Source organism: Saccostrea echinata, unplaced genomic scaffold (assembly GCF_033153115.1).
Source record: "Saccostrea echinata isolate AGI-Se365-2 ecotype Australia unplaced genomic scaffold, CSIRO_AGI_Sech_v1 ptg000029l, whole genome shotgun sequence".
Taxonomy (NCBI): Eukaryota; Metazoa; Mollusca; class Bivalvia; order Ostreida; family Ostreidae; genus Saccostrea; species Saccostrea echinata.
In genome coordinates, this window is record NW_026889778.1 from 32,515,826 (window position 1) to 32,587,914 (window position 72,089).

A 72,089-nucleotide genomic window follows, 5' to 3' on the forward strand; every position below is an offset into this window, starting at 1 on the left:
ATGTAAATGATTTTGAAATTGAGTTTATAAAAAATGGTAATGTTCCTCTTGAACTTCAAGAATTGAATCTTTTTACTTTGATGTATGCAGATGACATGGTCTGTTTTGCGGAATCTGTACAAGATCTACAACAAATGTTAAATACTTTGTATAATTACGCCTCGAAATGGGATCTGACCATTAATGTTGAGAAAACTAAAATTGTTGTTTTTAGAAATAAGGGAAAGGTTCATGATAATGAAAAGTGGCATATACATAATGAGCAAATAGAAGTTGTAGATAAATTTATGTATCTGGGTGTTTTATTGAACTACAATGGAAATTTTAACGTAACTCAAAAACAATTGACATGTCAAGGAAGAAAAGCAATGTTTTGTCTAAAATCTAAGGTTAGTCAATTGAGTTTAAATACTGAAACTATGTTCTCACTTTTTGATACATATGTCAGTAGCATACTAAACTACGGCTGTGAAGTTTGGGGAAACCACAATGCATGTGATATTGAAAAGATACATCTGGAATTCATTAAGAATGTTTTATATGTTAGAAAAAAACACAAACACGGCCATGATATATTTCGAAACAGGCAAGACTGCCTATGAAGACTGTACGGCAATTCCGGATTTTCAAATTTTGGTTTAAAATATTACAAAGTAAGAATTGTATTTTGAGATCATGTTATGAGAAAATGTTAAAGGAAATTGAACAACCAATGAACAAGATCACGAACTGGGCTTCCAATATTAAAGATAAATTATTCGAAATTGGGTTAGGTTACATGTGGACTGACCAAGAAAGAATTTGTTATAACAGCCATTTCTTGATTATAAAGCAAAGAATTATTGACACCTATGTACAGAATCTCCTTGCAGATATCAATAGTTCATCTAGATGTATGTTATTTAAGAATATTATTGACCACTTCACACTGCAATATTATTTGGTAAAACCTATTCCTTCCATTTATAAAAAGCAAATTAGCAGGATAAGACTGTCATCACATAATTTAGCTATAGAAAGTGGACGCCATAAAAATATATTACGCGAAAATCGAATATGCGAATTATGTAGATGTGAAATTGAAGACGAATTCCATTTTGTTTTAAAATGTCCACGATATAGGGATTTACGAGCAAAATATATTAAAAAAATTTACTGGGAAAAACCATCTATGTTCAAATTCATACAGTTGTTATGTGCACACAATGTTAAGGACCTTTGTAATTTGGGAAAATTTCTGTACCATGCTTTTAATTTACGTAATGAATGTCTCACTGTCTTATAAACACATTATATAAAATGGTTTGTACATTCTCCACCATTAAACTGATTGTATAATTATTATGCTGTTAAAAAAAAAAACACCTGCGCTATGCCTTACTGTTTATATGTTATAAATTTATGTTGTATACAATAAGATGTATGTCTTACGTAATAAAGTGAATTGAATTGAATTGAAAAAAAACTCGAATTTTAATCAGTAGTGGAGTATATGCATGATATAGTCCACTAGTGATACACAAGCTCCCTTGAAGGGATATAGGTAGGTAATTGTTAAACAAATAATGGGTGACCAGTGCCCCTCTTGACATTTCTATCACTGTGACAATAAATTAGCAGAGTAATTTAGCAGATCAACAATTATCCATTTCACTATTTGATATACAGTTTATAGATTTGATTTAAAGAAGCATTCTCTTAATTCATTTGATAATTTTTCACACGTACTCCTTCATTGAAAGTAACTAATTTTGTAGATATGTATATAATACACTTTGCTGTATCCAAAAATTGATAAAAAAAAATAAATAAATAAAATACCCAAACAGGTTGAAATGATGATATTACAAGCACTAATTAAATATTATTAAAATGATTTGATTTTGAACATATTTTATTGTATATTACATACAAAAGGATCGATTGGATACAAGTTTTTTTCAACTTAATAGATCCCCTCCTTGTTATGTACAAACACAATGGTTACTAGATCTGTATATGCATGATTGTCATAACAAATTGGGATAATTTACAAATCATGTTATACATGCAAAAAATAAGATAATAAATATATTGGAAAGGTTAAATAAATACTGGTACCGTAGATATATATTATTTTAGAAGATACACGAAACATTTCTAACTTTGTGCACTTCTGAATGTAATTTACATATAGAAGTGCACAAAATTAGGAATATCAAAGATAGTATATATTACATGTATCATTAATCAAGATTTCTTTTATAGTTATTCTTTCCTTATTTTTTCCGTTTATTTATTTATTTTATTTGGTCGATGAACCCTATTTGTTTTACTTAATGTATTTATGTCTTTGAACAATGTTAGTTTATATGTATATAATTATGGTCGGTCAGGTCTTAAGTAGATATGATCAGTCAGATCTTTAGTAGATATGATCAGTCAGGTCTTAAGTATAGATATGATGGTCAGTCAGGTTTTTAGTATAGAGGTCATCTGTGTTTTATTTTATGCTTAAAAAATATAAGATAAAATTTTTTAATTTAAGTGCATACAATACTTTAAATTATAATTGGTGAAAAGTTGCTTATGTAAATTCGGCTTAGTTTCATCAAGTCAATGCATATTTAATATATATAGGTTCATAAGTTTGTGTTTATCTGTCAGAAATGTTTAATTACTAAGTATTATACCTTAATATTTATAAATTAACATTATATGTATTAAATATTTTTATAAAATGATAACGATTACTGTACAAATGATTTTCATTTGGTCAGGTCATTTCAATTATCATGAAATGAATGGATAAAGACTAAATATTTGGTAAAAATGTTTCTAAAAACATTTTACCTAAACTATCAATCACTATAATAGAGAATATATGTTAAAATTGTATCAAATATTTTTAAAAAGATAACAATTATGAATGATTATCATTTGGTCAGGTCATTTCAAATTTGGTCAGGTCATTAAATTTTCATGAAATGAATGGATAAAGACTAAATATTTGGTAAAAATGTTTCTAAAAACATTTTACCTAAACTATCAATCACTATAATAGAGAATATATGTTAAAATTGTATCAAATATTTTTAAAAAGATAACAATTATGAATGATTATCATTTGGTCAGGTCATTTCAAATTTGGTCAGGTCATTAAATTTTCATGAAATGAATTGATAAATGACAATAAATTTGGTAAAAATGATTGAATAAACCTTTATTCAATTGAATTACACCTTCTGATTAAGAAATTATTATGAAAAAATTGATATAAAAACTCAGAATATTGATATTTGGAGAATTTTTTGTTGGTCAGGTCAGTCAGGTCTTTCGTAGGTCAGGTCTTTAGTATGTTCCTCCATAAACCAGATTTCACTATTAAAGCATAAAAATAGGGCTGTATAATGACTAATAAAGATATATTAGAACTTTCAGCTATTTAAATCGGGATCGATGTACATTATTTCAAGTCCACCTCGCCTTTCACTGCTTTTAGCTTACACTCATAAATTTCCGGTAGATGACGCTCTCGCCGGTGAATTGTAAATAAACTAGTTACCAAGATCTTAGGTATGTATCACTTGAATGCTAATATAAGAATCGTTGTTGTGATATTATCTACGATAAAGTGATGGAGAAAGTGATGGAGCATTGTAAGTATTTTCTTAACACATCTTGAAATTTCCTCAATTTTCCACCTTAAGGATCTAATTTCTATGTACACTGAAGAGCTCCAATTTTACAACTTACTTGTTTACAATTAGATTGATCCTTTGGGTGGATGACAGTATGCAGTTATTCCAGCTAACACCTTTCTTCTATTTGAATAGTTGGATAACTGTCAGTCAAGTTTTTTGGGGTCACAAAGGCATATGGTCCTGTGTACTTGAGGAACACACATGGCCAAACAAATTTTGTCAGACCCAAAATCCCACTGTGAGAAAGGGAAACACGTAAAAATGGAGAACCAGGGAAATCTTATTTACTTAAGGCGGTCCATGCAATTTAAATCACTCTCATTTATATACTTGGATGTGTGTGATATTTTTTTCTTAAAGGTTTTCATGACTCCATGTCAAAAAAGTAAAATTAAAAACCAGACACTGAGACATATTGGACATTTCGATCTGGGGTAAAAAATGACACATCTGACCTGAGGCACTGTACATAGGTCAGGTCTGATGTCTTTTGGAAAGACTTAAAGTAACTTGTGTTTGTGATCCAGTGGCTATCAATGTTTGAATTTGTTATGTGAAGTAAACAATATGATATGAAATTGAATTAATTCTGACCTCTTTGTAACAAGAGTTAAGAATCTATAATTGAGTAAGTAGCATATTATAACCATTAATTCTCTAAAATATTCCTCACTTTACACACACACACACACATATATATATATATATATATATATATATATATATATATATATATATATATATATATATATATATATATACATATATATTGGTAAAAATTATTTTAATAAGATTATTGTGATGAAAGGGTGTGTTTTGTATAGTAAGTACAGTGTATAGCATATTCATTTTTTTCCATATTCTTTAAAATGTTGATCTTGAAAATGGGATGGCAGATCAGGGGCATGTGTTTAATTTTAAAAATTAGATAAATGGGGTTGACTGTACTTTAAAAGTTCCAAGATTAAGATTCATGCACTCATTGCACTATGATTAAGATTTACACTGCTCATCTGATATGGGTTAGTTTTGCACACTACTAAACTGATTAGGGTTAGTCCTTGCTTGCACTTTTTGACAGATTAGGGTTAGTCCTCACACCCATCCCAGAGATTAGGGTTAGTCCTCACACCCACCCCAGAGATTAGGGTTAGTCCTCACACACTGAGTACACAACCAAGGAATATACTTTTAACAAACCATGTTATGATAAGTGTTCCTCATTCTATCTCAAATCACACATACAGAAATTTGAATTTATACCAAGTTCAACTATTGACGTAATGTTAGCTGTTTTGTTTTTATTGTGTTGTATTGCTTGACCCATATTGGTGTAATATGAAATAAAGATTTTTATGTTATAATGATTATTACATGTATTTTTATTAATATTGAAATAATAATTTCTTTCCATTTTTAAAGTAAAAGTTGTTCTTTAGGGAGCAGTCTTTGAAGTCCATTGAAAATGGCCAATGGAACATACACATGGGAGACAATGAAAAAGATGCACAGCCCCCGAGTGTTTGCAACTCCCCTTGTGTATGAGGGAAACATATATGTGATTGGGGGATGTGACCAGTTGGGAACACCTTTAGACACTTGTGAATATTATGAAACTGCTAAGAGAAAGTGGCATAATCTTCCAAGTATGCAAATAAAGAGAGCAGCCCCTGCAGCTCAGATAGTAGGAGACAAAATAGTGGCCATAGGAGGGGTAGGAGAAACACAGGCTCCTGTAGATGCTGTAGAAGTATACGATATTAAAGCTAAGAAATGGCTTACAATGGAGTCTCTCACTGAACCATTGCAAGGAGTTTCATCTACAGTAAGAGGTACTTACTTATGTAACTAACTTTTTTATTTGAGGGATGATGGCTTAAAAAAGAGTCTCAGAATTTTCTGCTTTTACCTTATCTGATCCATAAACCACTGGAGATTTTCTGATCACGAGAATCTGAGGGGATTTGTTGATGCAAATTTATGCCTACATAACAACAGATTAAAAAATCATTTAATATAATTCTCACAAAGTCCACTTTTTGATAAATTTACGAAATGTTTATAATCAAATTCATGCATTGTTGATAATACCGGAATACATTGATGGCAAAATTGATTACGATTAACACATCAAAATGGCAACACCCTAAATGAAACAAAAAAATGACATAAGTATGTTAAAACCATGTTTTTTTAAAAAAGAATTGGTCATTAATACATGTACTCCATTTTTTTGTGAATGAATAATTTACATGTATGTAAATTGAACTCATGTACAGTAAATTATTTAATGTGTAGGATAAAGATATTAAAAATTATAATTGATATACGTGTATTCCAGTTTGTATTTAACGGTACTTCTACTACATCTACAAGTGCTTCACCACCGAAAGCTCATCTCTCTCTCATTGTACAGATGTATATACATCATACAGTGGCTGCAACGTTATTGTTGACAAACCAATCGTGTAGAATCGTTCGTGTAATGTGCATGATCGTTCGTGTAACGTGAAAGATCGTGTGTGTATCAGGCTTAATCGTTTGTGGTTTTAATCGTGCATGATCGTGCGGTAAGAAACGAGCAAATTTCGTTTTGTAAGTTTTTATCGGAATGTAATTTGTTAAACAAGCATTTCGATTGTCTGTTTTAATTGAAATAAGACAAAAAATGGAGTGCAGTTTACAATATTGAACGAACTAACTATTGCTTGTAAGTAAGCAATATAGTAAGTTGTACAATATTGTATTCTCTGAAAATAGCGTAACTTTAATAATAAATTTAACAATTTTTTTTCTCTGATGTTAGTTATGTTTACTGCTAATTGTGGTTCAAGTTATTTTTATATCAATGCATTAAAAACATATATCTTTACAAAAAATAATAAATAATTCCCAATGCTTAAATAAATATTAAGTCGGCGAATGTACACAACATGATTGTCGGGGTTACTTTAAACAGTGTTTATCCCTGATACTTTATTTTTATAATTTCTGCAAATAAATGAATTGTAAAATAACTGCTTATTTCAGAGATTCACCAGTGCAAAGATGGATATAGTTTTAATTTATTTTATGCCATTTTTTAAAAATCTTATCCGCCCTTACTGCACATAAAAAAATTCAATAGAATCAAAACTCACCATGCTCATGGCCCACCTATATCACTTAATAGTATATGCAGCAATCGATCTTAAATTACATCTGTACGTATCGAAAAGCTTAAAAAAAATCACTTTTCCTATGTCGGAGAATTACATAAATAATTATTTGTAATCTTAAATAATGATTAAATCTGATTTAGTTTAAAAAATATCCATTCTAAATAGTTTTTTTTTCAGTTTTCTAAAGTCAATAAATTGCACCATTAATTATTTGTAATACAAAATAACTATACTAAGTCTTAATTTTTCATTTTGAAAATATCCACTCCTAATATTTTTTTGACTATTTTGCGTGAAGAATTGTGCGTTTGCGTTAGCAATTGTGAAAGATCGTGTAACATGTAGAATCGTGTGCCTGAAGGATCGTCGTGTAACAGGTTTAATCTTGCATTAATCGTGTGGAATCGTTCATGTAATGTGATCATTCGTGTAAGTTGTCAACAATAACGTTGCAGCCACTGTAATATTCACTTTATTGACAATTACCATGTCGGCATTAATACATGTAACATAAAGCTAATTAACAGGATTAATTCATATATATACAAAGTGACAAATGTGAGGTTAACAAAATATAGAGTATATTCACATATTTCTAAGTATTCTTTGCTAACTTTCTTTTCTGGTGTCAAAGCACTTTTTCAATAAAGAACATATCCTTCTAGCAGGTGTAATATTTGTAGGATTGACAATTTTTCTAATGGGATTATCACTAGTTTATGTGTTTACATTAAATATATCAGTATACTTGCATCTATATTGGTCATACTTTGAACAGTATAGAAAAAAATGTTTTTCATCTTCAATAAACAATATACATGAATAGTGTATACTTTTTTCTCTAGGAATAGGGGGTTAACAGTGTCTACCCTTCTCAATATACAATGGATGGGCACTGATTGTTAATTTTGTTAAAACAGGTCTATAACTTTTTTTCAAAGGTAGCTTTAAATAACTTTGCAATTCTGCTATAGAAAGCTAACGCTCCAGAGTCTGGTTTACTTATATTTTTCAGTTGTTCATGTATCTTGTTTTTGTAATGCTCTTGTAATTTGTTTTCAAGGTTGTGTGAAAATATCCAAAGAAGTGATATTTAATTTATGTATTTACTTGTAAATTTGATTTGGCAGTGAGTAAGCAGCATATCCAGTTGAACACCGTAACATAAGCCTGCTGTTGGTCTACAAGCAACGAGCCCGGCTAAAAATCCTACCTAGACCAAACTTGCACAAATGTTACACAGATCTAGGGATTCACACTACCAGAATATTTGTTTAATGTGACTTTTGTCTTACTTAAAGATAACAAATGTCTAAGTGAGTGATGTCATCTTTGATTACCTCCTTTTGTTTTACACAGATAATGAGATTCTAGTAATGGGAGGAATGTCAGATGACTCAAATCCTAAGGATCATTTCTGGAGTTACAACATAGAGAGTAACAAATGGAAAGCCCTCCCACCAATGCCAACCCCTAGATACGCTTCAGCAGCTTTTGAAATTAACAACAAACTTTATGTGATAGGTAAATCTGATAAGGAATAAAGTTTTACTGAGAAAGTTTTAAGAAATTCACAGGCTTTGAATAAAAACAAAGAAGACTTCAATGTTATGCATTTTACAGGAGGACGACAAGGGAGGTTGCCATGTTTAGCTCTGGAAGTCTTTGACTTTGAGACTAACAAATGGACACAATTAGAAAATATACCTAGTAAGAGAGTTTTCCCAAATTATGTAAAGGCAGGGACCTGCATTATCAGTGTAGGTGGACTAAATCAGCCAGCCTCTGATGGGTTTTCCCAGGCTTGTGAGGTTTTTGACACAGCAGATGAAAACCGTACGTATATGCTGAAAGAAATTTCAATGTGTTTAAAATCTTTTTCTACAAACATCTCTCTGAATATTTTTAAGAAACATCAAAATACATGCATTAATGAATTTGTACCCTCAAAACAATTTTTTTGGGATATGAAAAATTAACATGAAACATGTTGGTATGTGTGTGCATCCTTAACAGTGTTGAGGACGTATATTTGGAATAGCGTTTGACCATTCAGTCTCAGACATGCTGCAGAGGTGATAGGTGTTCAGGGGGTACAAGGGTCAAAGGTCAAAATTAAGATGTGAACATTATCAGACTAAGGTTTAGCCTCTTACTTGCTACAGAGATGATAAGTGACCATAAAAAGGTCAGAAAGAGATTAAGGTCAAAGTCACTTAAGTCCATAAAAGTGTTGGAGACAAAATACGTAAATATTTCACATTTTAGACTCAAATTTTCTACAGAGGTTATAGTTGAATGGCTATTTATTTTGGAGTCGAAAGGTCAAAGATACATGTACCATGAGTCCTTAACTGTATTGTGGACAATTTCAGAGTAGAAAGGTCAAAGATACCCTGAGTCTTAACTGTATTGTGAACAATGTGTAGACAGACAACCTCTCCATCTGTAATAAGCTACAGAAGTGGAGCTTACCAGAGAAACACACCTATTCATATAAGAGTCAAAGGTCTAGGTCAAAGTGAATTTGTAACAGTGTTGTGGTATGATATGTAGAGTAGAAATCTTCTTTTCAGTTTTGAATTTGCTACAGAGATGGTAGATGATGAGTAAAAGAGGCCTGTGTAACTGAGGATCAAAAGGTCATGGTCAAAGAATCTGGCAGCTTAACCTAAGTTCTGGACACTCACAATTTAAAGAAAAGTCTCATACTTGCTGTATATATGCTGGTGAGGCCAAGATAAATAAATAGTGTGTTTCCTATTCCAACCTGAGAAAAAATAGGGTAGGTAGATAGGGAAAACATTTTATTTTATTTTAATATTTTATTGGCAAGCACGTTACCATTTTTCCCCAAGGAAATCCTTGTCAAAACATTTCTGATTTATATGTATAGGATATGCATTTTCTGAAACACGGAAGTGATCGAGATTAGGATTTCTAATAGTGAAACTGGAATAGTTTACTCCTGGGAAAGATATCTGCGGATAAATTGTTTAGGGTCGGCTCATATATTTTAGGGTCGGTCAGGGAACCGGAAACACACGATTTATTTATCTAGGCCTGACCAAAGGAAGAGGCTTTTTATTCCATGTTCAAAAGGATAAGTTCAAAGACATTGATAGGTGTAAACTAAATTGTGGACACAATTTAAAGAGTATCATGATTCCGTCTCATACTTCCATACAGTGATACATGATGCCAAGGAAAAGAGGACTATTGTTTGATCAAGGACAGTGATTGATATTCACTTTATGTGAACACCATATCTCAATTCTTGTATGACATCTTGTGAAAAAAATCATGTTTTGTGGGGTTGCTCCTTTTTGCAAAGTCCTTATTTGTATTTTTATAATATAAACCTTTTTACAGCAAAATGGAAGGTTGGTACCAAAATGCCAACAAAACGGGGTGACTTTGCCATTGGTGTTGTTGGTGAGAAGGTGGTCTGTGCTGGAGGCCTTGGTAAGATCTCATATATAATAGTGCTCTTAATCTTATTTCAATTTGTCATAAAGAATTTTAGAGTAAACATTATTATAGGCAAGCTAGAACTTTTTTGGTCACAGCTGTGTCAGTAGGTAACCTAGTGTAATATGTTTTTGTCTAGCTTTATGTATACATGTTTTAGTACTTTTCACCAGAAAACTTAGCCAATTTCAACCAAAGTTGCTACAAAGTAACAATAATTGGGATTTAAATTTGTTTAAGAGTCATTGCCCATTAAAGGGAGGTAATTAAGAAAAAGTGAAATAGGGCAAGGTCATATAAAAAAAAGAACGATGTGTTTGTGAAACACTGATGCCCTTTTATGGCAGCTTATGGCGAAAAGTAAAATTTCTCAAATGCAAGTCAAACTCCAGGTCAAGAGATCAAAAATGGTGGTACCCAAAGAAATGTATATACCTGTGAAATATTAAAAAGTTATGGCGAAGGTTAATGTTTTTGGAAAGTAAGTAAAACTACAAGTTCAAGGTCAATTGGTGCCCAAGGGAAGATCTTGTCACAAGTGATACACATGTACATGAAATATGAAAGCCCTTGAACCAAATGTTCAAATGTTATGGCTAAGTTTAAAGTTTTTTTTAGGTCACCTGAGTCACTCAGGTGACCTATTGCTATCCGTTTACGTCCGTCTTCATGCATCGTCAGTTGTGCGTCATCCGTCTTATGTTAAAATTTGAATATTTTCAGCTTCTTGTCTGAAACCGCTGAACCAATTTCAGCCAATTTTAGCATATGGCATCTATGGGTGAAGGGAAACAAAATTTTTGAATTTCATGGTCCCTGCCCCCGTGGGGCCTGAGGGGTGGGGCAAAAACCATCAAAATTAATGCAATCTGTAAAAATCTTCTTCTTTACTCCTGGATGTCAAGCAGTCAAACTGTTGGCATGATTGTAATAAGCATTGAGCCCTCTACCAAACTTGTGAAATTCATGGCCCCTGGGTCTGGGGTTCTGGCACTAGGGCAGGGCTCTAATGATTATATAGTGAAAATGCATTAATTCTTTGAAAATCTTCTCCTCTGCTCCTGGGTATTAAGCAAATGAACTAAGTACATAGTTATGATGAGGAAGAGTGCCTCTTTCAAAATTGTGAATTTCATGGCCCCTAGGTCAGGGGTTCTGGTGTGAGGGCGGGGCTCTAATGATTATATAGTGAAAATGCATTAATTCTTTGAAAATCTTCTCTGCTCCTGGGGATTAAGCCGATGAATTTAGTACATGGTTATGATGAGGAAGAGTGCCTCTTCCAAATTTGTGAATTCCATGGCCCTTGGGTCAGGCTTTCTGGTGATAGGACAGGGCTCTAATGATTATATAGTGAAAATGCATTATTTCTTTGAAAATCTTCTCCTCTGCTCCTGGGTGTTAAGCAAATGAACTAAGTACATAGTTATGATGAGGAAGAGACATAGTTATGATGAGGAAGAGTGCCTCTTCCAAAATTGTGAATTTCATGGCCCCTGGGTCAGGGGTTATGGTGTTAGGGTGGGGCTCTAAATGATTATGTAGTAAAAAGCATTAATTCTTTTAAAAATCTTCTCATCTGCTCCTGGGTATTATGCTGATAAATTAAGTACATAGTTATGATGAGGAAGAGTGCCTCTTTCAAAATTGTGAATTTCATAACCCTTGGGTCCGGGGTTTTGGTTGGGGGGGGGGGGGGGGGGTTATTTATTATATACTGAAAATAAATTAATGCATTGAAAATCTTCTCCTCTGCCCCTTGGTATTAAGCAAACAAACTTCATGGCCCCTGGGTCAGGGGTTCTGGTGATAGGGCGGGGCTCTAATGATTATATAGTGAAAATGCATTAATTCTTTGAAAATCTCCTCTGCTCCTGGGTATTTAGCAAATGAACTAAGTACATGTACATAGTTCTGATGGGAAAGGGTGCCTCTTCCAAAATTTAGAATTTCAGGCCCCAGGGTCAGGGGTTCTTGTGCTTAGGTGGGAGTCTATTGATTAATTAGCAAAAATGCATTAATGCTTTGAAAATCTTCTCCTCTGCCTCTGAGTACTAAGCAAACAAACTAAATGCAATAATATCAATGTAAATGTATTAAATAAAATTATGAGTAAATGTACCTTTTCTTTGCTCCTGGGTATCTAGGAGGCAAAAAGAGTACACAAATGTAGTAAGTGAAGCAAATGAGAGTTACTCCCCTTTGCTAGGTGTTGTTAATCAGGAAATCCTTGTATATAATTTAATTAACAGGTTATTAGATTGAATGAGAATACAAGAAAGAATGTTATATATTTAGAAACGAAATAAAAATGAATGGTTTAAATGAGCAAAGCATTCTCAAAGTCAGATTCTTGCCTGGAAAGCAATATAAAAGATTGACATAAAGATTATTTATATATTTAGCAAAAGTTGTAATTGTACAAAGTATGTTTACACTGTGGTGTTCTGTTTGACAGTAGATGAGTCTTTGTAACATAGAGTCATGGTTGACAAGAGACTGGACGAAGTTGGTTTATACTTTATCAAAGTTAATAAAAAATCACAGAGAGTCAGGGTGACTTATTGTAATTTGTGACAAGTGGCAAATAGCCATGTTTTATAACCAAGTATGTGTGTACTGAATTGTATAACTAGGCAAGTGACAAAAACATATCTGTATATATTGAATACCTTACACAATAGGCAAGTGTTCATTGTATTTGTATATTTTGCATTCATTATCATCCCTGTAAGACTTGGGAAAACCAAGTATGATCCTAAGGAGGTCACTCGGGTCTAACACATTACAATAAGCAAGGGTATTTTTACCAGATTTTTAAAATTCTTGGGCAACATTGCTTCATCTTTTAGTTAATTTTGTTTTATACTTTTATGGACCCTTTACAGTCTTGTATTATACTCAGGTGACCGTTAAGGCCCTTAGGCCTCTTGTTTAAAGTATTTCTAAGGTCAAGTGTCAAAGTTGTTGGTATCCACAAGAAGGTCTTTTCACAAGGGATACTCATGTGTCATTGTTCAATTCTTATGACCAAGGTCAATGTTTTTCAAAAGTAGGTCAAACTCCAAGGTCAAGGTCAAACAGTAAAAGCTGTTGGTATTTGAAGGGAGGTCTTGTCACAAGGTATATACACTTGTAAAGTTTGAAAGCCCTAGCACCAACTATTCAAAAGTTGTTGCCAAGGATAAAGTCTGATAAAGTTAGCTTAAGTGGGTCAACCATCAAGATCAAGGTCAAAAGGTCAAATTTGATGGTATCCAAGGAAAGGTCTTGTCACAAGGAAAACACATGTGAAATATGAAAGCCATAGCTTCAACCAATCAAAAGTTATGGGCAAGTTATGGGTTTTGCAAAATTTTACCCAACATTATCCTTGGCCATAACTTTTGAACAGTTGGTGCTAGGGCTTTCATGCTTCACATATGTAGTGCTTGTGACAAGACCTTCCTTTGGATACCAAGAACTTTGACCTTTTGATCTTGACCTTGGAGTTTGACCTACTTTTGAAAAACTTTAACCCTGGACATAACTTTTGAACAGCTGGAGCTAGGGCTTTCATACTTCACATATATAATCTTTGTGACAAGACCTTCCTTTGGATACCAACAAATTTGACCTTTTGACCTTGACCAGCTGTTCAAAACTTTAACCTTGGCCATAAGTTTTGAACAGCTGGTGCTAGGGCTTTCAAACTTCACATATATAATCCTTGTGACAAGACTTTACTTTGGATACCAACAACTTTGACCTTGACCTTGGAGTATGACCTACTTTTGAAAAACTTTAACCTTGGCCATAACTTTTGAATGGTTGGTGCTCGGGCTTTCATATTTCACATGTGTATTTCTTGTGAGAAGGCCTTTCCTTGGGCACCATTAATTTAGAACATTTGACCTTGACCTTGATGTTTGACTTACTTTTGAAACACTTTAATCTTTTCCATATCTTTTCAATTGTTGCTGCTAGGGCTTTCATATTTCACAGGTATATTCCTCGGGACAAAACCTTACTTTGGATACCAACATATTTGATTTGCATTTGAAAAAGTTTAATCTTCGCTATAACTTGCCATACGGGGGCATCAGTGTTTCACAAACACATCTTGTTTTAATTAAAAATATTCTGATAAGAAGTACAAGGCTACCAATTGTTAAAACAATCGTCATATAGTCTATATTCAAATTTGTTCTAATTACATGTAACTTACTACAACAATGAGGTCACAGAGTACATTCCGAATTTTACAGGGAAAATATTTTTTTATGCCCCCGCCATAAAATGACCCAGGCATATAGTGTTACCCTGTTCCATCATTCTGTCATTCCGTGACCATTCACTTTCCGTTCATTATCTCTGCAACAGTTGCACACGTTCAACTCAAATTTGACATATGGATACATCATAGGAATACGCAGGTCAAGTTTGAATTTGGTCATGGTCCGATGATTTTTGACAGAGTTTTAGTTAAGTTTTTGCAGAAATTTATAGGAAAAATCTTAAAAAGTTAAAATATTTTTAAGAATTACAGGGCCACAAGGTCACAGGTTTAAGTTTATTCAAATGGTAAATGCAAATGGATAAGGATGAGGCTACAGAAAGGTTTTTAGCTCACCTGAGCCGAAGGCTCAAGTGAGCTTTTCTGATCACATTTTGTCCGTCGTCCGTCGGTCTGTCCGTCGGTCTGTCCGTCTGTCTGTCCGTCCGTCTGTAAACTTTTCACATTTTTGACTTCTTCTCAAGAACCACTGGGCCAATTTTGACCAAACTTGGTACAAAGCATCCTTGCGTGAAGGGGAATTTAAATTGTTAAAATGAAGGGCCAAGTCCCCTCACAAGGGGAGATAATCAAGAGAAGACAAAAATAGGGTGGGGTCATTAAAAAATCTTCTTCTCAAGAACCACAGGGCCAGTAAAGCTGAAACTTATATGGAAGCATCCTGGGGTAGTGTAGATTCTAAATTGTTCAAATCATGACCCCCAGGGGTAGGGCGGGGCCACAATGTGGAATCAATGTTTTACATAGAAATATATAGGAAAAATCTTTAAAAATCTTCTTCTCAAGAACCACTGGGCCAGAAAAACTGAAATTTATGTGGAAGCATCCTGGGGTAGTGTAGATTTTAAATTGTTCAAATCATGACCCCCGGGGGTAGAGCGGGGCCACAAGAGGGAGTCCAAGTTGTACATTGAAATTAATAAGAAAAATCTTTTAAAATTCTTCTTCTCAAGAACCACTTGGCCAGAAAAGCTGAAACTTATGTGGAAGCATCCTGGGATAGTGTAGATTCTAAATTGTTCAAATCATGACCCCTGGGGGTAGGGCAGGGTTACAATAGGGAATACAAGTTTTACATTGAAATATATTGGAAGAATCTTTAAAAATCTTCTTCTCAAGAACCACTGAGCCAGAAAAACTGAAACTTATGTGGAAGCATCCTGGGGTAGTATAGATTCTAAATTGTTCAAGTCATGACCCCTGGGGGTAGGGCGGGGCCACAATAGGGAATCCAAGTTTTACATTGAAATATATAGGAAAAATCTTCTTCTCAAGAACCACTGAGCCAGAAAAGCTGAAACTTATGTGGAAGCATCCTGGGATAGTGTAGATTCTAAATTGTTCAAATCATGACCCCCGGGGGTAGGGCGGGGCCACAATAGGGAATACAAGTTTTACATTGAAGTATATAGGAAAAATCTTTAAAAATTTTCTTCTCAAGAACCACTGAGCCAGAAAAGCTGAAACTTAACTGGAAGCATCCTGGGATAGTATAGATTCTAAATTGTTCAAATCATGACCCCCGGGGGTAGGGCGGGGCCACAATAGGGAAACATTGAAATTTATAGGAAAAATCTTTAAAAATTTTCTCAAGAACCACTGAACCAGAAAAACTGAAACTTATGTGGAAGCATCCTGGGGTAGTGTAGATTCTAAATTGTTCAAATCATGACCCCGGGGGTAGGGCGGGGCCACAATAGGTATTACAAGGGGGCAAGTCTGGTAATGAACAGCATGGCCAAAGTTACTCAGGTGAGCGATGTGGCCCATGGGCCTCTTGTTTCATAATTGGAAAAAAAAAGATTACATAAGGTTGATTTATGTTTGAAAAATTTGCTTTTCGACTGGAAAATGTGTATAGATATAAGCTCTTGGGTGCATGATTTTTAGCTCACCTGAGCTGAAAGCTCAAGTGAGCTTTTCTGATCACATTTTGTCCGGCGTCCGTCTGTCTGTCCGTCTGTCTGTCTGTCTGTCTGTCTGTAAACTTTTCACATTTTCGACTTCTCAAGAACCACTGGACCAATTTCAACCAAACTTGCCACAAAGTATCCTTGGGTAAAGGGGATTCAAGTTTGTTCAAATGAAGGGCCACGCCCTCTTTCAAGGGGAGATAATTAGGAATTAGTGAAAAAATAATGGCAACATTTAAAAATCTTCTTCTCAAGAACCATACGGCCAGGAAAGATGAAACTCATGTGGAAGCATCCTCAAGTAGTGTACATTCAAGTTTATTCAAATCATGACCCCCGGGGGTAGGGCGGGGCCACAATGGAGGATCAAAGTTTTACATAGAAATATATAGGAAAAATCTTTAAAAATCTTCTTCTCAAGAACAGCAAAGCCATGATGAGTCATATTTATATGGAAGCATCCTCAGGTAGTGTAGATTCAAGTTTGTTCAAATCATGACCCCCGTGGGTAGGGCGGGGCCACAATGGAGGATCAAAGTTTTACATAGAAATATATAGGAAAAATCTTTAAAAATCTTCTTCTGAAGAACAGCAAAGTCATGATGAGTCATATTTATATGGGAGCATCCTCAGGTAGTGTAGATTCAAGTTTGTTCAAACCATGACCCCCGGGGGTAGGGCGGGGCCACAATGGAGGATCAAAGTTTTACATAGAAATATATAGGAAAAATCTTTAAAAATCTTCTTCTCAAGAACCACTGGGCCAGTGGGCCTCTTGTATAAATATTATTGCCATTCTACACATTACTACATGCATATCAGCTTTAGAATATTCAAAAAAAGAATTAAGTTACCAACTTTTAAAAGAAAAAGTGCTAGCAAGAATTAGGCAAAACCAAATTACTTTTTAGTTACATCAGAAAAGATTTTTATACTTCTTTAATTCTTTGTATCAATTAAATTTCAGGGAGTCAAGGTAAACCATTACAGATTGTTGAGGCGTACGATTGGAGAACAGATACATGGACAGAAATTAAATCATGTCCTACCACACACTGCTCCTGTGCTTTTACCATGCTCAGTGACCGACTGTTTGTCATTGGTGGTCTCTCACTAGGGGGACCTAGTTCCTCCATGGAGGCCCTCAGCTTCAAACCTGACAAGTGATGCAGATATGCTTTAGTATTTAAACTTTCTTAATCCATCTTTGTTACAATCATGAGCAGTCCCATTTCCTTAAATCTTCATCTTTTACTGCAGACTTAGTTGCTTGTCTCTTGGTGCCATTATATTGTAGTCCCTGTTCCAGAGTTCTTGGTAGTTTGAGTGAGATGACTGACTGGTTCACAATGCATTATTTTCTTATTTTTATATTTTCAATTTTCATGTGAATGTAATACTTATTATTGATTAATTAATATAATTGAAAATCTTATATGAAATATTATGTACTTTTGCTGCTTCTGTCTTAATATAGACATGTAAACTTGTGGTCATTTTTAGCTCACCTCAACCAAGTTGAGTGAGCTTATGTAATACCCTCGGCATCGGCTTCCCAGGTTAAAGTTTTTGGAGCAGATTTATTTTCAAGTACTTCTGTGCCCTATATTAATCAGAGATGCATGGAGGATGCTTCTAGTGTGTTTCATTCTACCAGTCAAGGTTTCAGATGCTGCAATTTCAGCTAAAGAAGGACCAGGATAATGTTTTTGGAGCAGGTTGAAGTTTTTGGAGCAGGTCTCATTTCCAAGTTATGATAAGCCCTATGTTGACCAAACTTGCATGGATGATACATCCAAGGATGCACACTACCGGACTTGCTTCATATGCTGGATCTGACCTACATTTTCTGGATGAGTGACCAGGTTAAAGTTTTTGGAGCAGATCTCATTTCCGAGTAAATGTATGTCTATGTTGACCAAACTTGCATGGATGATGCATCTAAGGATGCACACTACAGGACTTGCTTAGGCTGGATCTGACCTACATTTTCCAGATGAGTGACCAGGTTAAAGTTTTTGGAGCAGATCTCATTTCCGAGTAAATGTATGTCTATGTTGACCAGACTTGCATGGATGATGCATCTAAGGATGCACACTACAGGACTTGCTTAGGCTGGGTCTGACCTACATTTTCCAGATGAGTCACCAGGTAAAAGTTTTTGTGAGTCGGTCCATTGCCAAGAAACTAAAAGGCTTACCTGAACCAAACTTGCATGGGTGATGCACTCTCAAACTTGCTTTAGATGCTGGATTTGACTTACATTTTCTTGATGAGTGACTAGTTTAAAGTTTTTAGATAAGTCCATTCCCAAGTACATGTAATTGCAAGCCCTATCAGACCAAAATTGCATACATGTTGCATCTAGGGATGCACACTATTAGATTATTAGTTTAGTATGGGACTTTACCTTACTTAAAGACTACTCTCTGTAATCTCTGATTACTTGTGTCTTTTTTTAATTAATGGCAGGGTTGTCCCTAAGACCCGGGGGCGGGGAATTTCCCCACCTATTTTGACGTAATTTCCCGGTTATTCTAGTATTCCCCCTCAACCCCCTGTTAGGGGAGGAACCCCAGATTCCCTTCTACTTTTTTAATGTACCCTGCTATTTCAATTCTTAGGGACAACCCTGTAATGGTAATACTTGAATTAGTAAATGTATAGTAACTTCCTCAGTAGTAAGATTCATTAGAACTGAAATTATACTTAATGAACAATTCCTTTCATTTAATAATGTATATGACTCCACTGTGTGCAATTATATTCACTTTGACACTTTCATAATACATCATTTATTTCAGTTACACTGCTGAAGTATGTTACTGATGTAAAGAAAATAAACGTGATCTTGAAAACTCATAAAATATTGCATGTATCAGATTTTGAACACTCTTTACCATGATAAACAATTTAGGCAATAAAATTGACATATGGAATAATGTTCACTTTGTTATGCTTATACCTGGGGCTGTCAGGTAGGTTCAGTTGCCAGTGGCCAAAAAGCTCAGTTGCTGGAACACCTGTCTTGAGTTCAGGGGTCCCAGGTTTGAATCCTGTCTCACTGTGAGTCCTCTCTTGTGTACTATCTTCTGTCAACTTTTCACAATTTCAACTTCTTCACCAGAATCACTAGGGCCAATTTCAACTAAACTTGACATGAAGCTGTGAATAAACACTGATTCTTTGAATAAGAGTATTCAATGTAATTTAAATAAAGAGCCTTAAATAATTCTTACAGTGGGAGAAAATTACAGAAAATATTGGAAGTATGTGGTTAGTTTATTTGAAATCTCAAGAACCACTGTTAAAATCCACTTGTGGTGTCTGTTTCTTTTGTTTCAGTGCATACTTATTTTTTTGGGAATGGAGAGTTGCAAATTACATGGAGAACACAGTTTTTTAGGCTTTTAAAAAATTTATCAAGTTATACAGTGTATTTTAATAAGAAAAAGTGTGCAAAATCTTCATAAAACTTTGTGAAAGATAGAAATAGACCATTGTAGTAATGTTTTTCATTTGGTACCATGAAAAAGAATTCAAAAGATCACTGCAAATGTCTTTAATACCTCAATTTTTCTATGTTGATCTATTTCACAATGGTGTTAATTTCATGGTCACTGAATTTTTTGCATTTTTAAAAATAATACGTTGAAAACAAAGGAAGTTAAGAAAGTTATGGTCAATAATTAACTTTAAACCGTACCTCAGGGTTTCCATGTGATTTTCAATGCTTTACTATTTTGCTATTACTGAATAGGAAAATAGGGTTATAAAGTGTATGGCATGTTTATATATGACTCTATATTGATATGTCAACAATATTCACTTTGGCTTAATGTTTGCAGAAATTTCTTTGATCGCGAACATAGTTAAACAAGCAAATTCAAAGAATTGTGGTCCCCGCTTTCGGTGTCTTAGTGAATGGGATGCCATTATTTATGGCATATTGTAACTGTCTTGTTTGTGTGTCCTGTCTTGTCTGTGCATTACACAAAAAAAGACATACATTATTGAATTAATAAGAGTTATGGCAAAGATGATAGCTTCTCAAAACTATATCAAAATTCAAGATCAAGGTCATTAGGTTAAATATCATAATACAGTCTGAAAGGTCTTGTAACAAGTAATTGGTATGTGAAAAAATATTTAATAAAACCATAGTTTACATTTGGAAAGGTCTTGAAACAGTTAATGCACATGTCAAATGAAAATGCCATATCTTCTCTCAATCAAAAATTATCAGCAATGTTAAAATTTTGGAAAATTAGGTCAAATTTCAAGGTCATGGGGTTAAAAATTATAGTACATTTGGAAATGTTTGTCACAGGTAATGCACATATCAAATTTGAATGCCCTATACTTCAAAAGTTAGCAACACTGATGACATTTTTGAAAATAAGAAAAAGTTTGAAAAATCAAACTTGAAGGTCAAGGTCATGGGGTCAAATATTACAGCACATTTGGAAACATTTTGTCACAGTTAATGCACTAGTTAAAATGTTTGAAAATTAGGTCAAATATGAAGGTCAAGGGTCAAAAATCATAGTATGCTCAAAAAAAACCTTGTCACAGGTAATGCACATGTCAAATCTAAAAGCCTTATCTTTTCTCAATCAAAAGTTATACGCAAAGATAAAAATTTTGAAAAGTAGGTCAAACTTCAAGGTCAAGAACACAGGGTCAAAAACCATAGTATATTTGGAAAGGCTTTGTCACAGGTAATGAACTTATAAAATATGAAAGCCCTATCTTTTCTCATTCAAATTTTATGACCAATTTAAAGTAATGCAAAAATTTTTGAAAGGTAGATCAGACTTCAAGGTCAAGGGGTCAAAAGTCATATTATATTTGGAAACGTCTTGTCACAGGTAATACACATGTCTAATATGAAAGCACTATCTTTCCTCATTCAAGAGTTACATAGTATGACTAATTTAAAGCAATGTTAAAATTTTTGAAAAGTAGGTCAAACTTCAAGGTCAAGGTTGCGGGGTAAAAAAATCAAAGTATATTTTGAAAGGTCTTGTCACAGGTAATGCACATATGAAATATAAAAGCCCTATCTCTTCTCATTCAAAAGTTATGACCAAGGTTAAAGTTTTTGTGACTGACAGAGGGACAGCTAGACAGACTGACAGACAAATGAGATTTAATGTCCCCTCGCTTTCGCGAAAGCGGGGGACAAAAATAGTGCAAAGGACAATTCCTTTTAATGTTTCTTTCTATTTATCTGGATTATATATAATGGTTTTTCTGATGTCCATGATTTATACAGATTTATAAAATAACAACTATTTGGATCTTTTGGTATAAAAATGTTACACCCTCTGTTTGGGAGAGTAAATAGGAATCACCTTGTCCATCTGTCCGTTTGTCCATGCAATCTTTTCTTGACTATAACTTTGTAATGAAGAATCAATGGAAGCTCATATTTGGTACTGAGATGATTGCTTATTACCGGAGGGTGTGTCAAGTTCAAGGACACTGGCAGAAAAAGAATCAAATTCTTGTCCAGGCTATATCTCTGTAAAAGAAAATCATTGAAAGCTCATATTAAGTAACTATAGAGATTGTTCATGACTAGAGGTAGTGTCATGATCTTAGCCAAAGGTTAACTCCGGCAAGTTCAAGGTCACTGGCAGAAAAAAATCAAATCATTGTCTGGGCTGTAACTTAGCAATGGAGAATCATTGGAAGCTCCTACTAGGAACAAAAATTGTTTATGACTTGTTGGTGTGTCATGACCTTCATCCGAGGTCATTCCAGTAAGTTCAAGGTCACAGACAGAAAAAGTATAGAATTTTTGTCGGGCTATAACTTTGTAATGGAGAATAATTGAAATCTCATACTTGGTACAAAAATTGTTTATGACTTGAAGGTGTCTCTTGATCTTGACCAAAGATGATTCCAGCAAGTTCAAGGTCACTGACAAAAAGAGTATAGAATTCTTGTCTGGGCTTTAACTTTGTAATGGAGAATAATTAAAAGGGTCATACTTAGTACAAAAATTATTTATGATTTGTGGGTTTGGCAAGACCTTGAATGAAGGTCATTCAAGTAAGTCCAAGGTCACTGACAGAAAAGAGTATAGAATTCTTGTCCAGGATATATTCTTTAATAGAGTATCATTGGAAGCTCATACTTAGTACAAATATTAGAAATGACCTAAAGGTTTGTCATAACTTTGACCAAAGGTCATTTTGGCAAGTTCAATGCCACTGTCAGAAAAAGTATATAATTCTTGCTCAGACCATAACTGTAGTACATGTGTAATGAGAATCATTGGAAGCTCATACTAGGTATTAAGATTGTTTATGACCCAAAGATGTCTCAAACCTTGACCCAAGCTCACTGTGGCAAATTCAAGGCCACTTGTATAAAATGTTAAATTCATGACAGGTCTAAATGTCCATATTTCACTAGATTACTTATGACCAGATGATACATGTATATCATTTTTTAAACCAAGGTATTTTTACAAGTTCAAGGTCACATTTACAAAACCTGAATGGGCACTATAGAAAAAATGCAGTGGAGGTTATCATTTAGTTATCTCGCTCACAGTACCTCTATTTTGAACCATAAAAAATGTGAGGGTGGACCTCCGTAAGTGTAGATAACAATTTGTTCAAATCATTATCAGTAGGACTAGAATTGGGCATTTGCCATGGAAATAATAAAAATAAAAACAAAAAGGGACTATAGGTTGCAGGTGAGTATTGCAATCCCTGGGCCACGTTGGCATGATAAAGAACCCTCACTGCTCAATGGCCCTGAGTGCCGAGTATAGGTCTAATTTGAAGCCCTTCACTGGCATATGGTGACGTCTCTATATGAGTGAAAAATTCTCGAATGGGATTTTAAACAACACACAATCAATCAATCAAAAAAAAAATCCTCAGAGGTATTTAAGTGGAGCCCAAATAGGATTAACATTGGAATTAATGGATGAAATCTTTATTAAGTATAAATCTTTTATTATTATTATAAATCTTCTTAAGAAGAGCAAGGCCAAGATTTTTCATATAAATATGTAAGCACCCAGAAGTACGTGGCATACAGATCATATGGTCCTGGAGTAAGGTAGGCAACCATAGATCAAAGTTTTATAATGGGAATATTTAGGAAAAAATCTTCAAAAACAATGATTCTTGCCTATTTATATGACAAAACATGGTATTGTTGTCCTTGAGAAAAATATTTTAGTGCAGATTTAAGATTGTCCAAATCATGGTCCCAAGGGTGTGATGGGGCAACAATTGGGGATCAAATTAAAAACCTGGGAAAATAAGAAATGGATAAGAAAGTGGATTCAGTTTTTCCCTTCTTTTTTTCAAATTATAGACTCTTGTCATTTTTTTTTATTTTTTATTTACAAATTTACTTGGCCATTAAAAACTATAAAAGTACTTTCTGTATAATACACATTAAAAATTTTTTTATGTTTTTTTTCATTCAATTTACCTAAAAAACATTACCTTCTGGGATGAATAACAAAAAATATAACAAAGAATGATAACTTCTCTTAAAGCATAGTAAAAATTTCCATACATGATCAAATATAACCCCACCCTAACTCCAGTACCCCTGACTCAGGTGCAGTGAATTTGACTATTCTGGAAGGGGTACCCTCGCTTATTATAACCATGCACTTAGTTTGACTGCGAAATATAAAGGACGTGAGAAAAGGGGTTTTCAAAGAATCATAATGCATTTTCACTATATGATCAATAGAACCCTGCTCTAACACCAGAACCCCTTACCAAGGGGCTATCGATTTCACAATTTCGGAAGAAACACCCTTGCTCGTAATAACCATGCACTATAGCCTGGAGCAGAGAAGAATGCTTTTAAAGAATTAATGCATTTTCTTTATATGATCAATAGAGACCTGCCCTAACACATGAACTCCTTATCGGCCAGCCATGAATTTTATAATTTTGAGAGAGGAACCCTTGCTCATGCAATATTTGAATTAATGCGCACATCAAATCAATTAATGCTCTTGTCAATTAATTTGGTCAATTCAGTTATTGCGCGAAATAGCGTTTGTAAAAGTCAAGAAACAATATTTACAACCGTATACATTTTAGTACATCTAAGGAATGTTTTTAAGTTTTGTGTGAGTTATTGGTGTGTAAATCACACAGACTTGTCACGTAGGCATATTTCATGAAGCGCGCTAGCGCTTCATGAAAAATATGCCTACGTGACAAGTCAGTGTGATTTACACACCAATAACTCACACAAAACTTAAAAACATTCCTTATATTTACATTTTACAAATTTAAAAGCACCAATGATATACTCAATATATGAATTTCTTGCTGCCCTATATCGTTACATTTTTATTAACGTCTCTGTAGCCTCATTGTGACGTCATTTTAGCTCGAGTTTCACCGTGTATATTTCTACGCGTGAGTATACACAAAAATGACTTTCAAATCAATTTCACAGTCGGCTTAGTAGAAAAACACAGCAAATGTAAATATATAATGATGAGATTTACATCCAACATGTACAATATATAATATAATGATATTTTTCATAGATTTGTAAAGACAATGTTCTTGTTGTATTCGCTAATTGCACAAATTTTCCTAGATTACATAATTCTTTTACATTCTGTGTACTAAGTAATTGCGCCAATTTGAAGACCGGGTTCAGGTCTTCGGGAGTATATATATAGTAGAGCATATTACAATGTGAACATTTTACAACAATGTCATGTTGTAAATTTTGTATTTACTGCCACCCGGTAAATTCAAAACTTTTGAGTACATTTTTGTTATTCAAAATTTAATATTTTAATTATTTAATATTGCATTTAAATTTAATTCCACAATTTCATTCACAGAAATTTTAATTACTTTTGTAGACACATAATACCAAAATTATTAAGGAATGAATGATTATATTTACAAAATTAAGAAGAGAAATTACAATAGCTAAGATTATTCAGATGAAATTTCTTATTTTTGTTTAGACACATTTTCCTTAGATTTTTGCAGGCAAATTCTGAAACAGAAATAATCCCTTACTAAAACATTGTTCTTGACCATTCCTTTGTCCTTTTTTTTTTTAACTGTATGCCTGTGTTCTTGTCAATATATGTATATATTTCTTTTTCCATAGAAGTAGTTATTGTTGTTGTGATTTTTCTTTTCTTTTTCAAAATAGGCTTTAGGGTCTAAAGCCATTCAGAGAAGGGTGGAGTTGTCATGTTGTAAATTTTGTATTTACTGCCACCTCATGTTGTAAATTTTGTATTTACTGCCACCCGGTAAATTCAAAATTTACAACATGACAACAAAATGGAATTCATCTTCTATGTCCCCTAATTCACAAAGTTTACATATTCTATTATTTCTCACAATTTTGTTGTATCTTCCTTGTTCAATCATTAAGTTATCTGCAGAACAGTTTTAATTAATCTGGTAATCGGTACTCTTTATTTTAAATGTATTGATTTACATAATAAGATAGGGAAAAATTATCAACAAGGTGTTGGTAAATGAGGCATGTTTTCAGCGGTGATTTACCAAAATATGACACTAAGGCCCCTAGTGTTTTAGATATATTCCTCACACATTCTCTGACATACAATATCAATACAATATATATACAATATATTGATATACAGTATCAAATTGTGTTGCTGCTTCTACAATTACTATCATACAGTTCTGTGAAATTCACTTTTAATATTAACAATCCATTCAACATTACTTTCTATCCTTTCTTGGAGACATATATTTCACCATGATAACCGATATAATCAAATAATTAAAGATACTTGTACCATCAGTATATTCGGGTTTATGTTAATGGTGTACTCCTTAGTCGGAGACGTACGTTCAATTATTTATAATATCATCATAGCTTTCAGGGATGCATCCTGTATTTTACAGTTTGTTGTTGTTGTTTTTTTGTTGTTGTTTTTTAAAATCAAAATTAATACTAACTTTACATCGTCTAAGTACTATAAATAATTATCAACTCTATTGATTTAGAAGATATTTTATTATGTACAAGTTTACTTGATATAATACCCTTTTCAGATTTTGGGGAAAAAAGGGGGTTCCAAGGCCGTTGAAAAGGGGTGCGTCGGGTGTGATAACGACTACATCAAAATTTGAGGGTTATTTTTCATTTCGAAATGCATGTGAAGCTTATGATCCCAGGCCCCAGGTGGGGCTTTGGTATACTATTCTATGTATAATAGAGGGATATTTGCTTTTTCAGTATATATTCAAATCTAATAATGCTTGTAAAATGAGTTTAAAAGATGCCAACGACAACGACAGACAACGGACAAATTTTGATCTGAAAATCTCACTTGAGCCTTTTATTCCATACCCTTTGGCTCAGGTGAGCTAAAAAAAGGTCGTCAACTACCCAAAATTCCTTGACAAGCAAAAACAAAAAATATATATATATATACGTTTTATTGAGGGGGCACAAGCATCATAGAGTATCTATTTTTACTATAGTAATCTATATATCGGCAAAATTATTGCCCCCCCCCCCCCATCCGGTTCCTACGGCTATGCGGAATGGGATGCCCAATATTGAAAATACTTGAAACCTTTGAAAACATCGAGTCAGATTATAAAATGTCCTTTTTTTGCCAGTTGCACTCCGCTCCTACAATATAATTATATTCAAGCTGAATTTATTCATATTACGTGATAAAGCGGAGAATATTTCATGGTTAATAACAAATCGGGCTCGAGATTTCAACAGTCATATGATTCTAGGAACAACACTGACTGACTGAGAATGACTCAATGAGATAGAACAGTAATCCGACTAATCGAGTTGAGTTGTTGTAAAGAGAGATCAAGCCTACACAGCTGATTCTAAGTTGAATTCTAGTATTGAGTACAATGCATTTCCTTGCTGTCATATTGTGCATTTTAAACTTTTCTTTAGGATGTATATGTGTAAAATATGAGCCAGACTGGGACTCTATCGACTCCCGTCCCTTACCGGCCTGGTATGATGATGCTAAAGTAGGCATGTTTATTAACTGGGGGGTGTACTCCGTTCCGAGCTTTCACGATGAATGGTTCTGGTACTGGTGGAAGGGACCCAAACCTAGCCCAGACGTCGTCAACTTAATGGAAAGATTTTATCCACCGTCTTTCACATATGCAGACTTTGCAGCTGAATTCAGAGCAGAATTTTATGATCCTTTAAAATGGGCTAGCATCATAGAGAATTCTGGAGTAAAGTAAGTTCACACTAGTTAAAATAATCTAACTGTGACTTGGGACAAGCCCTCACCACAAACTGTGTCCGTAGGACAATATCATTTTAACGATAGATAGAACGTTCTATCCGATAGATAGTATACACATATTTACTGGCTATGAGAACAATAGCAAGTTTATCATCCCCCAAGACAGCAACTATTTCCGAGGCGCAGCCGAGGGAAATAGTTGCTGTTGAGGGGAACGGTAAACTTGCTATTGTCTGAATAGTCAGTAAATAAGTGTTTTATTATACCGAAGCCAACTTTACTTTTGTTACATCACAAACCGGATAAGTCACAATACCACAAACCAAATAGTTTTGAGATGAAAAATGAGGGAAATGGAATGCTGCCGGTGAATAGTTTAATGACTATTTCACCATGGGCAAATAGCGCAAAAACCTTTCCACAGTAGGGGTTGTTTAGAAAAAATAGCAGGTTTATTTGTCGTATTTTTATATAGAAAAAATTCACAGAGGTATAATAAAACGTTCTATCTAAGTTCACGCCAGCAACTGTCAATAATTTTCTTGTGTACTAAATGAGTGTGTGGATTTAATAACATTTCTACAGTACTGATGTTGAACAGGTCCAGTACAATAAGAACATTTAGCTACATAGCTAAAATTACCTACCATAGCTTTATTTACCTACCTCAGGTAGCTTTATTTAGCTGTTTCTAGGCAACTTTTCACAATTATGCTTTTTATTTTAAAAAGACAAAAAATCACAAGTAAATGTCTACTAATATTTATTCTAGATATTATTTAAAAAGCAATCTAAAGCAGAGATAGCTTTAACATTGCTGCATTTGAACTCTTTCAAAGAAAAGATGTATTTCCATTGTTTGAGTAACTGTACACTACCTTGTTTGTGTTGAGGTGTGGGTAAGTATGATTACTTCACATTGTGCTCAAGGTAACCAAAACTGGTTTTCTTTGTTATTTCACTCAAGAAGTAAATGTTAAGTCACAAATTAACTGTTGTATATATAGCCCCAAAACTTTTAGAACTTTGATTGGAATTGTGCAGAAAAGACACATCTCCAAGAGTGATTTTTTCATGAATTGTTTTCAGATGAGTTCAAAGTTGAAAATTATCACTGCATCAAAGTGCAATTATCTCACCAGGAGATGACCCTAAATGGGGTTTCTTCAGATCCTTGTGTAGCGATCTATGTGAGCGGATCAAAGGATCTGATTTTAATCAGATTGCAAGTATCAGTGCACTTTCTGGGAAAAATGCTAATTTAAGAAATAAGTTTGATTTAATAGCTAAATAAAGCTACTTTAGGTAGGTAAATAAAGCTATGTAGGTAATGGCGGTTTTTGATTTTGATAGTAGAGGATATGTTACCATCAGGTATTAGGTCCATTTGCCCTATCTTCCTGTTCACTGGAGTCTGTTCACCCAAAGTTTATATTCGCCATAATCCTAAATATTTGCCTTGTAACACATTCGCCATGTACATGTACATCTTGTTCGCCCAGTTGTAAATATCATGTTAACATTTCTGTTGAATTTTATATCATTTCTTTTTATTTTTTTGTAAATAGATCTAGTAAACAATTTTTGTATCCATTCAATTAATAAATTAACTTTATATGTGATTTTCATGTTTATCAAAGCTGTAAATTTATTTAATTGCTAATTTGTTTACTGTAACTTAAGGAAACACATTCCTATTTCTTTTTTTTTTTTAAAGATTCACATTTAGCTTTTAAAAACATATTAATTTAGTGGGTCATTTTGGGAATGAGCAGTGGATGAGCAGCAGTTTTATCTTTGAAGAATCTTTTATTCCCAAACTGAAATATATGTTACTTATAAATTAATGAGTATATTATCAGAAATTGATTAGTACAGTTTTTAAAAATCATCTATAAAAATTATTCATTTTATGTTTTAAATGCATGCTCGCATTTTATTTTATTTATGCATGTGTATATTTCTTAATCTGTAGTGGTATGTACAGAATGTATTGAATTAAAATTCATAAAGAAAAATTCATAAATTTTTGTAAATTACAAAAATGAACCCATTAACATTTTTAATATGAAAATACGGTGAACGGACCTTGGCCAAATATGTTTTAGAGTTTTCAGCATGACTCTGGACTCTGGATAAATGAGAAGTAGGGTGAACAGTGACAAGGGCGAACACATTTAGGATGAGTGAACATACATGCATACTCTTTAGTATATATGTTCCTGTTAATATAACATCTCTGTTACCATTTTTAGTTAATACATTTATAAATACCTCTCTTCTTGAAATTTGTGATCCACAGCTTTTATCATCTCTGTGTTGTAATAGGTATGTTGTACTGAGTACAAAACACCATGAGGGGTTCACCATGTATCCTTCTAAATACTCCTTCAACTGGAACTCTGTAGATGTGGGACCTAAACAAGACCTCATCAGTATGTGTTCTAATATAAGAATTAATTCTGTTTGTTTTTATCATCATATACTAAGTATGTTCACATATATTGTCACATACATTCATCAATAAATTATACTGTTGTAGGCATGTGTATTTTTAACTCAATCATTTTTCAGTTGTATCTTTTAATGTTCATCATCTGCTGATATTCAAAATCCATTCGCTGAAAGATGATTGGTGAACAGCAATTTCAGCTTGAACTAAGCTTTATATTTGTAAAACAAATCATAGACTCAAACATAAAAAGTAAGGTAAATTATAAAGCTAAATAACAACTTCTGAAAAATACTCACATTCTAAATACTGGTAATCATTTTGGGTTTTATATCAAAGCAGTTTTTCTAGAAACAACTATAATCTTTCTTTTATCTTAGTATTCATAGATTGATGTTTTTGTAATGAATGTACATGTTTCTTCAAACTTAAACCTTTTCAGAATACATATTTGCCTACTTAGCTGGCAGTGGTGTTCATTTTGGAATTTATCACTCTTTGTTTGAGTGGTTTAATCCTCTGTATCTCCAGGACAAGGCCAACAACTACACAACTCAGAAGTTTGTCAAGGTAAGGCATAATTACACAACTCAGAAGTTTGTCAAGGTAAGGCATAACTACACAGCTCAGAGGTTTGTCAAGGTAAGGCATAACTACACAACTCAGAAGTTTGTCAAGGTAAGGCATAACTACTACAACTCAGGAGTTTGTCAAGGTAAGGCATAACTACTACAACTCAGGAGTTTGTCAAGGTAAGGCATAACTACTACAACACAGAAGTTTGTCAAGGTAAGGCATAACTACTACAACTCAGGAGTTTGTCAAGGTAAGGCATAACTACACAACTCAGAAGTTTGTCAAGGTAATGCATAACTACTACAACTCAGAAGTTTGTCAAGGTGATGCATAACTACACAACTCAGAAGTTTGTCAAGGTAAGGCATAACTACACAATTCAGAAGTTTGTCAAGGTAAGGCATAACTACACAACTCAGAAGTTTGTCAAGGTAAGGCATAACTACACAACTCAGAAGTTTGTCAAGGTAAGGCATAACTTCACAACTCAGAAGTTTGTCAAGGTAAGGCATAACTACTACAACTCAGAAGTTTGTCAAGGTGAGGCATAACTACACAACTCAGAAGTTTGTCAAGGTAAGGCATAACTACACAAATCAGGAGTTTGTCAAGGTAAGGTATAATTACACAACACAGAAGTTTGTCAAGGTAAGGCATAACTACTACAACACAGAAGTTTGTTAAGGTAAGGCATAACTACACAACACAGAAGTTTGTCAAGGTAAGGCATAACTACACAACACAGAAGTTTGTCAAGGTAAGGGATAACTTCTACAACACAGAAGTTTGTCAAGGTAAGGCATAACTACTACAACTCAGGAGTTTGTCAAGGTAATGCATAACTACTACAACTCAGAAGTTTGTCAAGGTGATGCATAACTACACAACTCAGAAGTTTGTCAAGGTAAGGCATAACTACACAATTCAGAAGTTTGTCAAGGTAAGACATAACTACACAACTCAGAAGTTTGTCAAGGTAAGGCATAACTACACAACTCAGAAGTTTGTCAAGGTAAGGCATAACTTCACAACTCAGAAGTTTGTCAAGGTAAGGCATAACTACTACAACTCAGAAGTTTGTCAAGGTAAGGCATAACTACACAACTCAGAAGTTTGTCAAGGTAAGGCATAACTACACAAATCAGGAGTTTGTCAAGGTAAGGTATAATTACACAACACAGAAGTTTGTCAAGGTAAGGCATAACTACTACAACACAGAAGTTTGTTAAGGTAAGGCATAACTACACAACACAGAAGTTTGTCAAGGTAAGGCATAACTACACAACACAGAAGTTTGTCAAGGTAAGGGATAACTTCTACAACACAGAAGTTTGTCAAGGTAAGGCATAACTACTACAACTCAGGAGTTTGTCAAGGTAAGGCATAACTACACAACTCAGAAGTTTGTCAAGGTAATGCATAACTACTACAACTCAGAAGTTTGTCAAGGTGAGGCATAACTACACAACTCAGAAGTTTGTCAAGGTAAGGCATAACTACACAATTCAGAAGTTTGTCAAGGTAAGGCATAACTACACAACTCAGAAGTTTGTCAAGGTAAGGCATAACTACACAACTCAGAAGTTTGTCAAGGTAAGGCATAACTTCACAACTCAGAAGTTTGTCAAGGTAAGGCATAACTACTACAGCTCAGAAGTTTGTCAAGGTAAGGCATAACTACACAACTCAGAAGTTTGTCAAGGTAAGGCATAACTACACAAATCAGGAGTTTGTCAAGGTAAGGTATAATTACACAACACAGAAGTTTGTCAAGGTAAGGCATAACTACTACAACACAGAAGTTTGTTAAGGTAAGGCATAACTACACAACACAGAAGTTTGTCAAGGTAAGGTATAATTACACAAATCAGGAGTTTGTCAAGGTAAGGCATAACTACACAACTCAGAAGTTTGTCAAGGTAAGGCATAACTACACAACTCAGAAGTTTGTCAAGGTAAGGCATAACTACACAACTCAGAAGTTTGTCAAGGTAAGGTATAATTACACAAATCAGGAGTTTGTCAAGGTAAGGCATAACTACACAACTGAGAAGTTTGTCAAGGTAAGGCATAACTACACAACTCAGGAGTTTGTCAAGGTAAGGTATAATTACACAACACAGAAGTTTGTCAAGGCAAGGCGTAACTACTACAACACAGAAGTTTGTTAAGGTAAGGCATAACTACACAACTCAGAAGTTTGTCAAGGTAAGGCATAACTACACAACACAGAAGTTTGTCAAGGTAAGGCATAACTACACAACTCAGAAGTTTGTCAAGGTAGGCATAACTACACAACTCAGAAGTTTGTCAAGGTAAAGCAAAACTACTACAACACAGAAGTTTGTCAAGGTAAGGTATAATTACACAAATCAGGAGTTTGTCAAGGTAAGGCATAACTACACAACTGAGAAGTTTGTCAAGGTAAGGCATAACTACACAACTCAGAAGTTTGTCAAGGTAAGGCATAACTACACAACTCAGAAGTTTGTCAAGGTAAGGCATAACTACACAACTCAGAAGTTTGTCAAGGTAAAGCAAAACTACTACAACACAGAAGTTTGTCATGGTAAGGGATAACTTCTACAACACAGAAGTTTGTCAAGGTAAGGCATAACTACACAACTTAAAAGTTTGTCAAAGTAAGGCCATTCTTCTTACAACACAGAAGTTTCTAAGCTTGGGTCGTATTTTGTCTAATATGTTTGATACCATTTGTCAGGTCATTCCATTTGTACTAAATTTGACTACATAGTACTCTGTATGCCTGATTGGTGCATGGGGCTCGCGATTGTTGTGGCCGGTCAGCAGGGGATGCTTACTCCTAGACACCTGATCCCACCTCTGATGTATCCGGGGGTTCCCCATTCATGATTCATTTTGTTTACTGGATTTATGAGATTGATCACTGTTTGTTATCTTCACATTCAATGGTCACAGTAGACCAATCATTACACAACTCAAATGTTAGTAACAGTAGACCAATCATTACACAACTCAAATGTTAGTTACAGTAGACCAATCATTGCACAACTCAGAAGTTTGTAAAAGTATGGAAATTAACCCACAAATAAGAGGTTTTAAAGGGTAATGCCAATAAGTACAAGGCTTATAGATATATTAAGGTAAGACAGTAACTGAACAACTCAGGCCAAAATTACAAGATGTTGTTTGCCTTTTTTCTGACCCAGACTTTTAACGATGGGTAGGTAGGTAGGAAAAATATTAATTTTTCATCATAAAATTCAGATACATCTCCGTGCAAAATTTTATCATCACTGCAATTTACTAAAGCAATCAACACAAAGGGATTTGTCTCTTAATTGCCATATTTCCCTCTAAGATGTCAAATATTGTATGAAATTCATATTTTTTGGTTTGTTAAGTCTCAGTCAACAAAACACTTTATACCTCTGAGAACATTAAATTAATTAAAGCATCTGAATACATCAAAAAAATTATGAAATAATTAACCTGCTGAAAATAGACATAAAACAATTCAAATTTTAAAAGATCATAAATAAAAGGAGGAATAAAATATTTTGAGTAAGGCTATTTTTTTTTTTGGGGGGGGGGGTCTGTAGGCTACTGGCAAACAAACAATAAACAATATTTTAATTTAGGCCTCACATGCATATCAGCATAAGGTCAAAAACTTGTCACAATTCAAGGGTTTAGTATTAAAGGTCATCACCTTTTCTCCAGTAAATGTGACACTATAGTATTGTAAAGTGTCCGTATCACATGACAAAACTCTTTTGCACATATGTAACAGTATGTGAATATCATCACAAGGCTCTGCAAATAAAACTGCAACATAGTGAAAGAGATTTTATTGTTTTCAGGAAAAAGGAATGGCAGAATTGTATGAGATTATTGAGATGTATCGTCCAGATGTGGTGTGGTCAGATGGGGCTTGGGAAGCACCAAGTGCTTACTGGAATTCCACTCATTTTTTGGCATGGCTGTACAATGAAAGGTTTTGTATAAAATAGCATAATTTCAGGAGAAGTTGTCCTTGACATATGACAATATCTATCTTTAATTAAATAAATAAATAATTGTGATACAAAGATTTGGCAACAAGTGAGCACTTCACTCAAAATAAACATTTTTATTATTTGCAGCCCTGTTAAGAACACAGTAGTGGTAAATGACCGATGGGGATATGACTCTACTTGTAAACATGGGGGATTCCTCACCTGTGAAGATAGATTCAGACCAGGTTATTGCTAAATTATAGCATAAATGTCAAGATAATCATGGTAACAGGAAATAAGTAAACACATTCTTATTAAGCAGTGACAATGGAAATTATACAAAAAACAAACAAACAAACAAACAAAGTTTGTGGGGATATATAGGAATCACCTTGTATCCATGCAATCTTGTCTGGGTTATAATTTTGTAACAGAGAATCATTGGAAGTCATACTTCATAAAAAACTGATTATGACCTAAGGGTGTTTCATGACCTTGACCAGACATCTTGACAAGTTCAAGGTTTCTGTTAGAGATGTCATGTTGACAACTTCTTGATTGAGAAATATTGGAAGTTCATGCTTAATATAAAGATTACTAATGACGTGGAGGAATGTCATAATATTAGGGATGTCAACGAATATTCGAACATTCGAATATTCATTCGATGAGTTGATATTCGAATATGAATTTAAGATTCGAATATTCAGTGTTTTTCAGATTTCATAAAAAGATTCTGAAGTACAGTGATTAAGAACATTGCCGGAATCATCCCCTTTTTAATTTATTATCGATCAATTTCGATCGCCTGAATTTCTTCATTACTTCCTTATCTTATATATCTACTAAATTATTTTGTTTTGAGTAAGGTATTAAAGAATTATACATTAATGCTTTATATATAATACAGAACATACTTTCATAGTTTTTATTAGTTAAATACCATCGGATCTAAAATCGAGGACAACAAAATGAAAACCTTCTTAGAATGTCTAAAAGACATGAAGAATATACTTATCAAAATAAATTTAATTGATCATTAAATGAATATCCGATAGAATTAGTCTGTAATTAATATTGTAAAGGGCTCAATTTCAGAATAAATGTGTAAAGTCTCTGATTATCGTGGGTTGTACATAATCCTGAATTTTATATTCATTATCGGGAAATTAGCTAATTAGCTAGGAAGATTGTCTATGGAAATGATTGTTTATATTTGTATCAAAGATTATAATCATATCTCGTATTAGGCTAATAATTGTAATTAATTACACGTATTGAAATATATTCGCATACTTTCATTGAATATTCGAATATAAATTGTTGACAAAATTGACAAATCCCTACATAATATTGATTCAAGGTCATTTGTTTATTAAAAAAAATCAAGGTTACTTAAGGATACACCAAACGTTTCCAAATGCTAGAATTTAATTTGCATGCAATTCTTTCATTATCAAAGATAACATAATAAAAGTATATATCATTTGAAAGCTTGTTAAATTTACTATTTAATTACCCTAATTTAAACTTTAATTAATAACTTATTTAAAAATTATTTAAATATTAATGTAAATTTTAGTGCATAAATATTTCATAAATCAACTTTTTTGTATTTAACCCCTCAAAGTGGTCATTTTGCCTCAAGGTAGATTAAAGATTGGACTTAAAAACTGTTTCTCAGATTTTTGATAAATCTTCTAATTCGAAAGTTACAGCCATTTGCCCTTCAATGTTACCTATTTATTTACCTAATTTAACATTTCCCTCAATAATTCCAAAACTAAGCTAGATATCAAAAATCTGAGATACAGTTTTGTGAACACACATTTGAGAAGCAGCCCATCCAATTTTCAGAGAAATTGGTCAAAAAGTGAGGGAGCTGAATCCTTTGAAATAATACCACAAACTGTGTGATCTTACTTTACATTAGAGGACAGAAACCCATTACACAACAAAATCTGCCAAAGCTAGGAATATATGACACCTTGGAGATTCAGCTTTGGATACCTGTCACTTAGCCATATTTCTTATGCATATTCACAAGAATGAGAGGTTCTTTTCTGTATTTAGATGCCTTTAATTAAGTAAAATAGGTTCAATTCTGAATCAGAAAGATTTCCTGGCAAAATGACAAGAGCTAAGCTCCACCTCCTATTTTATGGTCATCAGTGATCTGTTAGATCTCCTTCTCTAAATCTAGAGTCCCTGTAGTTTAATTACTGATAATCTCTGTGTGGCTAGTGAAGAATTCCCCAAGTGGTCACAGTGATTTATTGCGTCTTTCATGAGCAGGCAGTCACAGATCAAATCAGAAGCTTCAATAACAGAACATTCACATTTGGTAGTGTTTATGTTTCATTATTGTTAAATAATTAGAAAACCATTTTATAATTACCAATAATTTTACATGCATTATAAAGCAATGTTTAACTTCTTTTTCTTAGCCAAAAATCTCAAAATTGATGAAAATCTTTAAAAAAGCCTTTGGTGTATCCTTAAAGAAAAATGTTTAATTCCAGTTCTGACTATATTTTATAATGGAGAACATTAGAGACTTATACTCATCTCAAACATTTCATATGATCTGGGGTATGAATTGGCCACGATCCAAGGTCATTCCAGCAAGTTCAAGGTCATTGGCAAAAAAACCCAGGGTTCGACACTTAACGTTAGTCGGTTAGTCTCAGACTAATACGTTTTCATTTGGACTTATAAAATCTGTGGTTAATTTGTCCGAACGGACCAATAAAAAATTATGGAAAACAATATGAGTAAATTACCGATGTCCGATTCTTGAAAACTTTTACTGGAAAACCCCCCATATATTTTTAGCTTTCTAACTTCTTGGCAGGTAGTTAGGTAATTCGGAGTCAATTCAGCGCATAATTCTACGAATGATTGATATGAAGTTAAACGTTTTAGCGATCATGATTTAGTATGACGCATGAAAGAAAGATGTCAGACATTTTGAGTGTAAAATAGAGAAAAGAATGAGATAGGGAATACAATCGTACTTCCTGATTGCGAGATTTCAACTGTGGAATAAAACAGCAGTTTTAAAAATGCATTCTGAAAATTGAATAATATCTGTATAAATAAGAAAGAACAAAAGAAATTTTTAAACCGAATATCATACAAATGAAATTTAACATGTATGAAGCTTATTCTCAGTCACAGGTCCATGGGGCGTGGAAACAGGTCAGTCAAATGAGATCGTAAAAAACGTAGGGTCATGCAGTGTCACAGTATACATGTAGATGTCGGCACGATAAAGATCCCTTAGTGATGCTTTACATGAAATATATGGAGATAACGAACAGTATTCAAGCTCAAAAGTCCATTAAACAATACAAAATAGGAGCAGAGCAAACACGGACCTCTAAACATCAGAGGTGGGATCAGGTGCCACGGAGGAGTGAGCATCCCCTGCCTACCGGTCACACCCGCCATGTGCTCCTTGTCATGATCGGGAAATAACGGAAAAATCCGTTGAAAATTCAGTGTGTAAATAATGGCCTAACAATTAGTATGAAAAAACGTCAGTCAGCATTTGACTCAATGATAAATTGTATTTGCTGACAAGGTCATTGTATCGACCATAGAACTTACGAAATGATGACTCTAAACGAGACAGCTGATATTCTTGTTTCATCAACTTGTTTATCAATAATTTACCTCGTTTTAGAAATTGTTCATACGTAGAGCATGCTCTTGCGTATCGAATCAACTGAGAGATATATACCCCGTATGCAGGTGATGAAGGTATATTGCTGCATAAGTAAGGGAAGTTGACGATTGAAAAGTTAAAGTCATCATGTTTATCATAAAGCTTGGTTGTTAGATTACCATTAACGTCTTTTTCAAGTAAAATATCCAGAAGACACATTTGTGAATACCATCTTAACACTTCTTAGTCATGGTATATTTAATTCACGAAATGTTTCAAGGGTGTAGGATTGTGCTAATAAGTTAAAGATGTATATTAAGACTGATACATCGCCGTTGTTTTATAACACTAAATAACCCTCTGTGGTCACATGTTGTGGGCGCCAAATGAGAGTAAAACAAAAGCCGCCATTCTGATAAAAAACGAATTTTGATGAAATTGTATTTTATAAAGTTGATAAACAATAAAAATAAATATTTAAATAATCTTATTAAAAAAACATTTCAGTCGGCACGATTTAAGTGGGTCAGTCGCGTTAGGGGAAACAAACCTATTTTTTATTTTGGCCTTGTCATGCTTATTTTTTAAATTAATCATTACAAAACATTGATGTTTGCCTACTTTTTGACGGACTGATAAAATCACGTTTGGACTAGTAAAAGTAAAGAAGCACTAGTCCGACTGGATTAAAGCCTAAAAATGTTAGTGTCGAACCCTGAAAAAGTATATATGCGACCTGCCTTCAACTCTCCACTGGAAGGTTTGGCTAATTGGAAGTTGCTACTAGATACAAGGATTTTTTGTGACCTGTGGCTGTGTCAGTACCTTGACCCAAGGTTATTCCAGCAAGTTTAAGGTGACTGGCAGAAAAAGTATTAATAATTTGTTTGGTCTACAACTCTTTTATGGAGAGGCATTGGAAATTCGTACTTCAAACAAAGATTGCTTATAACCTAAAGATTGTTGTGACCTTGACCCAAGGTCATTTAATCAAGTTCAAGGTCATTTGTAGAAAAATGTTCAATCCCTGTTCTGGCCATATCTTGAAAAGTATTACATTAGAGTGTCACTTTTATACAATATTGCATATGATCTGAGGATATGTCTTGACCATGACCCAAGGCCATTCCTGCAAATTCAAGGTGACTGGCAAAAAAGTGTTTTATTTGTGTTTGGTCTTTAACTCTCAAACAAGCTTATTGGAAGTTGATGTTTGACACAAAGATTGCTTATGATCTTGGGGTGCATCTTAATCTAACTCCAAGTCATTTTGGCAAGATTAAGGTCGCTGGCAGAAAAGATTAAATTTGTATCTAGTCTATAACTTTCTTATGGATGAACATTGGAAGCTCTTACTTCACACAAATATTAATTATGTCCTGGGGATATGTCTTGACCTATGGTCGTTTCTTCAAGCTCAAGGTCACAGGCAGAAAATCATAAAATTTTTGTTGGAAGTTAAAGCATAAAGTAGAGAGTATTTGAGAGCCAATTTAATTAAAATTAGACTTTCCAAATCCATAACCACCTCTCAAACATCTTACAACATCCCATGTGGGGTCATGTAAGAGCACACTTTTTGATTAGCCAGTGAAATCGCAGCCACCAAAATCTTGGCTTGTAGTTTCTTTTTCACAGCAAAACCTGAAAACCTTAGGATTTTTGTTGTAAATAAAACTATGGCAATGGACATTCTGTTTTTGAATGTGGGATGAAGGATATCTTGTATAGTTTGTGCATTTTTCATTTGCAGTATTCAGGAAAGAATGGCAGATGGGTGGACTATACATCCAATGTATACCACCATCAACTTAAATCAATGTAAAATAGACTACTGAGCAGCAGAAATGTTGCAGTGGAACTATTTTAGTAGCATATACAGAATCTTGAACTGGCCAAAATTTTCATGTTCAATCATAATTAAAAGGTAATGCTGCCATGACCAGTATGGGATGTTGTTAGATGTTTGAGAAGTGGTTGTGGATTTGGAATATCTAATTTAACTAAGATTGTTTGTGAGCTAAAGGTATGTCATAGCCTCTACCATTGTCATTGTGGCAAGTTCAAAGTCACTGACAGGACAAAATTTGCACAAAAATTTTACTCAGGAAAAGTGTAAAATTCATGTCAGGTCCATAGTTTTTTGGTGGAGAATCATCGGATGTCCATATTTCACTTAAAGATTACCTATGATCAAAGAATGTGTCATTGATTTTAACAAAGTTTATTTTTGCAAGTTCAGGGTCACATCTACAAAATTGGAAATGAGCACTTTGAAAAAGATTGCAGCTGGGGATATTATTTTGTTAACTAACTTGCAGCACTTCTACATGTAGTTTGACCAAAGAACACATACATTTAAAATGAAATACAGTTAAAAAGTTGTTTTTGGTACAAGATATGCAGAACTTTGAACTGGAGAAAATTTACAGTTTCTTAAGTATTGGCACATGTACCTAGAAAAATCTTTACTATGCACAGAATGTCCTATCAGTATGCAAAAAAGTCTATTGTCATCTTAAATCCAATTTCAATTTAAACATTGATAAAAATAGATATGATCATGTTTTCTTTTATTTATCTTTATATGTTCCCTCCAGGAATCTGCAAACAAAACAGAAGGAATCCTCTGACATTTTATAGAAAAAAGGCTCATTAATAGTGGTTAAATGATTCAGTAAACTTGAACAGACTTGATTTCTCAAAATTTTACATTACCAAGCAAGTTTTAATAAATGTTGATAATTATGTACATTTCCAGGGAAATTACAGAAAAGGAAGTGGGAAAATGCGATGACCCTGGACCGCATCTCCTGGGGGTTCAGACGTAATGCTGACCTAGCAGATTTTCTTTCCATGGAGGAGTTGCTAGAACTATTGATCAGCACAATAAGGTATCAGTGTATGTTGTATTTCACTGTCTTATACTGTAAGGTAACGGTAATCTCTTGTGATTATCAAATTAAAATGTAAACATTTTTAAAAGCATCTGTAAACATTTGAAACTAAGCAGTTTATAGATCTTCATGTGATAACATACAATTATAGCTGGTTTTTGAGGTCAATACGATGATTTAGACACCTGGGAAGTACAATATTCACCAAGCCCGAAGGGCAAGGTGAATATTGTACTTCGAAGGTGGCTAAATCATCGTATTGACCAAAAAACAGCAATAATTGTTTTATTATATGATTCAAAGATTAAATGACACACACTCATTAAGCATACCATCTTACTTGTTCACACCTACTGAAGTACTAGCCAAACATAATGAGAGAAATGGGGTTAAAAACTACCAGTTGTATTATTTTGGAATTTTTAATTGTAGTTTAGGTGCAATGTAGAAAAATTAAATGTCAGGCATATATATAGGATTGATTTTGAAAAAGGGAGCATTAAAAGGAAAAAAAAAATGACAACTTACCTGAAAACAAATCTTTTACTAGCCCCCCCCCCCCCCCCCCCCCCCCCCCCCCCAAGGAAAAGAATTCTCCAAACTCAAAATTTCATTTGGTGGGATGTAAAGGTACATAAAAGAGGGGAGGGGCTTTCATTGAAATTTTTTATCTTTGAAATTTAAAATTAAACTTTACATTCTCAAAAGGTAGGAAGAGGGGCAGGCCTCCTGCACCCCCCCCCCCCCCAAACCTTCATCCAAGAATCTATGTGTCTTAATGTTATGTTCACATGAGTGGAAGTCAGGTGCAAGTGAAATAACTTTCCAAAACTATTTGCATCAATTCGGATTTTCCTTATCTGTTTTTTGTCCATTGTAGAATAAATAATTCCTTATGTTGACCTGGAAGGTCATGTGCAGGTTAATATATCGTAGTATTTTTCTAACATTTTTGGATCTTAGCCAATCAGAGAGATCGGAATTATTCAGTCATATAATAATGTAATTTGTAATCAGAAAGCTTTTTTTTTATCAAAGCTTATTCATCTTTTAGCTATGGAGGAAATATTTTAATCAATGTTGGACCAACTCCATACGGAACATTTTCACCAATTTATGAGGAGCGATTCAGTCAGTTAGGGTCGTGGTTGAAGGTCAATGGTGAGGGTATCTACTCAACTCAACCTTGGATTCATCAGAATGACACTATCACCCCTAAAGTCTGGTAAGTCAACTTTGTAGGTCAAATATATCTTTAAGTATTCACTTCATTATTCATTATTGATTATTTTAAAGATATATAAATCATTGAGGAACCATTATTTTATTTTTTGTGTGTGTACCTGAGATTAAAGATTAGGAGGTAATTGTTATTTCTGACTGAATATTTGGATAATGGAAGGTGAACCTTTTTATTTGGTTCAAAGTCATTCAAAAAGGTCAAAGGAAAATATAAGTGGTACTTGTCACTTTCACTATTCTACTGATATATTGCATCAAAATATTTTTAAGTACACTTTAATTACAGGTAAACTTTTATTTCAGGTATACTGCACCAAAAGCAGACAAGAAGGCTGCATATGGTTTTTTCCTGGATTGGCCAGTAGATAATGAGTTAATCCTTGGCTCTGTAAGTGGGTCTACTCTTTCTAATGTAGCCTTGGTTGGAAGTAACAAGACTTTGACTTGGGAAAAAAGTGGTAGTGGGATTAAAGTATTGATTCCACCACTCAACATAAGACAGATGCCATGTCTTTGGGCCTGGGCCCTCAAGTTCACATTCCATTAACTACTGTGATACAGGATATTTTAGTTAACCTGGAGAAATGACATGGGCAGCACCAGACAGCAAGTTTAATTCTTATAAATCCATTGAAAGTTTGGTGTTATTTGTAACATGACTTTTAAACTGTAAACATCATCTAATCATGGGGGCCCATTTTTGTGGATTGCTTAATTCACAGGGTTTGTTTGGATTGAATTTTGTGGGCAATTGTCATGTTATATTTTGTTTGCATGTTACACTTTACCAGCATCATGTATCAGTCTTGTGTTGTTTTGACATCTAATTTTTAAATTTACTATGTATCAACCATCAAAATATTTAGCAAAAGATCTTGATAAATTTCATACTAGTATATCTTAATGAGCATAACAGCACTGTATAAAGCTATATTTTTGCTTGAAACACCCTCAATTTCAACTTGATCAATTTCATTTGATGAAAATCCTTGTGTAATTGTCAATTATGTAAATTGTGAAATAAGATAACTAAAAGCTGTATGCAATTTAAAATATTTTATTTGGATTCTCATTTTTCAATGGTGACTTTCAAAAGAATAGCAAACAATGATCAATGTTGGGAAATGATTTCCCTGAGGAAGCAGTAAATGGGCAAATAAAGTTATAAATGTACTGTATTCTATAGAAGATAGATAAAGAATGTGAGGTAGTTAGGTAGTTAGCAAGAGTCTGGTTACTGAACATGAGATTCTGAGGTGAGGACACAGAACATAGGTCTGGTCAAGGGAAACCTGGGGCTGGTTTTACAAAAGACTTCAATACTCTGTGTTTCTAATATCTTGCCTAATTATTGTTGATTAAAATTGCTCTCTCATAAATTTTTGTGCAAATTTTTAAGAATTAGGATAATATACCTTTTTCACATTTCATTGTTATGTAAAGAAGAAAATAATTTTGCCAAAACAGATTGTGGTCTTGGTTGTAAGTTCTTTCGTAAAATGGGGGTCAGCATCATCAAACTCTCTCAGTTTTATTATAACTGATACAAAAGTTAACCCATTGTGAACTGGTGATATCAGAGGTGGATCAGATTAAAACAAGTCTTATACCATGAAATTTGTTTTTGGGGGACAAACGTGAACTTAAATGCATTTTAGAAATAAGCAAATAATGAGTACCTTTATGCAAAGTGAAAATTCAGTAGAGGTATAATAATTCCAATATATACTTTCAAGTTAAATATATTTACCTATTCAATTCAATGATGTTTGCTTTTCTATAAAACCAAATTGTTTTTTTAAACAAACATTCATAGTCGCTTTTTAGCACACCTGAGCCGAAGGCTCAAGTGAGCTTTTCTGATCAAAATTTGTCTGTCGTGTCGTTGTTGGCATTTTCATCTTCTTCTCCAGAACTACTGGGCCAATTTCAACCAAACTTGGCACAGAGTATCCTTGGGTAAAGGGGATTCAAAATTCTTCAAATGAAGAGCCACACCCTCCTCCAAGGGGAGATAATTATGAAATAGCAGAAAATTTATGGCATCATTGAAAAATCTTCTTCTCAAAAAACCAATAAGCCAGGAAAGATGAAACTCATGTGGGATCATTGTCAGGTAGTGTAGATACAAGTTTGTTCAAATCATGACCCCTGGGGTAGGGTGGGGCCACAGTGGACGATCAAAGTTTTACATAGGAATATATAGAAAAAACTTTGAAAAATTGTCTTCTCAAGAACAGTAAAGCTATGATTGGTCATATTTATATGGAAGCATCCTCAGGTGGTGTAGAATCAAATTTGTTCAAATCATGACCCCCGGGGGTAGGGTGGCGTCGCTATGGGTGGTCAAAGTTTATATAGGAATATAAGGAAAACAATCTTAAAAAATCTTCCTCTCAAGAACAGCAAAGCCATGATTGTTCATATTTATATGGAAGCATCTGCAAGGTGGTTTAGATTCAAGTTTGTTCAAATTGTGACCACCGAGAGTACTAGGGAAGGGCCACAATGGACGATCAAAGTTTTACAAAGTAATACATCAGAAAAATCTTTTAATTAAAATCTTCTTTTCAAGAACAGCAAAGCAATGATTGGTCATATTTATGTGAAAACATCCTCAGGTGGTGTAGATTCAAGTTTGTTCAAATCATGACCAGCGGGGGAAGGGTGGAGCCACAATGAACGATCATAGTTTAAGGAGTATATAGAAAAAAACTTTTTAAAAAATTTCCTCTCAAGAACAGCAAGCTATGATTGGTCATATTTATATATAAGCATCCTCAGGTGGTGTAGAATCAAATTTGTTCGAAGCATGACCCTTGGGGGTAGGGTGGGGTCACTATGGGGGGTCAAAGTTTTATATTGGAATATAAGGAAAAAATCTTTAAAAATCTTCTCAAGAACAGCAAAGCTATGATTGGACATATTTATATGGAAGCATTCTCAGGTGTTGTAGATTCAAGTTTGTTCAAATCATGACCCCCAGGGGTAGGGTGGGGCCACAATGGACGATCAAAGTTTTACATAGGAGTACATAGGAAAAATCTTAAAAATCTTCTTCTCAAGAACAGCAAAGCCATGATTGGTCATATCTTCAGTGTGTCATGTATAACTATCAACAGGTCATATTATTACTTATATTGTGGACATAAGGTCATATTGTTACTTATATTGTGGTCATCAGGCCATATTATTATTATATTGTGGTCATCAGGCCATATTATTACTTATATTGTGGTCATCAGGTCATATTATTACTTATATTGTGGTCAACAGGTCATATTATTACTTATATTGTGGACATAAGGTCATATTATTACTTAATTTGTGGTCATCAGGTCAAATAATGACATGTTGTGGTCATCGGGTCATATTATGATCGACTCCTGTTGTGTCATCAGGTCAAAGCAAGTACATATATCATGACTTTTGACATGTGGTTATCAGGTCCCACATGTATTATGACTTTTGATATATTGTGGTCATCAGGTCATATTTTTAGGTTTGACATGTTTTGTTCATTGCTTTATGTACTTTATCCATGCATACTGTGATAAAAGAGCCATTTTACTGTGAATATACATGTAGTTAGGATTAGTTATGATTATAATCATTTTCCTAGTTTTAATTCCAAACAATATTACCTTGTTCATTATTCTCAGGCAGTCTGCATCAAGTAATGTTTCATATTCTGCTTGCCTTATACACCTGTATTTGACTTACATTAATTTTATACATAGAATGATCTTCGCTGTTATTTGATGCATTACTTGATGAAATCCTTTATATATTTCCTTGTTATATAGTGATCATATTTGAATAATTAATAATTATGCTTGCAGTGTATTGCATAAACAAGAAGAAGTATGAGTCAATAGTGAAAAACACAATTACAGTAGCACTTGATTATCTCACTTCTAGATATATTTGGGTCACCTAGCTAAGTTATCCACTTGACAATATTGCTATGGTTTCCCATCCTTTGTGTCTTGTTTAAACATTTTCAGCTCTTTCTCTGATTTGCCTGAATCAATTTCAAACAAGATTGTTATGAAACATCTATATTGCAAATTTCATGGTCCCAACCTTTTGGGACCTGAGGAATGGGGCCAATACCAATATAACATTGAAAATCTTAATTTCTCTTTATTCCAGGATATCTAGTCTGTAAACTGCATAATTATTTTAGTCAGACCTTTACCAAAGTTGTGAAATCCATTTCTCCATGACCCAGCTATGGTTCAGGTCTCGGGATGCATGGGGGTCACATATAAATTGAAGTCATCTTTACTTATGGACATCTAGTGAGCAAAACTGTTTGCATGATTACATGTACAATGAAACCCTATATAAAAAAAATTATAAACTCATGTCCCCTGGGTATAGAGTTCATGCAGTCACAAGGCTGGGTTAAATTGGTCATATACATGTATTTAAAATGCATTATAACTTAAGTTAGGAGACAAGCTTCCTGAATATGAAACTGAACATAGAATTCTCACCAAATTCATGTGGCACGAGTTGAAGTTCCATTTCCTGTAGGGGCTGAGTTGGTCAAGACAGAGAAACTCGTGGTACTCAGGTGACTCTCAAAGCCTCTTAAAATGTGTACAATTTAGTTTAAATAACAGTTTATGTAACTGCTTTGTTTGATTTTAAGACTGGTTATATATGTACATGTATTGTTTACTTGTCAGTAATAAATTTGGTAAGCAATGTATTTGTTTCCTTTTCTTGATTTTTTATTGCACAACGTAACAAGGGGCCCATGGGCCACATAGCTCACTTGAGCACATTGGCTAGGAAAAAACAGAAATCAGTTCAGTATTGAAAAGTTTAATCTTACAATACCTTCTTTATAAATATGACTAATAATGGCTTTGCTGTTCTCAAGAAGAAGATTTTTAAAGACATTTCCTGTATATTCCTATGTAAAACTTAGACCCCCTCTTGTGGCCTCGCCCTACCCCCGGAGTTATGATATGAATAAATTTGAATCTAGAATATGTAATGAAGCTTTTACATAAGTTTCATCTTTTTTTGCCCAGTGGTTCTTCACTTCTTGGGAAGAAAATTTTTAAATGAATTAGATGCCACGAAATTTTCACGAATTCTTAACTATCTGCCCTTGAAAAAAGGTGTGGCCCTTCATTTGAAGAAACTTGAATCTCCTTTATCTAAGGATGCTTTGTGGCAAGTTTGGTTGAAATTGGTCCAGTGGTTCTTGAGAAGTCGAAAATGTGAAAAGTTTAAAGACGACAGACAGACATCGGGCTTTGATCAGAAAAACTCACGTGAGCCTTCGGCCTCAGGTGAGCTAAAAAACCAGCACTGAAAGGATTTTTTTTTATTTGATTAAAAGTATAATTAAGTTGAATTCTGATTCTGTCTCAGTATCTTAGTATTGATGCATGTGTATGGGCAGTAGAAAGGGTAAAAAAAGACAATGCAAAACAGACAATTAAATTGTAAATACAAAACCAATGAAATCAAGAGATTCAATTGCAAAACCAACATACTCCGTTGCAAAACGAACAATCACCGATTACATGCAAAATCAATAGTCGTAGATGGCTTTTGACTTTTATATTTGAATTGTGTAAAGCCAAAGGGTTCAACTCTGTAATTTCTGAAACACATGTTTAAAGCTTTTAAAATAATATTATGTAGATTGTTAGTTGTGTACTATCGGAACTCGTTTATCTTAATTAACTATCCTGTGCAAAATGTAAAAGAAAACTATGTCAATAAGAAACATTGTAATTCGTTGACTTACAGTACATGTGATTTGTCAACTCGTAAAATGTAAATTATTTATTGCGTTGCATATTTAGAGGAACTGAGATTTAATTCTGAGAGTGGTACTCCAATTTGTACCCATAGTTCCCTTTCTATGTAGGAAATTCTTTAAAAAAAATCAAAATGAGTTTGAATTATCATACCTATACTGGATTCCTAAACTTAAAAATCCTTACAAAGATACATAGCGGGTTCGAGTAGATGTTCTACCAAGCCTCTCTCTACTCCTCACAAAAATATTAACAGCAGTGGAGGAGAAACTTCAGGAGTACTGTACAATAATATATTGGAGAAGTGGTGTAAATCAGCGTGAATAACGCGGAGATAATAAAAACTCCAAGGAACTTAGAGAAAATTTGAAATCACAAAATTTTACCAAAATCAAAAACATCAAAACGTAAGACTTCTCAATATTTTATACAACCATTCCCCCACGAAAAATTGAAGTCCAGACTTTTTGGCATCGTAGACAGCTTTTTCAATAAAAATGGAACTCGTAAAAATATTTACCTTGTCATTGGTCATTTGCAAAAATGTTTTGTTAATAAACATTCTGATTGTACACACAACTTCTCCGAAGCTGATATCAAAAAATGCTTGAGTCTCTGATTGACAATATCTATGTAGTTTTTGGAGACTATGTCTTCTAACAAACTGTCAGAATTTCCATGGGTACCAATTGCTCCCTGTTATTAGCAGACCTATTTGGTATTCATGCCATCTCATTCATGTGAATAGCATGAACAGAATTTATTTTAAAAAACTATTACATGTTAGAAAGCTAAATTTACACTAAGATATTTACGTGAAGTTGATGGACCAAAATTTTAATAAAAAGAAATAAAACATAACATAATTAAGATAACACAAATCAAATCTTATTAGCTAGAAACAATTACGAAGCAGCTCAAACACATTTGTCAAAGGAATGTGGAGTCTAATTTGATCAATTTGGTAAAAAAACAAAACAGACATTATTTTCATTTGAAAGAAATTATTTACTTTTTATTTTAACAAGATTTTCAAATCTGATAATAAGCAAATAAAAAACATGTTCCCCAAAATGCTTCATTATTTGATTCTGTATTAAATTGCTATTTATCTAGAAGATTAGAATTAATGTAAAACATTTTCCAAGGTTATTATCTAATTACAACGTGTATGTACAATGTCATGTAAACTGCTTTTGAAATCTTTATTGAAACACTATAACTATAAAACCGAGAACATATCTACTTTTTCAATAATTACAACTGCATGTTACAATTTTTTAAGGCAATAAACATGTAATGTTAACGATAAAAATCATATATAGACACATTCTTTGTGTAACTAAGCATCAATTTAAATGTGAAAAAAGGTCAATAATGTAATACATTTGTATTCCTTGTATTAGCAAGCAATAGAAAGGAAGAGTCTATTACTTAACCAGTCAGGCAATAAACTCTACCCAATAGAAAGGGAATGGCTCGGCTAGCAAGAGCCGTTTTAGTATTTATAATAATCTAGCTGGAGTTTTTGCATCATATATTTCTGGTTTGACTAAGAAAAAAAAACATATTTATGTGTAAAGTAGCTTTTCAAAGTTATTACTATTAATTTACAAGATAAGCGGCCGATAGGACATGTAGTTCTGATCAGTATTTTTTTTTAAGTATCCCTAATTAGATCGGGCTCGAGGATCAGAGGATCATGTGAGAAACTGCTGACCGCTATTTTCGGTTTTGTGTAAAATGCATTCCATTGCATCTTTATTTTGTATTTTCATTTTATCATGGTCAGTTTCGCTCTGCGTCAAATATGAACCTAACTGGGCCTCAATCGACTCGCGCCCTCTACCTGATTGGTATGACGATGCTAAAATAGGAATGTTTATTAACTGGGGGGTGTACTCTGTCCCCAGCTACAGGAATGAGTGGTTCTGGTACAATTGGAAGGGTCCCAAACCAGACCCTGATACTGTCACCTTTATGGAGAAAAATTACCCACCGACCTTTACCTATGCTGATTTTGCAAAGCAATTTAAGGCTGAATTTTATGATCCTTTGAAATGGGTCAATATCATAGAACATTCGGGAGTGAAGTAAGTATATATACATGAAATAACTAAATTGAAGTACATAATTACAATAATCAGTAAAACATGTTTTATGTTAAAGGTGATAATACAGTTATGGACTGTCTAGAAGGGAAACATCACAAATTATCAGGTCTGTCTCTGAGTAGGGTTGTCATGCACCTGAGGCCTGAGGGCACTTGTGCCTGAGGATGACAACCCTACTCAGACCTGATAATCTGTGATGTCTCCCATCTCAACAGTCCATAATAGTTTTATTATCCTGAAAAATCTAAATTTAATAATAGAGTAGGAAATATCAGTAGAACCTCATGTGGACCTCTTCTCCCACCAACTACTCTGATTCCATACTATCAAAATATGCCAACAGACAACTTGATGTAACAGTTAGAATGTATTGTTTACCAATTACACATATATATCAATTATATATATATATATATATATATATATATATATATATATATATATATATATATATGTATATATATATATATATATATGTAGAAAGCACAAAGGAATTCACTTTTATAAGGATACCCACTTCCGCCCCAGCCCAGGGTTGAACTCTCAACCTACAGAATCTGTCTCCTAGCAGTACACGAACAGCGCGCTTGACCGCTTGGCCATCTAGGCAAGTCTAAAAACTTGCTTTTGATGCCAATGGAATTCTCATGGCGCCGCCCTACACTACACAGTCATTGAGAATGTAAGTGGATACAGTTATCAGAGGATCGTTATCGATACACATTGTAATGAAATTTAATCTTATTTATAAAGCACATTTTTACAACAACTCTTAATTAAACTGACATAACTGCCCTAAGTGAAGAAATATTAATATAGAGAGCACAAAGAAATTCACTTTTATAAGGATACCCACTTCTGCCCCAGCCCGGGGTTGAACTCTCGACCTACAGAATCTGTATCTAGCAGTACAGGAACAGTGCACTAGACCACTCGGCCATCTAGGCAATTAAATCTTAAAGCTTTTGTTAGTTTAAGAGTTGTTGTAAAAATGTGCTCTAAAAATAAGATTAAATTTCATTACAATGTGTATCGGTAATGATCCTCTAATAAAACTAATGTCCAAATAACTGTATCTCACTCAATCAATTTTCGTTTAGAGTATCACTGGACAAAATAAAACAAATACATTGTGAATTTCATGGTCCTGGGATTGCTGGGATAGGACCCAAACCATCGAACTTCAAAAATCTTTTTCTTTATTCCAATATACATTTATTTAGCAGGAAAACTAGTTGTATGATAATCATTATATCAAGCCAGTAGCCCTCTGCCTTTGTTATGAAAATCTGTGGTCCAAGGTCCATGACCCAGGGTGAAATTGGTCAAATATTAAAAACTAGTTACACCTTGAAAAATATACTTTTTCACTCAAGTAATCCTAGTGGACAAACTGTTTGCATGACTCCTGAGTCCATGTTCAGGCCCCAGGGTAGTGCTTCAGTGGTCATATATTGAAAATACATTTCACCTATGAAATGGACATGTAAAGGGAAACTGTCATAGCCTGAGAAACTTGTGATGCTCATTCACCATCAAGATTCAAAGGCCTTTAGTTTCATTTATAGATTAGCTTTAATATTTGAAATCCAAGGTTGTTGACTTTGACCTTAAAGTTTGAATAGGTAGATAATTTGCAGGGCATGCTTCTGCCTTACTTCTTCAACCTGGCCATATCATCTAAAAACATTTTTTTTGTGTTTGCCTAGAAGGTCAGTTTTGAATTTTCTTTTTTACTTAGGTATGTTGTACTGAGTACAAAACACCATGAGGGGTTCACCATGTATCCTTCTAAATACTCTTTCAACTGGAACTCTGTAGATGTGGGACCTAACCAAGACCTCATCAGTAATGTATATTTTTTATCATAAATGAGACTTTGTGTGTGTGTGTGTGAACATATATATATATATATTTATACCAGTGAAACACGCTTATATCGAGGTGCCAGGGATGGCCAATTTTGCTTTGTTATAAAGGTTATTCGTTATATCCGTTAAGGTCATACAACGTACATGTACATGTATCTTATAATGTACCTTTCCCACTGATAATTTTTCAAGACATTCTTGATTTACAATTATAGTACCATCAGTTGTCCTCAGACAAAAAATCAGCATACATTGCCAGAGGTTTTGAACAGATATCAAATGATGAAAATCCTTGTATTGTTCAAATAAAAATTACCTGTAGCAAAAGTAGTTTTAGCTAATATTTTCACAAAATTGGATTTAGAAGAAGTGAACAGCATCATTAGACATTATAAAAGTCACACAAAGATCATTCAATTATTGGAATTCTTAAATTATACAGAAAATAAGTAATTTTAAAATTTATGATTGGATAATCAAAGTAGATTTTGAGATTTTAGGGTCAGAAATAAAATTGTATCAGCATAGATCACTTGGACAATCAAAGTCAAATCTGATTTCACATTTAAGTTTTGACACCTGAAAATCTTCCAAGAACCTTTACAATAACAAAACTTCATAATATTTCTGAAACTTTTAAAAAATTATATTGAACTGTAAAGTTACATTTTCCCACATTTCACCAAATTATGTGGCTTGGCCAAACATATAAATGTTATGTTGTTAATTATACAAATATCACTTCTTTATTAAGAGGGGCACCTATTTAAGCAAAGATCTGTTACAGTAGTAAAACACACTTATAACAAAGTGCCAGGGATGGACTATTTTACTTCATTAGAAACATGCAGTCAAACCTTGTTATCTCTAACTTGAGGGGGCCAAGAAAAAACTTTGAGATATCCAAGGATTTGAGATGTCGAGGGTAAAATTCTTAAAGAATAAGGAGTTGGGACTTTAAAATCACTTTGACATATCCATGGTATTTAAGATATTGGTGAATTAGATGCCAAATTTCAACTGTAATTTCTCATATCATTAGTTCACAAATATTTAAAGCCAAGGGGAATGAAAACCACTTCACTCTAAGCATCAATTCATTACTAGTGTTTTTGCTATGAGCATGTTTTACTGTATTTAAATTTTGGGGAAAAATTGTTATTTATCCATAAATAGAGATATAGCAGACTGGTGAAACATGATGGCTCTAAGTTCCTTTTAACTGAACAAATTAATTTAAACTTTTCAGAATACATATTTGCCTACTTAGCTGGCAGTGGTGTTCATTTTGGAATTTATCACTCCTTGTTTGAGTGGTTTAATCCTCTGTATCTCCAGGACAAGGCCAACAACTACACAACTCAGAAGTTTGTCAAGGTAAGGCATAACTACTACAACACAGAAGTTTGTCAAGGTAAGGGATAACTACTACAACACAGAAGTTTGTCAAGGTAAGGCATAACTACTACAACACAGAAGTTTGTCAGGTAAGGCATAACTACACAACATAGAAGTTTGTCAAGGTAAGGCATATCTACACAACATAGAAGTTTGTCAAGGTAAGGCATAACTACTACAACTCAGAAGTTTGTCAAGGTAAGGCATAACTACACATCTCAGAAGTTTGTCAAGGTAAGGCATAACTACACAACTCAGAAGTTTGTCAAGGTATGGCATAACTACTACAACTCAGAAGTTTGTCAAGGTAAGGCATAACTACACAACTCAGAAGTTTGTCAAGGTAAGGCATAACTACACATCTCAGAAGTTTGTCAAGGTAAGGCATAACTACACAACTCAGAAGTTTGTCAAGGTAAGGCATAAGTACTACAACACAGAAGTTTATCAAAGTAAGGGATAACTACTACAACTCAGAAGTTTGTCAAGGTAAGGCATAACTACTACAACTCAGAAGTTTGTCAAGGTAAGACAAAACTTTTTTACGTTTATAAGGAAGCATAATTGCCTGTCCCTGGCAATTCATTATAAGCATGTTTTATAGATAGTTTTCATATGACACATTTTCTCTCCGAGTTATTTCCCTTAGCCGCCATCTTGGTGGTCAACCTGGTAATTTTTCCTCTTTGTCTTACCAATTTCAAGAGTGTTTAGAAGAAATATTTGGTGAAAAATCTTTATAGAATAACAAGTATGAAATAAAGGAGGCTTTAACTAACAAATGTATATTTTTCAGAAAAACAATGCTTCCTACCCCACAATACTTACTTACTTATGCCTGCTATCCCTTTTGGGGCATAGGCTGCTAACAAGATTCCTCCAGGCCCCTCTATCCTGAGCAGTGCTTTCTTCCTCCTTCCAGTTCTTGCCCATTCTTTTAACGTCTGCCTCCAGATCTCTCCGCCAGGTGTTCTTTGGCCTACCTCTCTTACGTTTTCCTTGGGGGTTCCAGGATAGGGCTTGCCTTGAGATGTTATTGTGGGGCTTGCGTAGAGTATGCCCTATCCACCTCCACCTTCTCTGCATTATTTCTTCTTCTATAGGGGCTTGGTTTGATCTTTGCCACAAATTGATGTTGCTGATTTTGTCGGGCCATCTAATCCGGAGGATGCATCTCGGACAAGAGTTGACGAATGTCTGGATCCTGTTTGTTGTGGTAACGGTCATCCTCCATGTCTCAGAACCATAGAGAAGCACTGCCTTAACATTGCTGTTAAAAAGCTTAACTTTGGTGCGTATTGTTATTCCCTTGATCTTCCACATGTTTCCAAGTTGCAGGAATGCTACTCTGGCCTTTCCTATTCTTGCTTTTATGTCCGTTTCCATTCCTCCTTGTTGGTCCACTGTACTGCCAAGGTAGGTGAAATGTTCTACTTCCTCTATTTCCTTTCCTTCTATATTTAATGAGGCATGTGATGGTGTGTTTGCTCTTAGGATTTTTGTTTTTGCAATATTGATGTTGAGTACTATCTGTGCTGATGTTTCTGCCACTGTTGTAATTTTCTCCTGCATTTGTGCCTGGGTATGTGATAGGAGTTCTAGGTCATCCGCGAAGTCTAGGTCGTCTAACTGTGACCATGGAGTCCACTGTAATCCATTTCTCCTATTGTTTGTAGATGATTTCATTATCCAGTCTACTGCAAGAAAAAACAGAAAAGGTGACAGTATACATCCTTGACAAACTCCTGTTTTCACTTCGAATGGTTCCGTCAGTTGTCCTCCATGTATGACCCTGCATGCCTGGTGTTCATAAGAGTTGCAGATGATATTTGCCAATTTACAAGGAACTCCATAATGTCACAGAAGTCCCACAATGGCCAGTATAAAAAGTTAAAGTTGGTTGAATAATGGAATATGGGCATGTTGACCTCCAACATGGCGGCCAATGGGAAATAACTCTTGCTGATTTAGGCCTACTGAAAACTATCTATTGTATACAACTCAGAAGTTTGTAAAAGTAAAGCCACTTTATAAGCAATTTAGATGCATGTATTCCTAAAATTAAGGAAAGTTTCACTGTACAACACATCTCACATACACATGTATGTCAGGGTAAGGATTAGAGTTTGTTGAGATAGGGTAGTAAATGCTGAGCCAAGAAGTTTGTCAAGGTAAACCAAGTAAAGAAATTCAAGGCACAGAAGTGTGGCAAATTAAGGATAAGAACAACAGTGTTAAAGATATAAGATTGTCAAAGTAGAGGCATTTACTATTTAACTTTGATCCTAAAGTCAACGAGAGGACAATACACATGTAGATACAAATATCACAGAAGTTTGTGGAGGTATAGAGCTAATGTCTACACGATTCAGGGAAAGACTGTCAATATAATAGAACATGAATGTTACAGATATATTAATTTGGCATCCTTTTTGGGAAAAAAGTTTACTAAATAAGAGATTAGATTGTTGTGATCAAAATATAGATAAACAAATATTTCTGACATTTTTTTTTATCATTTTCAGGAGAAAGGTATGGCTGAGTTGTATGAGATAGTGGAGATGTATCGCCCTGATGTTGTCTGGTCCGATGGTGACTGGGAGGCACTAAGTACTTATTGGAATGCCACACAGTTTCTGGCCTGGCTATACAATGAAAGGTAATTAAACACATCCACACCATAGAATGGCACACCGTTTCTGGCCTGGCTATACAATGAAAGGTAATTAAACACATCCACACCATAGAATGGCACACCGTTTCTGGCCTGGCTATACAATGAAAGGTAATTAAACACATCCACACCATAGAATGGCACACAGTTTCTGGCCTGTCTATACAATGAAAGGTAATTAAACACATCCACACCATAGAATGGCACACAGTTTCTGGCCTGGCTATACAATGAAAGGTAATTAAACACATCCACACCATAGAATGGCACACAGTTTCTGGCCTGGCTATACAACGAAAGGTAATTAAACACATCCACACCAAAGAATGGCACACAGTTTCTGCCCTGGCTATACAATGAAAGGTAATTAAACACATCCACACCATAGAATGGCACACAGTTTCTGGCCTGGCTATACAATGAAAGGTAATTAAACACATCCACACCATAGAATGGCACACAGTTTCTGGCCTGTCTATACAATGAAAGGTAATTAAACACATCCACACCATAGAATGGCACACAGTTTCTGGCCTGGCTATACAATGAAAGGTAATTAAACACATCCACACCATAGAATGGCACACAGTTTCTGGCCTGGCTATACAACGAAAGGTAATTAAACACAATCACACCAAAGAATGGCACACAGTTTCTGCCCTGGCTATACAATGAAAGGTAATTAAACACATCCACACCATAGAATGGCACACAGTTTCTGGCCTGGCTATACAATGAAAGGTAATTAAACACATCCACACCATAGAATGGCACACAGTTTCTGCCCTGGCTATACAATGAAAGGTAATTAAACACATCCACACCATAGAATGGCACACAGTTTCTAGCCTGACTATACAATGAAAGGTAAATAAAATACATCCACACCATAGATGGATATTTTTCTAATCAAAACAGCTTTTTTACAGGAAGTAATATTCATTATTCATCCCAGTGAGCCAATAAAGGAACTTGATAAAACAAAAATGCATTATCACCCTTCAAATGTGTTCAGAACACATTCTTTATCATTGATAAGTGTACCATTACTCGAAAAAACTTTGAATTACATCTTCCATGACTTCGTGAGTATATTGTGAAACTTCTTGAAGTTCACACCTGAATTTACAGGAAGCCTTGAGGAGAAAATTATAGTTTCATACCAAAATATATACAGGACATGAGGCACATCCTTAATTAATTTCAACTTTGTTATTCTGACAATGTCTAATATCACAAAGACAGATTATATGTATTTTGAAAGTTATTTTCTCTTTTTATAATCATCAGGCTATAAAATATGCAAACTGATCCTTGAACAATTGCATTGTTACAGAGTGTAAACTATATTGGATTATAACTCAGTTTTAACCACCTATTTGATCAGTGATGTCATTTGTGACCATCACCCTTTGGGAAGGTCAAAATGACAGAAATGTAAATGATAATAACAGAGGAAGGGATACACATTAAAAATAGATATAATCACAAGAACGGATAATAAGAATGTTAAGTGATCTGCAGTGATCTTTTGAACAACTTAAAACTAAGCTGAATTTCAGTACCTCTGGTGGAGCCATTGTAATTAATAGTATTTGTTTTCTAAACATAATTTTATTTTACTTGTGTTATACAATTGAATGATTCTTAGCTCTTTGATTGGCTGAGGTGCAACATTGTAAAAAAAACCATACCAAGTTACTTAAGTAATAATTTACATCAACACCAGAGACCTAGTACTGTAAATTTTTTATATTCCACAACATGTCATGAAATGCTCCATTTATTGTATGAAAGAATGTTGTGGAAAATTCCTCATTTTTATGCCCCACCATGAATATGGCCCTTCACATACAAGTGTTTGTCATGTCTGTCTTCTGTCCTTCCATCTGTCAGTGTCTGTCCATCACATGTTGCATTTAGCTCAGTTTCAAACAGAACTATTAAAGATATTTAATCAAACTTTATCTGCTGATATATACATATTGATGAGAGCTATTCAACTGCATCAACATTTTTGGAACTTGACCTTTCCTTTGACCTTGTTCTCACTTTTCTTAATTTGTGTTCACCTCAGTTTCAAAGAAACTATTCAAGATATTTTTATTAAACCTTGTATGCTGATACTTTGTATGCAGACTGCATCAAATTTTTTTTTACCTTGACCTTAGTATGCCTAAATTTTGCGATTAGTTCAGTTTTTAAGAAACTATTCAAGATATTTTTATCAAAGTACATATACTGATACGTATTGGTGAGAACTATTCAACTGTGTTCAAAATTTCTGACCTTGTCCTTTTCTTAATTTTGCCTTTAGCTCAGTTTCAAAGAAACTATTCAGGATATTTTTATCTTATGCACTGATACATAATTTGGTGAGAATTTATGAACTAACTGTGTCCATTTTGTTTTACCTTTAATTACTAATTATTGTGTATAAAAGTCAAGATATTTTCATCAACCTTCATACACTAATACAAATTTTTCATGTTGCAAAAATAAAAACTCTGGGTGGGGCATTTGTGTCCTATTGACATACTTCTAGTTTTAATACACAATTAATCCTTATGCATTATTTTTCATTTTGTCGGTAAATTAATTCCTCGGACCACAGCAGGCTTTGAAAGTAAAATATGAAAAACAGAAATATATTACTCTAGACAAAGCTACAATAAATGACACTTTTATAGGAAAATCTTCAAGAAGATTCAGATTTATCAATAGAATTGGTCGTAAGAGGAGAAATACAGGATATTCAGTGTTTTGTAGTTGGATATGAGATTTCTTTCACTGTTTTATATTTTCACAAGTGTGAAGCAAGTGGGGATCATGCTGGATGTACATGTACTCTATGTATATTGTGTTATATGCTAAAGTACTACTGTCTTGATATGTTTGTTGATACATGTAGTGATAGAGTGTAGATAGCACTGGTATATACAGGCAAGTTTCTGAGTTGTAGCTGATTACCAGACTAACTATTGATCATCCTTTTTCTCATTTTGAGTTTCAGTTTTTATGTTTATAATTGTTTAGCATTCCATGGATCCCCTACAGGGTTATTTTGATACTCAGTTGAACGTTAAGGCCCTTCCTTTAGGCCTTTTGTTTTTTTACTTCTATTTAATATTTCTCAAAACAGAGGATGATTCCTTATTAAAGAAGCATATTTTTAATAAACAGAAATGCTTAAGTGTAAAACTGACTCTCTTTTTAGCCCTGTCAAGGATACAGTAGTTGTTAATGATCGCTGGGGATCTGACTCTCGATGTAAACATGGAGGATTTCTTTCCTGTGATGACCGGTTCAACCCAGGTTATTTAACTGAAACTTGTGATTATTTTATATAAAAGTCTAACATTCTAGTATTTTTAGTGAAAATTGTTGACTTACAGTGTGTAAATAAAACGCAAAGAAAATAATCTTCATTTTTATAATTCATGTAGGAAAATTACAGAAACGAAAATGGGAAAATTGCATGACTTTGGACCGTTACTCATGGGGGTTCAGAAGAGATGCCAAATTAGCCGATTATCTCTCCATTGAGGAACTACTTGAACTTGTGCTAAATACTATCAGGTAAGACTATTTCTTTATTATCCTCTCAATACCATCAGCAAAAAAGTTCTACATCTCTCACACAATACCATCAGATAAGTACAGTTCTACATCACTCACACAATACCATCACATAAGAATAGTTCTACATCACTTACACAATACCATCAGATAAGAACAGTTCTACATCACTCACACAATACCATCAGATAAGAATAGTTCTACATCACTCACACAATACCATCAGATAAGAACAGTTCTACATCACTCACACAATACCATCAGATAAGAACAGTTCTACATCACCCACTCAGTGCCATCAGATAAGAATAGTTCTACATCACTCACACAATACCATCAGATAAGAACAGTTCTACATCACCCACACAATACCATCAGATAAGAACAGTTCTACATCACCCACTCAGTACCATCAGATAAGAATAGTTCTACATCACTCACATAGTACCATCAGATAAGAACAGTTCTACATCACCCACACAATACCATCAGATAAGAACAGTTCTACATCACCCACACAATACCATCACACAATACCATCAGATAAGAATAGGTCTACATCACTCACACAATACCATCAGATAAGAACAGTTCTACATCACCCACACAATACCATCAGATAAGAACAATTCTAAATCACTAACACAATACCATCAGATAAGAACAGTTCTACATCACTAACACAATACCATCAGATAAGAACAGTTCTACATCACTCACACAATACCATCAGATAAGAACAGTTCTACATCTTTGACACAATACCATCAGATAAGAATAGTTCTACATCACTCACACAATACCATCAGATAAGAATAGTTCTACATCACTCACACAATACCATCAGATAAGAACAGTTCTACATCACCCACTCAGTACCATCAGATAAGAACAGTTCTTCATCACTCACACAATACCATCAGATAAGAACAGTTCTACATCACTCACACAATACCATCAGATAAGAACAGTTCTTCATCACTCACACAGTACCATCAGATAAGAACAGTTCTACATCACCCACACAATACCATCAGATAAGAACAGTTCTACATCTTTGACACAATACCATCAGATAAGAACAGTTCTACATCTTTGACACAATACCATCAGATAAGAACAGTTCTACATCACCCACACAATACCATCAGATAAGAACAGTTCTACATCACTCACACAATACCATCAGATAAGAACAGTTCTTCATCACTCACACAATACCATCAGATAAGAACAGTTCTACATCACCCACACAATACCATCAGATAAGAACAGTTCTACATCACCCAACTCAGATAGAAGGATTTTATCTGATCACACATCTTTTAGGTCAAAGTCACTTGTAGCATTTAAAACATTATTGTATATCTGCAACTTAGCATCATTAATTCCATGACAGCATGAAATCTTAAAACCCAAAAAAGAAATTTCCACCAGGAACCATGTCCTTTTGAGCTCCTGGGGAGCCTGGTGGCAGAGATTTAAATCCATGAAATATTCATTGGTCATGGGTGATTGTGCAACTTTTTGATTTGAATTTTTGCTATATCTTATAAAGTAGGAAGATTTTCAATGACAAGCTCAATTTTAAAACCACAACTTTTTAGAGACCTCTGGGTTCAAAATCAAAACTTTATTGCATATTTACAGCAACAGGCTAATCCTTTGCAATAAGATTTTTTTTGCTACCTCTTAAACTGTAGGAGGCATAATTATAAGGGATGGACAAGGATAACAATAACATAATTGGAACCATGCCCTCTTTCAAATGGAACAGCAAATCCATGATTAGCTGTATCAATATGCAAGTTTCATAAGGTAGTTCAAATTCAAAATTGAAAAAAATGTGACCCCCATTGGTAAAATGGGACCACAATTGGGGATCAAAGTCTCACATGAGGATATATTGGAAAAAATTTATAAAAATCTTACTAAGAACAGCAGGACCATGATTAGTCATATTTTATATGTGAATATCCTCATTTATTAAATACAGATCCAAAATTGTTAAAATTGTTGCCCCAAGAGATAGGGATGGGCCACAATACAGGATTAAAGTTGTGGGGTTTATGGAGTATTAAATTTATTGCAAATGGACTTTTGCGAGAAGCACTGACTTTTACAGTCAACGGCTTACTTTGACATTCAAACCTGCCTTATGTACGGAGGTACAGAATTGATAAAAGATAAGAAAACCTAATAGTGGTTATAGGTATTTTGTTTGGGGCACTAACATGATTAACTGGTATGTAATTAACATAAGAGATGATGGGAGGCAGAATAACATTGCTTAAATTACCTTATTCATGAGGGTTAGAATCTCCTTTCAATCTCATTTTCTGAAGGAATCAAATAAGGAAGAAAAAACATTCCGGAAGGAAAACTAAGCAAGAGTTGGTCAGTATGGGAGGGGAGGGGGTTGAGGGTAGGGTGGTTGCCGTTCCCTTCCTAAACAGTGTAATAAGTGCTTTGAAATGGCCCATTATTATCGTTTAAGTAACTATTAAGCTTAATATTTATATCACAAAAGAGCTTCCATATACTGTCCTACTGTAAAAGTAAGCCGTCGATTGTAAAAGTCAGCGCTTCTCGCAAAAGTCCAATAGTAGTATATAGAGAAAATCTTCAGAAGTTTCTTTCTCAAGAATATGGTGGCATATTTCTGCCCCTTGTGTGCAAGTTATTTTTCTGTCAAATATGTCGACATGCAAGATTAATATGTTGACATGCAAGATAGTTATGCCAACATGCAACATAACTATTATGAGTTGACATGCAAGAAAATTGCAATCAAATTAGAATTATAAAAAATCTTTAAGATATCTCAAAAATTGCCCACATGTGATTTCCAATATGCTAGATGCTACTTATTTATGTCGACATGCAAGTTATTATGTTCCCCAAACGAAGTTTGGGAACATATTGTTTTTACTCTGTTTCTTATTATTATTATTATTATTATTATTATTATTCTTTTTTTCTACTTTCTTCTCCGGTACTTTTTTGTCCGGGAGTGTTCTCATAGAACCACCCATCCGATTGACATGAAACCTTTTTAGGGTTAATAGGCATGTTGTGTAGGTGTTCGGAACGAAGGTCATTTTGCGCGCACATGCATGCACGTGCGCGCGCGTGCAATGAGTGAAATGACTGATATACTTGATGAAGCTGTAACTTTGATATTTCTTGATGAATTGCTTTGAAACTCAAAATATAAAGATACATTAGTAGTCTAGACAAGATAACATGGTCAAATTAGCGTGAACTCACGCGCATGCACGTGCGCTCTTCTCTGATTGGCTGATACAAAAATCTCAATAATTTCCTTGTTTTTTGACAAAATACTTTGAAATTTAGAATATAAGTATATATTATAAGGTGCTACAACATGTTATATAGGAAATTTCTTGAAAACACGCGCATGCAGGTGTGCTGCAATCTGATTGGTTGAAACTTTAAATGTCTATAACTCCCTTGGTTTTCAACAAAACAGGATGAAATTTATGACATGGATAGGCACATAGAGCTCCTACATTATAATACTATCAAAATTGAATGCAAGGACCTGCATGTGCGTATGCTGAATTCTGATTGGCTAATACTTAAAGGGTTACATCTCTCTTATTTTTCAATGAAATTCTTTAATATTTAACACAACTGTATGTATTGTGAGACACTATAAGAAAATTAAAGTGAAAAATGTAGAAAACATGTGCAAGCACATGCGCTGAAATTTGATTGGCTAATACCCATATGGCTATATCGGAGTAGTTTTCCAATGAAATACCCTTAAAAATAAAGTGTCCATCTATATTACAAAAGTATTCTCTAATTTATTTAAGCTTGTAGAAAATGGGGCATCATAAGGGATTTGGGGAGCCGTTTGGGGAACATCTGTAACGGTTCCCGTTACAATTAGCACTAGTTTATGTTGACATGCGAAATAATATGTTAGCATGCAAGTTATTTATGTCAACATGCAACTTACATATGTTAACATGCTACTTATTTATGTCAACATGCAACTTAGTTATGTTGACATGCGAGATAAATATGTTGACATGCAACTTAGTTATGTTGAGTAGCGGATATATATATATAATTTTAAAAAATATCCAAAACTGAAATCACAAATCGATGTAAATGTCTGAAGACTCAGGAATGGCGAAAAAGTTTACAGTGAATATAATCGATCTGTGATTTCATTTTGGATATATACTTTTTTAAATATGAACAATTTTCAAAATGATAAGATTTTGAATTAAATGATTAAATTTAAATGCAAAAGAAATTATTTGGTTCACAATTTGAACATTTGTGCGAGCGTGCAGATTCGTTACTACCCAAGACATGTGCAATGAGGCACGGTTCTGTTTTTTTTTCTGTCGGTAAAATTGAAGTTGATTTTAATGATCGAAAATTTATTTAAGCAAATGTTGCAGTTTAAATTATTTTCTATAATATGAGGTGGACAACAAAGTATAAATTGGATTTCCTTAGATAAAAGATTCAGAAACCTGACCGTAGATTATAAAACGTTTTTAGGGCCCCTCTCTGCGAGCTACCTATAGTAATTAATGTGTCCCTCTGTCCATCTGTTTGTCCGAGGTCTCTTTTAAAGGGTGTGCAGTGACCTTGAACTATGTTTCAAGGTCTAAATAGTTCAAGGTCTAAGATTAAGGTCATAGCAGAACTGTATCTGAAAAATGCATGTAAACATAAATAAGTTGCAAGTCGACATAAGTATGTTGCATGTCAACATATTTATCTCACATGTCGACATAAATAAGTTGCATGTCGACATAAATGAGTTGCATGTCGACATAAATAAGTTGCATATCAACATTTTATCTTGCATGTCAACATAACCAAGTTGCATGTTGACATAAATAAGTTGCATATCAACATATTTATCTCGCATGTTAACATAAATAAGTAGCATCTAGCATGTTGGATGTCACATGTAGGCAATATTTGAGATTTTTGAAGATTTTTTATAATTTTTTATTTGATTGCAATTTTCTTGCATGTCAACATAGTTAAGTTGCATGTTCACATAACTATCTTGCATATCAACATATTTATCTTGCATGTCGACATATTTGATAGAAAAATAACTTGCACACAAGGGGCAGAAATATGCCACCATACAAGAACTATCATGGCATGATTATTCATATTTTATCCTCAAGTAGTGCAGATATAAGTTTGTTCAAATCATTGCCCAAGGGGGTAGGGTGGGATCATAATATGGGGTTAAATTGTTTAGAAGAATATTGAGGAAAAATACAAGAACAGCAGAAATTGGGGTCAGTTGGTCTCTTATTGTGCTTATAATGTATACGACAACAGCATCCCGGAATAATAATTGAAAAATACTATGATTGGTAAGGAAATATTTGTACATAGATTTTAAATTATAGATCTCTTACATAATTGGTTACAGCTATGGAGGAAATATTTTAATTAATGTTGGACCAACTCCATATGGCACATTTTCACCAATTTATGAGGAGCGATTCAGTCAGTTAGGGTCATGGTTGAAGGTCAATGGTGAAGGCATTTATGCTAGCAAGGCCTGGATACACCAGAATGACACTATTACTCCAAAAGTGTGGTAAGATATATGCTGCTGCTTATCCTTTTTCTTCTTCTGTACAATAATGATAAAGAATAAATCAAATTTTGGTATTAAAGGCTATCTTTTGCTGTAGGTCATTACACATATTTATCATTTACACTTTATTTCAGGTATACTGCACCAAAAGCAGACAAAAAGGCTGCATATGGTTTTTTCATGGATTGGCCAGTAGATAATGAGTTAATTCTTGGCTCTGTTAGTGGGGCTACTCTTTCAAATGTAGCCTTGGTTGGAAGTAACAAGACTTTGACTTGGGAAAATAATGGCTCAGGTATCAAGGTTACAATTCCACCCCACAATGTTCTGGAAATGCCTTGTTTGTGGGCCTGGTCTCTTAAGTTCTCATTCAAATAATCTTTCATTATGTACATGTATAGGTGCAAGATCAGTAGGTTACTGTATTTGGAATCAGTGATTACAATGGTTGTCCATTTGTCACAAATTTCAACATTCAATCAAAACCTCAGAAAATGTTATCACTGAAGTGCCTAATACTTTTCCTCTTTAAAGTATAATTACAATCCCTTGCCTCTTTTTAAGTGGAAAACCCCAAATTTGCATGCCTCTTTGAAAGGCACAAAAATTATCTGGTAGATGTACGTAAACACTGAGATATTTTTATTGTATCTTTTTTCTGTTTTGTGACAAAAATCATAACAATGCTATTTTGATCATCAATCACAAAAGTGTACCATTAATTGTATTTTATCCTTCACAGAAACTGTACAAATTTATGCACTATTAAGAGTTTAACATAATTCTATGTGAATTGATTAATACTGTATTCAAACTTTTACTAGTACATGTATTGTAAAACCTGCTTATAAGGAAAGTATTTGGAAACCTCATTTTTTAATTCCTTACATTTGAACTTTCTTATATCCATGTGAAAAAATGTTAAAACAACGTTGGACTTGAATGAGTTTTAACTTCCATTAAAACTACAATTTCTTTACAACAGAGTTCTTTATATACAAGTTTTTTCTGTATTTATATGGAAAAAACAATGTGTGAAAGAGAAGCACTGAAAGTAATGTTAGACTTTTGAAAAAATGTTTAGATTTGTCATATAGTTGCCCAAGTATTCTTTGACTTTTTAGCTCACCTGAGACAAAGGATTAATTACTCTTCATGACCCACTGGGGTCACAATAGGAACGCCTATTGTACAAATTTAATATGTAGATTTCCATAAAATTTCTTTTCCAGAGCACAAAGTCTGTACTTTGATGTCAAATACTATACAAACATTATAACTTTTGTTTTTGTTATACCTTTAAAAATTGTTTCTTATAGAAATCTATACTATAAAAAAAAAATCCAAAAAATTGAATGTTTTACTGAGTGGTCCAAAAAAAAAATTGATGTTAGACCACTGTCTGAGATATTGGACCTGTCCATGAGATCATTATGTCTTATTTGCATTCATTGGCATTTGATAGCTACAGAATTGACAGTGTTAAATTCTCAGGTGAGCGATGTGGCCCCTGGGTCTCTTGTTTTACAATGGAATTAAAGACTGGAACTCTCTACCTGATCAGATAAAATCTATTTCCAATAAAGCATCATTTAAAAAAGAGGTCAAGAAACATTTAATAGAGAGACTTGTAAAAATGTCTAAAGATGAATTTTTATACTATTAGAGATATTAACCAACTGTTTTTTCTTTTTACACAATGAAAATCTTCTACATTTTACTAAATTATTTCAATTTTAGATGCTTTTTCATTGGAAAAGTGTGTTTGCAATTTTATATCATTTTGTTTATAGTAAGTATATTGTGTGTGTCATTATTCCAGTAATTTATAAGTTACCAAAAGGAACCCATTGAAAATAAGCCATATTGGCTTTCATGGGCTATCCTTGGGTTTAGGCATATACAATTTATATATATATTTATATTTATTTATTTGATTTATAATTACAACATATTTCTTATGAAATTAATGTTTTAAAATTCATTTCATAAATTATGTCCACCTTTTTTCTAAATATGTATATTAATCATATACCACAATGCTCATGTACATTGCCTACATCTGAATAAAGATTATTATTATTATTGTATGTCAAAATAAAAAAGTAAGAGGTATAACAAAACATTTATTGACTGTTCTCAGAGGCAAAATGTGTTTTGTTGACCCCTTAAACCAAACTGTTTGTCTTTGGCTTAACAGCCCCAGGCAAACAGTTTGGTTTTTGGGTCTGAAAAAATGCATGTTGCCTTGGAACCGAGTGAATAAATGTATAAAGTTGTCACCCCTGTGGCTAGTGTAGGGAAATACAAAGGTTCCAAATTTTATATAAATTTATATATTTATAATTTTATATATAATCTATATACAATTTTATACATGTAAATGCTCAAGATATACTGTAATATAACCTTATTTGGGACAGTTCATTCTTTATAAACCTAGTTATTTAATCTTCTACCTGACCAATAAATATACAATGTAAGATAACAATGAAGATAATCTCTTTAAAAATAACTTCAAAGTCTTCGTTTTGATCAGCATATGTTCAATTCTTGCCTTGATAATATAGAAATGTTTTTTGATGAAGATATAGTCTTTCTAAAGTGAAAAGATATGACTGAATGAAAATTCAAAAATGAAATTTTTCTATAAATGTTGTACAGTTACTAATTAAAACACATATAGCAATGCTCCATTGTGATATGCACAGTCTTCATTTAAATCTGTAATCTTGGTACACTGTATTTGTGACTTGAGGTCAACCATAGTCAGCATTGTCTGATATTGAAGTGGATGGGATAGAAACATTAAGTTTTCTTTGAATGATAAAAGGGCTCATAAAGGCAATGATGATTTCTCTATGGTATACACATTTACAAGACAGTGGCTGATTATACAGTGTGCCACCAGTGTTATATGGTTTTATGTTACATTTTTATTCACTTATTCGAATAGGTGATATCACTTATTGAATAGGTGATATCTACGGAAGTGTATTAGTGCCACGTGGACACTTTTTTGTTTTTCATTTTCCACACTTTAATCTGTAAATTTTACACTTAAATCTGTAAATTTTACACATTAATCTGTAAAATTTACACTTTAATGTGTAAAATTTACACTTTAATGTGTAAATTTTACACTTTAATCTGTAAAATTTACACTTTAAACTGTAAATTTTACACTTTAATCTGTAAAATTTACACTTTAATCTGTAAATTTTACACTTTAATCTGTAAATTTTACACATTAAAGTGTAAATTTTACACTTTAATCTGTAAATTTTACACTTTAATCTGTATAATTTACACTTTTATCTGTTTAATTCACATAATCAAATTGGCAACCTCATACATCTTTTAAAATAACACGCCTTAAAGCCAACAGACCATGAATCCTGCGTGATAAAATTTAATTTTGATTTCTTATTTAACAATAAACGTGGAAAATAATTACTTATCAGATGTTATATATATTGATATAATATAAATAATAAGCAATCTAGTATCACTGATATTAGTGAGACTTTCATAGAATATTTGAAAGTATTATGAATTCAGTGGAAGTGAAGAGCAAAGCAAACACACGTATCTCAATGAATATGATACTGACATCTTTATAGGCAAATTCATTTGATGCGCTCGGCAGTTCAATTATTGATAGCATTAATTGAATTACATTCAACATTTATTACGGTCACCAATTGAATTACTTTCTGAATTGAAAATTTTTAAATAACCAATTAATATATTAATTATTAAAGTATATACATGTAAATAATTAAACTATATGATTTTATATTAATTTTGGAACAACATAGAAATTAATATCCTTTAATTCAATGATGTTTCTTTATTGTTACGTTCTAAAATCACCGTAATATTAAATGTTATATTTTACATCATGATCATAGACCCATAAACTTGCAATAGCTATCTGAACTGCACATGAGAAGACAAACATATTTGATATATATATTTTTTTCTGTTCGTCAATCTTTATTATATAACTAAAGAAATATACTGGATTGAAAACAGATTCCCGATATTTTCCTGGAAACAGTTACGAGGCCAATGAGCAAATCGCCCATCCTTACTTATCATATATACATGTGTAAACTTTTGATGCAAACACTTGTGAACATCTCAGATTTATACTATTTTTCAAATGTCATAGGTATAACACCATAAAAAACGACCGTTCGATTATAACAGATTACAGTATATTAAGTTTTTCAGATTAAAGTGTAAATTTTACACTTTAATGTGTAAAATTTACAGATTAAAGTGTAAATTTTACAGATTAATGTGTACAATTTACAGTTTAATGTGTAAAATTTACAGATTAAAGTATAAAAATTACAGATTAAAGTGTAAATTTTACGGATTAAAGTGTAAAATTTACAGATTAAAGTGTAAATTTTACACTTTAAAGTGTAAATTTTACAGATTAATGTGTAAATTTTGCACTTTAAAGTTTAAATTTTACAGATCAATGTGTAAATTTTACACACTAAAGTGTAAATTTTACAGATTAAAGTGTAAAATTTACAGATTAAAGTGTAAATTTTATAGATTAAAGTGTAAAATTTACAGATTAAAGTGTAAATTTTACAGATTAAAGTGTAGAAATTTAAAAAATAAAAAGTGTCAAAATGGCACTAATACGCTTCCGTAGATATCACCTATTCAAATAGTGATATCACTTTATGACAGTAAATACCAAAACGGCGCCTCATACATTTTACTGCAGTCAGGAGTGCAACAAAACTGTTTTATAATTATCAATGATCTTCATCTATCTTAACTGATTATCAATGAACTTCACTTCATCTATCTTTACTAAAAATAAATTGCAGAAAATGTTGATACTATTTGTAGTTCAATTCATTATGTCTATCAACAAATTACAGATATTGTTTGGACATTTTACAGTCAATTCACACTGATAGAATAATTTTCATCACTAAACATATATTTTTTAGGTCACCTGGGGCCCGTTTCATCAAAGGTCGCACGCCCAGTCGTAGCGCTACGCCGGTGTAAAGTCGGGACTAGCACGAAGATTTGCGTTTCATTTAACAGCGTATCTTTACACCGGACTAAAGTTAGGCCAAAATTTTACGTCTACTCATGGGTAGGCGTAAGTTCCGGCGCAAACATAAAATAAAGCGATTTTACTGATTTGAAAACGATTTAGTCATTCCTTAAGAAGAATTACGGTTCTAAGAAGTCTTTTTGATACAAACGATGCATTATTTAATTTTAAAAAATATGAAGATTGGTGGGGTGTGTGGGTTACACCCACTCGGGGAGGTAATTGACATGCAGTATTTAGCTACATAGCTTACTTTAATAAATTTCTTCATAAAAAATTGCCTTATTAGGGATTCATTTTAACAAAATCTCTTAAGTTTTGACAATCCTGCAGTTTAACACAATTGATTGTTGTATTTTGAGGATGAGGTATGGTAAATCGACCATACGATATACATTTTGTGTCATAATTTTGACATAAAAGCTATTTTTCCCAACATATTTTTTTTTTGGTGGTGGTGGTGGTGGGGGGGGGGGGGGTAATTTTTCCACAAAAGCAGTTATCTTCTTTAACTTTGGTTAATATCTATATTTAATAAAAATATTTTTTAACTCATCGTAAAACCAAGTAGGCTTTTAAAAAAAATATCGTGCTCGAGAACTCCATTACGATTTTTAGCTTGTCAACAAGTTTCTCAGATTGAATTTTTGGTTACTGATGACCCTGCGCCCCCCCCCCCCCACTCACCCACCCTTCAAAAAATCACAGACCCGCGCCTGCGTCCAGAAAAAGTTCAGGCTGATTTCGTAAATAAACCTGAAAGTCAATATATCCTGATATTGAATACTAGTTAAAGAGGATTTTACCTTAGGGACTAGGGGCAACAAGGTCACTCGAAAGCTTCTGAGAATCAGCTGTCAGAGAAACTTGACTCGGAAATGACTGTAATTTTACAATTATTACGTCAATGTATGACAATGTATTAATGTTTAAACAATGAATGATAAATTTCTGAAAATTTCAAAATGAATACTTGCCTTTTTATATCGGGAAAAATAAAAATAATCCACATTTTTAAAAATAAATACTACGGTACATTTTTTAGGAAAAAAACCTTTATTTTTTCATGATGATGCATATTTTGTTTTATTTTATCGATTCTTTATAATTTAGTAGTCCATCATATGCCCAGTTACATAAATATACAGTCAAGTACATAAAATTGTAACGGATTCTCCCTCCCCCTTTCACTCTCTCTCTCTGTCTCTTTTTCTCTTCCTGTATCAAAAATAAAAGGAGTTGGGGTACTGTAAATATCCAAAATAAATACTTTCTTTCCATTCATTTACAAGAACATTAATCGGATGGTATGTTGTAAGAAGTTAATAATATTTTATAATAATTAGACTAAGGTGCTTGTTTTCTACAAGGTCCTTCAAA

The 72,089-nt window shown here is 33.6% G+C and overlaps 3 protein-coding genes across 4 annotated transcripts; all 3 read left to right on the forward strand.

Annotated features, from left to right (window-relative positions):
• The first annotated feature begins 3,486 nt into the window (after window positions 1-3,486).
• Window positions 3,487-19,446, forward strand: LOC133195818 (kelch domain-containing protein 8B-like). 2 transcript variants are annotated; one of them, XM_061331770.1, is made up of 6 exons: window positions 3,487-3,555; window positions 5,123-5,515; window positions 8,204-8,368; window positions 8,468-8,680; window positions 10,217-10,309; window positions 17,472-19,446. In XM_061331770.1, exons 2-6 carry the CDS (start codon window positions 5,149-5,151, stop codon window positions 17,669-17,671), a joined length of 1,038 nt encoding a protein of 345 aa, XP_061187754.1. In that variant the 5' UTR covers window positions 3,487-3,555; window positions 5,123-5,148; the 3' UTR covers window positions 17,672-19,446. The 2 variants fall into 2 exon arrangements, with proteins under 2 accessions (XP_061187754.1, XP_061187755.1); XM_061331771.1 differs by lacking the exon at window positions 3,487-3,555 and adding an exon at window positions 3,623-3,638.
• Window positions 19,447-27,356: 7,910 nt separating this feature from the next.
• On the forward strand, window positions 27,357-45,644 carry LOC133195804 (alpha-L-fucosidase-like). Its single transcript, XM_061331752.1, has 8 exons — window positions 27,357-27,743; window positions 30,081-30,187; window positions 30,647-30,774; window positions 34,626-34,759; window positions 34,908-35,005; window positions 41,192-41,324; window positions 42,382-42,552; window positions 42,873-45,644. Exons 1-8 carry the CDS (start codon window positions 27,397-27,399, stop codon window positions 43,114-43,116), a joined length of 1,362 nt encoding a protein of 453 aa, XP_061187736.1. The 5' UTR covers window positions 27,357-27,396; the 3' UTR covers window positions 43,117-45,644.
• Window positions 45,645-50,079: 4,435 nt separating this feature from the next.
• LOC133195803 (alpha-L-fucosidase-like) lies at window positions 50,080-67,696 on the forward strand. The gene is made up of 8 exons (XM_061331751.1): window positions 50,080-50,451; window positions 52,214-52,320; window positions 53,593-53,720; window positions 56,267-56,400; window positions 59,633-59,730; window positions 59,862-59,994; window positions 65,441-65,611; window positions 65,746-67,696. Exons 1-8 carry the CDS (start codon window positions 50,102-50,104, stop codon window positions 65,987-65,989), a joined length of 1,365 nt encoding a protein of 454 aa, XP_061187735.1. The 5' UTR covers window positions 50,080-50,101; the 3' UTR covers window positions 65,990-67,696.
• The last annotated feature ends 4,393 nt before the right edge of the window (window positions 67,697-72,089 follow it).

Coding starts and splice junctions, on each gene's coding strand:
- LOC133195803 (XM_061331751.1), top strand. CDS start 50,102: ATGCATTCCATTGCATCTTTATTTTGTATTTTCATTTTATCATGGTCA. Junction 50,452..52,213: donor ATAGAACATTCGGGAGTGAA/GTAAGTATATAT, acceptor TTTTTTACTTAG/GTATGTTGTACTGAGTACAA. Junction 59,731..59,861: donor TGATGACCGGTTCAACCCAG/GTTATTTAACTG, acceptor TAATTCATGTAG/GAAAATTACAGAAACGAAAA.
- LOC133195818 (XM_061331770.1), top strand. CDS start 5,149: ATGGCCAATGGAACATACACATGGGAGACAATGAAAAAGATGCACAGC. Junction 5,516..8,203: donor AGTTTCATCTACAGTAAGAG/GTACTTACTTAT, acceptor TGTTTTACACAG/ATAATGAGATTCTAGTAATG. Junction 8,681..10,216: donor TGACACAGCAGATGAAAACC/GTACGTATATGC, acceptor ACCTTTTTACAG/CAAAATGGAAGGTTGGTACC.
- LOC133195804 (XM_061331752.1), top strand. CDS start 27,397: ATGCATTTCCTTGCTGTCATATTGTGCATTTTAAACTTTTCTTTAGGA. Junction 27,744..30,080: donor ATAGAGAATTCTGGAGTAAA/GTAAGTTCACAC, acceptor GTGTTGTAATAG/GTATGTTGTACTGAGTACAA. Junction 34,760..34,907: donor GCATGGCTGTACAATGAAAG/GTTTTGTATAAA, acceptor TATTATTTGCAG/CCCTGTTAAGAACACAGTAG.